The sequence below is a fragment of the Podarcis vaucheri genome (assembly GCF_965113315.1).
Source record: "Podarcis vaucheri genome assembly, chromosome: 6".
Classification (NCBI taxonomy): Eukaryota; Metazoa; Chordata; class Lepidosauria; order Squamata; family Lacertidae; genus Podarcis; species Podarcis vaucheri.
Window position 1 is genome coordinate 43,524,691 of NC_138764.1, and position 68,645 is coordinate 43,593,335.

The 68,645-nt window shown below is 42.3% G+C and overlaps 1 protein-coding gene across 3 annotated transcripts; it reads left to right on the forward strand.

Moving 5' to 3' along the window:
- The first annotated feature begins 22,541 nt into the window (after positions 1–22,541).
- Positions 22,542–60,710, forward strand: GNG12 (G protein subunit gamma 12). 3 transcript variants are annotated; one of them, XR_014220893.1, is made up of 5 exons: positions 22,566–22,983; positions 36,303–36,416; positions 56,720–56,837; positions 58,264–59,078; positions 59,163–60,710. XR_014220893.1 is itself a non-coding variant. In XM_082227320.1 (4 exons), exons 3-4 carry the CDS (start codon positions 56,742–56,744, stop codon positions 58,387–58,389), a joined length of 222 nt encoding a protein of 73 aa, XP_082083446.1. In that variant the 5' UTR covers positions 22,577–22,983; positions 36,303–36,416; positions 56,720–56,741; the 3' UTR covers positions 58,390–60,710. The 3 variants fall into 3 exon arrangements, 2 of the variants coding, with proteins under 2 accessions (XP_082083447.1, XP_082083446.1); XM_082227320.1 differs by having other exon boundaries at positions 22,577–22,983; positions 58,264–60,710; XM_082227321.1 differs by lacking the exon at positions 36,303–36,416 and having other exon boundaries at positions 22,542–22,983; positions 58,264–60,710.
- Positions 60,711–68,645: the final 7,935 nt, after the last annotated feature.

Below are 68,645 nucleotides of genomic sequence, written 5' to 3' on the forward strand. Positions count from 1 at the left end.
AAGTCATGCTGGATCTTAGCAGTCCTAAATAAGAGAAAATGAGAATGAAGTGTGCAAATGTTTACCCCACCTCTTGCTTTGCCCCAACTTTTGAGATTGCGAGTCTACAGTCTTATTTTGGAAGGTGCTGATAACCTAATGTTTCTGCTGCAAAAGCCTAGTTGAGCCAACTGCTCTCAAGCTAAAATGCAGTGTATGTATTTCATTAAGCATATGCCTATGAAAGTATGCTGTTCCTTCTAAGAAAATATCTGAGTCCAGTTTTAACTTTGATTTGGTTGGACAGAAGAGTTATTGTAAGGCTCCTGATATCAGTCTCTATAAGACTTCCCGGCCTCTTTTCTTAGAAAATGCCCCCCCCCCCTGTTTCATTCTGTCTCTTTCAGGGGTTTTTTTTCCCCTCCTTCTCCTTCTTATTCTGTGCCAGGTAAATTTACTCCTGAGTAAGCTTCCTTTAAAGGAAACTGCAAGGGGGGGCATAGATTAGGCTTACTATTGCTCTGCAAGTTCAACAAAATTGTCAAATCTATGGCTGTTGTAATTATTTGTGAGTGGTTATATCAATTGAATTAACTTTGCTTTATAAAAGATCCTCTCCCTATCTTAGGAAAATGTTAACTTCAATCTTCCTTTAAAGATAATTTCTATAGGTATGTGTGTGTTTCTGGTAGTACAAATCTTGCTATGAACCCTGTATTTTAGGGTTGGACTAGATGACCCCAGGTCCCTTTCAACTTTCCCAATTTGTGGCTGATGAGTTGAAATTCAGCCCAGGTTGGCTCTTTGTTTTTTAAAAGGTGTGATGAGAGGTGAAAGCCATGATGTTTGAAGCAGAACTGGTGATATCAAGCATTTAAGTGATTACAGTGTTTATCATTTTGTCTATTATTTACAAAAATCAGACTTAAAAGTCTACTCAAAGTTTAAGCACATACAAATGGATAATCAAGTAGAATTAGCCTTGACCAATCCATTTGTCTGCAAATGGTAAGGCCGAAATGACTGAGAATGTTTTAAAAAAAAAAAAAAATTCCTATGAATTCTAACTCTCTGGCCATTTTTACTCATAAATAAGAGAGTGGTTGATTGTTCCGCGAATGGCCAGAGGGATATTAGCCCTTTCCTGTACATAAAGGAAGCAGTCTCGTTTGCTTGGGCCGAAATCGCTAGCTTTGGTAAATACTTAAATTGCTGAGTTTCTCTTTTTTGTTTAAAATCAAACCCTGTTTTCAAAATCTACTCCATACCCTTCCCTTCCCTTATTCAAATGTTAATTTAGCCAAAGGATGCAACATTTTCAATAGTACAAAAGGTTTGCTGAGACATGAACTCTGCACATGCACAGAGGCTAGATCAGCTAAAGAAGAGAGAGAGAGAGGACGGGGGGGGGGGGACTGTAAGGAGGGAGAGGAGGTTTCTTCCAAATGTAAAAGAAAAGTCAGAACCATTGAGGGAAATCACCCTTAATCTGTCTTTGCCCCAGGGGCTACTTAAGACAAAAGGCTACAAAAAAAAAACAAAAAACTAGCCCATCAAAAGTCAAGAGCTTTCCAGGTTCCAAATCTTAACATGCAAAATTCTTTTCACAGGTAAATATCAAAGCATTCCCCCCTGATTGGGAATTTTAGGAACAGCATTTCCTGACAGGCTTTTCACATGAAATAATTTTCCCTTTTAACAGGATATGTGAACCCTGATAACAAAGTGTTTGTCCCTTTTCCTCCCACAGCAACTTTCTTTCTGTTCTGTGAAACAAGTCTGAATCCCTGCTGTATTAGTGACCTCTATCTCTTTGTGCCTTTGACATTTTTTTAAGTTACAAATAATCTGTTTTCATTTATTTAATCAGTTTCTCCATGATGTCTATGAAGTTAATCGAAGCACAACCAAACATTGTTTGTGGAATGGTACTTGTTTACCTTTGGCCTGAGCATTTCTTACTAATTCTGTCATTTTGGCTAGTGCAAGGTACCTGCACAACTTTAAATTGCCATTCATTTTATTGGTATTAACTCATTTCCCAGTATTCCGCTATTAACATTACAGCTGATGTCACATCAAGAAACACTTTTATTTTCATTTGGGATGTTAGAATGCCAAAACAGATTACTTCAGGTTACTTATTAATTGTGTGTCTTAGCATTTATTTATTTTTGGTTCCTCATAGCTCATTTTGTGTGTTTGTGTTTTACTTTGGGGGACATGTTCATCACATGTTGAAAGTCAGTCTCACGAAGTTCTTTTATTGAATAGCACATGGTGAATTTTAAGTTTTCCTCATTGTTTTTCCATTTTTTCCAGTCCAGTAGTAATATGTGTGGTTTTGATAATATCCTTGTACTATTTAATAATAGTTATTTTCTGAATCTGATGTCTTTGTGTCAAGTCCATTTTCATCTAACTGGTAATCTAATTTTTTGCTTTCTTTTTTATTTTTTAACCTTTGTATTTTTTACAGTTCTCTTTCTATACATGTGGAGTAATTTTTTATTTTATAATATGAAAAGAACAACAACAACAAAAATTAAGTGAAGGAAAGCAAACAAACTTAACAGATAATCACAGTAATTATATGGAAATGTGATAATGAATAAAATGTTTAATCCACTAAGATTTTATTATTTGCAACTTCCAACAGAAACCGAAGGACATCCTTTTCGCCTTTTGCCCCCTCCCTTTTCTAACTGTCTTTAAGCCCCAAAACCCTGCCCCTTACAGGATATCACTTCTACAGATGTGCAAGGATGAAAAGCAGCAACAACCCCTCATGGCTAAGGGGAGGAGTTGAATTGCAAGGACATTTTCTCACTTTTGAACCTTAAGACTGTGCTCCAGGATTCAAAAGATACATGCATAAAAGATCACAATTGTGTCAAGATATGTAACTGATATTTAATTAATTTGTTTTGTATTATGTGTTATTATGTGAGAATGTTGAAATGTGTCTGACAGTGTGATTTCCACAAAGGGGGGCAATTTTTGTGTGTAGTTGTTTTTATGTTAATGTCTTATTGCTTACACACCAATGGAGAATTCTCATGCATTTTATACTTTCTAATAGCTCACACTATTCTGGAGTCCAATGTTTAGATCAATTTATAACCACATTTAATTGTTCCACCTGGCACCCTGCCAACTTTCCATATCCATTTTAAAATGTGTTAAACCTCGTTTTTCCAAGGACAAGCTTCTGGATCCATAAAACACCAGGTACATGAAGGTGCATATGCTTTGGTTTAGCAGGAATGATCCCTTATAGAGTTAAATTGACTTATTTGGACAACTGCCCTTGTTAAGAATGGTTTTCATTTAACAGATTGGTTTGAAGAGTTGAGAACCATGGGGCAAGATAAATTCAAATTGGACTCAGTTGGAATTGGGCAAGTGTATCCAGACTGCAATTAGCCTTTTGGTCCTTTAAGTGCAAGTGAGCAACTCTCCATGCGTGCAAAACCACAGCCTATAATAGAATCCCATAGGAAGGCCAAGGCCAAGGCATCTCCCTCACGAGATGCCCAACCTATGTGCCAGCTATGGTGAATGCCAGGCGACATGGTTAAATGAAAGCCCTGAGGGGATTCAACAGACAGGATGTGTTGCTGTAGCACTATGTCAGTGAGACCACAAAAGAGCTAGCTTGACACCTGAGAAACACACAAAAATGGCGAAGGACAAAACACCAACTGCATTTTTCAGTCAATTAGACCTTCCTGTTAGGTGCAAAGCATAAAACACTATTGAGAATGCCACAAGTAATTTAGCAACAAAATACAAGAGATGTTCTTTATATAATACCCTATATGCAGCTACCTGCACTGATATACTTGCAAATAACCGTAAGAGGCATGGCTTGCAAGTCCCTTTCAGGTTTGCATAAAGCCACACATCCCATTCACCGAGATTTAGGGTGCGGAGAAAAGATTTGCAAGTTCTTACAGAACTTTAATGCAAATCTATCTCCGAATGGGGGACTGATACGGAACGGGGGGGGGGGGCAATGTCTTCTTCACTACAATATATTTGCTCAATTTCTCTAGGACTCCATCACCCCTCCCCTGTCCTCCATAATCTCTCAAGTAATACTGTCAAAATCCTGTTACAATGTATCCACTCTGTTTCTGCTTTTGCTCTCTAGTACAGAGTGGCTTAGAAATCACTGAAATCTTCAAAAATTGATATAAAATCAGCCGTGGTTCTGATCTGCTCGTTCTCGGTGCCATTCAACTCAGTTCCCCTTGGACTCCATGATGCTGTCCCTACTTCCATAATCCCCAAAGCGGCAGGTCACGTACGCAGGAACTTCTTAATCCTGTCAGATAGTTTTGCAAATCCTTCCTTCGGGCAATATTAGGTGGCAGACGATGCATATCTCTGACCCATTGTCTTGCCACCACCGGTACTCAATAAATGTGTATCTATGTATATTTCCCGCTCCGCATATCCCCCCTCCCTCATCCGAAAATGCTAATTAATGTAATCCCACCTTTTCATAATGTATTCATGACGTGTAAAGTATATTCATGATGTAACTTGTGAAACCCAACCTTCCCATAATGTATTCGTGACGTTTCATGCACTGTATTCTGGGACATGGAGGGAAATCTCAAAAGTTCATGCCACCCCTTTCTCGCTGTTCAATCTCGCCTTGAACCTGTTGCGCAATAAACTTGGATCTTCTGCAGTTTGCTCCTGCGTCCGGCTGAGCTCATTTTCTTCCGCAGGGACCCACGGACTTAGTCCGATGAGCTGGGTGGCAGAGTAACCCCGCACCCAGAATTTTTCCGTAACAAAGGAGAGTGATCTGTGAGGATGCTTCATTTCTGAGTAGTAGCAGATTTGTGTGTGATGGTGTTTTGTGTTAAGGAGTGCGTGGTATTATGTTTTGGGTGTGTAATTTGATGGTGTGACACCATCCACTGCTGGAATGTGGCTTCCCAGCTTCACCTTAGGGTTAAAAAGGTTCCCCACCTCTGGCCTATAACAATCATGTGATTTTGTGAACACAGAGGAGGGAGCCCCAAAGAATATAGGGCCCCTACAGATTCCGTTTTATGGGGCATTCATGGCTGGTTTTGCTCTTGGCGGTTTCGGGACAGTCACACTCGATCCCACTTTGCATACTGCTTGCACCTGCTTCATTTCCAAGCAGTGTCACTTCCTGCTGAAATCTGATAAATGTTTCGGTTTAGTTTTCCCCCTGTTTTTGTTGCGCTACAGCCCCTCCAGACAGCAAGAGTGTGGCAACATGGGAGAGGCATCACGGAGCAAAGTAAAGCAGAGAAACTCCGCTACTATTGTGTCAGGAACACATTGCAGAATATGTTGCTGTAGATAAAACACCAGTCTGCAGGGACCCATAGTCTATTCTCAGATCACACTCGAGCTACTTCAATTCCACTTCAATGTTATACTGACTTTCCAGCTGTGCTCACAATCTCGGCTGATGGGATGCTTTCTCACACAGAGGCAGGCTTGAGTTTGCAACTCAGCTTATGCTCAACATGGCCCCGGCTGTGTTTGAAAGGTTGTGTTTGTTGCAGTCACACTTTGCATTTTTGGGTGTAAACCTACCCTGCAGGATCACACCAAAGGCCCACCCAGTTCAGCCTTCTGCTTTTATCCAGTGTCCAGACTCCAGCCAGATGCCTCTGGAAATGCCTGAAGCAGAGCATGAAAACAAACACCCTCTCATACCGCCTCTGACGTGTAATGTGTGAAGTGATTCTGATTCACCGCTGTATCACAAGGAGGGGAGACAACGGAGTAACATTGGCAATGAAATTGCCTCAAATATGACACAGTATTTACAATGGATTTGAAAGTTTGTCATAAGAGCCACAAAAAAGAAGCCTGAATCAATGCTTAACATTGTGTTTTATGACCATTTCTACTAAAATGGGAGTAGAGCTTTGAAAACTAATTTATTTGGTACTCTATAGTTTCCAGCTCATGTTTACTGACTAACGCTCTCCCTCCTGCTCTACACACGCACACACTTGTTAGAACTTTTGATGGAAAGGAAATGTCAGTGGGTGCTTCCAGATGGGGCTTAATTCTGTAAATGACTTGGATTTCGCCCAGAAAGAGTAAATCTGAGTTAAATGGGGGAGAGGTATAGTCTGGCATTTTGATGCTGAGATCATGTGGACAGAACACTTTGCCTGCATGAGGAATCTGGAATCACCCACTGTAATATGTTCCTGCCTACATGCTTTTGAAAAGTGTCAGGAAAACTTCAGTTTAATAATCCAGAATGCAGTGGCCAGATTGGCAAAAGACCCTCTGTCTGCACATCATGAGTATTCCAAAAGGAACAAGCACCCCAAATGCATATACTTCTCACACAATGTGGTAGACTTACATTTTGCTAGGGGGCTAAAGGTAAAGGTAAAGGTACCCCTGCCCGAACGGGCCAGTCTTGACAGACTCTGGGGTTTGTGCGCCCATCTCACATCTATTGGCCGGGGGCCAGCGCTGTCCGGGGACACTTCCGGGTCACGTGGCCAGCGTGACATCGCTGCTCTGGCGAGCCAGAGCCGCACACGGAACGCCGTTTACCTTCCCGCTGGTAAGCGGTACCTATTTATCTACTTGCACCCAGGGGTGCTTTCGAACTGCTAGGTAGGCAGGCGCTGGGACCGAACAGCGGGAGCGCACCCCGCCGCGGGGTTCGAACTGCCGACCTTTCGATCGGCAAGCCCTAGGCGCTGAGGCTTTAACCCACAGCGCCACCCGCGTCCCCATGTAGGGGGACTACATGAATACAAAATCTATATGAGAATTGGCCTCTAGGCTCTATGAGGAACCTGCAGTTTGGTAGGAAGCAATAAAAAGAATAGGGGATGACATCCCTGCTCACTTTGCTTGCCACCAAAGCCCCTCTCCTCTGAAGCCCCCTCACATTCTCCTTACCCGTTACTGCTTGCCACAGGCCCCGCCCCCTTACTCCTTGTCCAAGCAATCCCTTCCCTAGGCCCCTCCCCTCTGCAGGTCAGTCACTCCACTGTGCCACCTTGCTCAGACCGCCCAGCCACTGCAAGTCCAGTTCGCTCATGTACCCTCTCCAACCCCATTTACATCTCCATGCATCTTCCCGCTTGACCTGCCCACAGCAGCATGCCCAGTTAGCTCACCTGTCGCACCTGCCTCCTTGCTCTCCCACACTGCCACACCATTCCTCTCACTCAACTCACTCCCTTGCCGCAAGACAACCCCACTCACCCACTTCAACCCCCTGCTGCAAGACCAGCTTGCTCGTCCATCGCCCTGTCACTTTGCTGTCTCAGATGCCCCCCTCACTCTGGAGCATGCACAGACCATCAACAGCCTGATGACAGACTAGTACAAATATAGTATAGAGAGAAAGGAACTGCTCGGGCAGAGAGAGAGAAAAGCCTTGGTTGAACTGCTTCTATTATTTTTTTAAAATGATATTTATTACTTTTTCAACATTTCCAACACAACACTACAAACAAAAAAGAAAAGAGAAAAAACAATACAAATACAATACAAAAACGCTACATGGACTAACAAAACAAAGCACAAACAAACAAAAACAATTTAAAAACACCTCAAACGTTTTCAATATCTTATATTTCATTCACTTATTTCCAGCGACCTCCTCACACCTCCCTTTTTGTATTCCACTTCTATTAATTGTTTCAGCAATTCCTTTCCATCTTACTCTGTTTTCTATCCTATAATTATCTTAACACATTCTTGCCTTATTTTTCCTTTAATTTTCTATTAATCTATTTATACTTAATTCCTTATGACATTTCTACTAAAGCCATATCACTTCATTCCAACATTTTTCTAACATTCCTTAATTTTACAATATTTCTATAAATAGTCTTTAAACTTTTTCCAATCTTCTTCCACCAACTCTTCTCCCTGGTCTCGGATCTTGCCACCACAGTAACTCGGCCCAACAGTAACAACTTCTGATTTGTCCATATTTCCAAATCCCCCTTCTCTTCAATCCAACATCCTTCACAGTTATCCTTAAACAGATTCACATTTTTGGCGGTCATACTAACTCCCAAATACCTCTCTTTCTCAACCAATGTTAGTCCTATCGCCTCCTGAAACTCTGTCAAGCTTTCCTTTTCCAGTTCAGATAGGGCTCTGGTCCTCAAATTCATCTGTCCTTCTTTAAGTTCAATCATAACGAATGTCAGCTTATGTTCATCAGGTTGTCTTTGTATAGATGGGACTCTCCTCTCCAGTTGTATTGCTTTAGATTCAGCAGCAAGGGTTTTTCCCCTGACTTCATCTGCAGTTTGCCGTATCAGAGTAGATTCCTGTGTCAGTTTCTGGGTGGTTTCTGAATTGGTATTCACCTTTTGTCCCAAGTTATTTAAACTTTCTACGATTAAGTCAATTTCAATATTTGCAGCATCCATTTTCACATTTATCACGTCTGTTTTCTTGTGAAGTTGTTCCAGCGAATTGTTTATTTTCAATAATGCAGCCACTAAGGCCTCTTCTGTCGACATCCCGTCTGTTTTTTCCTTTCCATTTGCCATAACATTTAAGAGATTCAAGGTCCATTCCAAAGTCTCACACTTTTTTATCTTGCAGCTGGAAATTCCCCTAGCCCGGCTCCTGTAAAGTAACCAATTTCAAAAGCTTCCACTAGGGGAAAACAGTTTCTATTTGTATCGGTCAGTATGTCCTCTTTTAAACACAGTTTCAATAATCCAAAGTTAGTTTCAATTTTCAGTTACTTTCCTCCTTTTTTTGAAAACAACCAGAGACAGTAGAAACAATGTATTCTCTTGTTTAGCTACCTGTCAATGAACGTTCTAAACGCTGTCAATGGACGTTCCAAAAAACATCAATCCTGCTAGCAGCCCGTTTCCAGGGTCTGAGCGGTGGTATTTTAACTCTCTTAACTCTCTCCTACAGGCATATTCAGTCCACCACTTCCCCCCTTCTTCTCCTGTCTCCAAAAAAGGGGGGGGTTAGTTCTTTACCGATGGAAATTTAGTCTTTTACAAAAGGCTTTCCAAGACTTTAGCTTGCAGCCTCCTTGCTTCAGTTTTTCTACAAAAGGGGGAGGCGGACTTCCTGTATTGAACCTCCCCGTTTCGATGCCAGATTAAACGTTTAAAAATCCAATCTTCCCAATTCGGCTCTACTCGCGGGTAATTACTTTAGAGTCAAATTGTCCACAGGAAAAAGTCAGTGCTCTCCGACAACAGCTATGCGGCTTCACTCCGTGGAAGAAGCAGACGATTCGAAGCACCGTGCCACTCACCCCACATCGCTCCGAATCACCGAAACCGGGTTTCCCCGCGAGTAGGGGAGGCGCAAAAGGTGCCCGCCGACTCCCACATTCACAGGCTTCTCCCGCCTGTGATTTTTACGGGTCTCCGCCTTCTCCATGGCGGTACAGACCCAAATTCCCACGGGGCAAATTCCTCCCGATCAGAGGAATTCCGCCATTGCCGGAGGCACCAACCCGGAAGTCTCGGTTGAACTGCTTCTAATGCCAAAATCCATTTCCAGAGATAAAACACACATTCTGAGCCTCAGGGGAAGACTAGAAGAGACCCCTTTCTGAACTACTGGAGGACCTGTGCTGCTGTGCATAGGCAATATTGAACGAGATGCAGTAAATGTCTGACGTGGGATAAGGCAGCTTCCTATGGTCCAGAGATCTACATAGATCCTTATCTACCTTCTGCCCACCCTTAATTTATGGGATGGGAGGCACAATGCTGGAGTGAAGGGTTCTAGGGGAATCAAATACAGGGCAAACTGCTAATCTTATAGACCTCATTTGCAACACACGGCTATGGAATGTGCAACTACTTAATTAGTAATATTTAATCACTCCTCTCTCTCTCTCTCTCTCTCTCTAGGGGTCCTTTAGCTCTTTGCTTAATCTTATGACTTAAGAAGCATCCAGACTCAGGAACATTACAAAATATATAGACTGCTATAAAGTAATTACTCATATAAATGCAAATTGGGGAGCATATTTAAAATGCAGCTAACCTGTTTTTAAAAGTAGGGTTTTAAAACTGTATAACCAAGTTGGAGAAATTTCCCACCAGGACCTATTTATTGTTTTTAAGCAATTGCACCCAGCAGTAAATCAATATTTCTGACAGCACGATTTAATGATGAGGCACTGTCTGAGTCATATTTCAGCATCGTGCGCATGCTTTGCTATTATTCACAGGGCTGGCTCCCTTTGATACACTGCAGTTCATAAACATGAATCAGACAGGTTTTCTCCAGAGGACTGGCTCCTTTCTGACGCCTGCCATGTTTCCTCCTTGCGTAAGTTCTTTCTAACAGTAGTGTGATCCCAGCCCTAGAGGCTTGTCATGAATACAGATTCTTCAGCCTCAGAGAGAAAGCAAAGGAAACATTGTGAAAACTGAAGTTTGAGGACTGCAAATCATAACTGTGCTTCATCCCCAAACTCTCAAAAAATGTGGATAATGGCTCAAAGGTGGGCCCTAGGAAAATCAGAAGATGATAGGCCCATGGCTTCTTTCTCTGTCTCTCTCTTTAAAAAAAATATGTAGTCCTACTGCATTTAAGAAATGATGCAGCAATTTCCCACTACCTGTACCAAATGGTAATTTGATTCACATTGTCTGATGCTATTATGTGCTTACAGCACAATTCTATACGTGTCTGCTCAGACGTCAATCCCATTGTGTTCAATGGAGATTACTCACATAGAATCACAGCCCATGTACATTTTATATTGTCTATGAGTTTGGATGCTTTTGAAGTCATAAGCCTGTCTCTCCCGTCCATTCCCAGATTCTGTTTCTCTCACTGATGCAGCAGAATGAACAAAATTTGAAAGCAAGCTTCAATTAGGCAAAAACAGGATGTTTGTTGCTTTCTTTTCTTTCCCATAGTAGAACCACGCAGACTCCCTGATGACATTTATCTCCAATTTTCCACCATTGTCCTGTTATCAAGAAACTGGACAAGGTTATACCGCCCCCTTGTCTATTTTCAGATTGCACCTTCAGGCATAACCTTGAATACTTGGCTTGGGACTGCGTAGCTGTCATTTAGTCGTCATCTTCACATAGGAGTGTGTTGTGAATTTGCAGGTGACGTTCTGAGCACAAGGAGTTGGCAGGGAAGAGAAGTGGGTGGGTTTTCAGAACAGGAGGTGGGAAATTTAAGAAACATGCATGAACTTCGTTCCTAAAACTTTCCTAGCTCTGAGAAAGGAAGCAGCGCAGATGAGAAGCGGTCAGAATTCGGTGCCTCAAGAACATGGAAAAATTCTCTTGTCTTTCTCATTCCTGTGTAAAACAGGAATAGAGAATTTGTGGTCCTTCTGAGGCCGTTGGACTCAAATTCCAGTCAGCCCTAGTCAGCATGCTCAATAGTCCGGGATGATGGGAGATGTAGTCTAGCAATATCCACCCAGAGTGGTCACAGGTTCTTCTGCTGTATAGGGAATCTATTTACAGCTACTTCCAGAGGATTTTATTGGGTGCCAGCCAGGGGTACTTATTCAGTGCATCTGATGCCATTATATATACCTGCAAGCTATATTTGGATAAGAGGAACCTTGCTATAATACAAGGAAATAAACTAGAGGACCATGATGTCACCTTCAGCTGTACATTTTTATGATCAAGCGCTAGGGAGGTGAGAGAGACAACTGGAATAATCAGATCTAGCCATTAAACTTCAGTCATAGGGTGAGTCAAAGTCTGGGAACAGAGAGTGACAAAGGAAGCTCTATTTTTGGCATCGGAAGCTCTGGGAAGGGATTAATATCCACCTGTGAGCTTTTTTCGTAGAAAAACTGCTGGACATTGCTTGTGAAACTGGCACGCATGTGTCACACCCCCTCCCCTCCATGTCTCCGTCTCAGCTGGTGTGTCAATGGTACAACATGCCCCATGCCAATCTTCACATAGATTAGTGGCAAAATAAAAACATAATCCTCCCTCATAATGCAAGGAGGGATTTAGGGGGAGGTGGGCGAGCTTTGCACACCTTTGGGTATGCAAAAGGAACCTCTTGTAGCAAAACTCTGTTCCCTGAAGTAATCGTCTCCCTCTACGCATGTTTTAAATGCAAGTTGGATATTGTGCCCCTGCCAGTGGATTCCTGTTACTGCTACATATACTAAAGTGTATATTTTGCATTTCCCACCCCTGTGCCTGGGGGAAAGGCCCTCAGATTTGATACTCATTTTACTAGCCCCACTCCTGTAACGAAGTGCCAAGCTCTTCCTGAGTTCTTAAAATCTCAGATCCCACAGCAAATTGCACAACCTGATTCGAATTCGTCATCTTTGGGAGGTAAATATTGTTTCTCCTCATATTCACGAGACAGTAGCACAAAGCTCAAAAACATGTACTACATCTCAGCTTCTTTATTAACTAGATGTACCATCCCTAGGAAGTAGCTTTTATATTTGTATGACTGAAAGTGCACTTGGCAGGAAATCGCTATTGAAAACCAAGGTGAAGGGCCATCCATAGAATTAGTCTGAACCAATGTACAGCTGAGGCCAGTTCTTCCGTTTTCAAGGTTTATTATGCCAACATGTCCTTTGGCTGAACTCAACCCCCTGTTACATATGAAATAATAAGGGTTCTGCGAAGGTGAGTAATTGCAGCACAAAATGGAGGAGGCCGAGATGCACTTCTGGGGGGCACCAAATCCTGAGGGAGAGTGACTCACGCTCAAAACTGATTTTAGGCTCTGTCTCCCTCATGGGCAAACAAGAGAAGATTAGAGGGGGGCCAGGCAGAATCCTGTAGCAGCCTAAAGGTTCTGCAGCGGCTCAAGAAGAGATATAATTAAAGACACGTTTGATCTATTCATTTACTTACTTAGGGCTAGTTTACATGTTATCATAGCCATGTGGTGGTGGCCGCTTGAAGCAGCGTGTGATTATTGCTCCAAGCGATTGCTGTAATGTGCAGCCTGCTGTGTGGAGACTCTCACGGCTGGCAGTGCCATGGAAACCCTCCGCGCAATCAGGCAGGCCACTTTGCACGTCACAGCAGCCTTGCAGAACACCTGCAGCCGCTCCTCAGAGGGCAAGAGATACAGGCTGGAGTTTGTTAAGTTGTGGGTGAACATATCAGACGACACAGCGATTCTTCAAACAGCTCTTGTTTATTCACAGGATAGGAATAAGACTGAACTGAAGGGTTCAGCTAGCCTGCTTATATAGAGCTCCACTAGAACGCAACAGTAACCATTTTCTGTAACTATCCAATCACTGAACGTCACTTTCAATCCCTTATTTGCATATGTGGACCTGAGTGAAAACTATCTACAGTACCCCCCTGCTGGCCCAGGGTGAGAACTTCAGTACATAACAGAGTTCATGAAAATGTGCATTATCATGAATCTGCCACAGAGCTGCCACTGAGTCTTGCATTTCGTAGCTATTTGGCGCCAATGTTTATTCTGCCACCTACACACATACCCATGCACCCCCTTTCTAAACTGTACACAGTTTTGGATTGCCTGGAGGCACCACCTTGCAAAAGAGTTTCAGCAGCCTGCCAATGTGTTTCCCTTGGAACTAATTTTTAGACGGAACTGGTGGCCTGTGGCTATATCTCATGCAGTCCACAGAATCCCTGGTGGCCCTGTCCCTTCCGTCCCAAAAGATTCCAGATAGAGGTGAGCCCTGAAGAACTTGGAAAGGTATCCTAGACAGATCTGAGCTCTCTGAATGCACGCATCCGGCATTACGTAAGAGGATGGTCTAACATCCACTTCATTTTGTTCCCCTATCGCAGAGAAGGTTAAGTGATTTAGAACTGCCTGCATTAAAACACCATGTCTGTTTTAACACAGCAAACCATGAGAAACATTTCACGGGCTTCCTGCAAGAGGTATTTGGCTGCCTTAGAAGGGGAGGGAAAAGCCTGTCACTCATTGGTGGCACAGACACTGTCCAACAGGTCATGAACACACAGCAACCGAGTTACCAGTGTGAGAGCTATCTGGAAGGGAGAATCACATACAATTTAGGCACTGAGAAACTCTGAACAGCCCAGCAGCAGAACTGTTACTTGGAGTGGAGAGTATCTCTGGCCACTGTGTTTCTGCTGGCATCCAAAAGCCCAAAGCAATTGGTAAAAGAGTTTGCAATCTTTTAAGCTAAACAGAACATTCCGTTGTAGGCTGCATACGGAAATTCAACTCCCTGCCTGGATGGCTGCCTGGGGCACTAGTGGTCACTAGTAGTAGTTTCTGGCTATGGAGGAGTTGTGTTGCTTTTTGTGTGTGGTAATGCAGGGGTGATATGGTGGGGCTGTATCCCTTTCATGGTTATGTGACATTAACATATGAGAGTGCTGGAGGTGAAATAGTTAAACAGGTTACCCAATCAGAACCCAGGGGGTGGAGTCAGAGGGACTATAAAACCAGCTCTGAGGGAGTTCGTTGGGAGTTGGGTGGTTGGTTGGAGTGGGAGTGAATTGGAATAGATTCTGTGGGTAGGTTGAGTTAGTGTAGTGAAATAAGCTGAGTCAGAAACCGTTAGGGGCTAGGAAGACAAGTAAATATCTGAGAGGTGGTTTAGTAAGTGAGAGCAGGTAGCGGAAGTTATACCGTAGGTCTGGATAGGCACCCCATGACTGTAATTGACCGATATCACGCTTGTTAAACTGCAATAAATAAACAGATGTTTATGTTCCAATTTAACCTTGACTGGACTCAGTATTGTACCAGGTAAGGGCCTGGGTGGTGGCAGCGAGAAATAAAGTGGTGGCACAGGGATCAATAGACAGTGAAACATCCAGGGACCCTGTGTGATCGCCACAGGTAAATTCATTGGCTCCATGTTCAAGAATGACCTGGGTGTGGTCACAAGCAGTCCTGATTGGTTGTCACTGATGGTGTTTCAAGGTCACTGTGGGGGATGTGTGTCTGTGATCATTGCACGTTTTTGTACTTTCCGGCTGTTTCCCCTCTCCTTTCCTGGGCTGAACATGACATGGCAGTCTTTCTACCGGCATAAATCTGGTCTAATGCGAATATACCGTAGGATTGCTCTTCCCAAGGAAGGCATCTTCTGAGAGGGAACTCTAGACTTGGATTGACTTGTTGATACAATAATGCCAATAATCTATGTGATATTTCCCATAGTCTCCACTATCTGAAGATAGACTACCCGATCTATTCAGAGGTTATCTTAGATTAGCCATCAGTAACACCAAATATATCTGCCTTTTTCATTGTTGGATCTAAGAGGTCTGCAAGCATGAAACTGTAAAAAATATTTTTTTAAAAAATACATTTTTAAAATTCCATTCAACTTTTCAAATGTTTTTCACGTTTATTTATTTGAAAACTAATAGAAGTCAAAAAGGAAAGGGAAAAAGAACATAATATAAACAGGAGATCACAATCTATCCTGCCAGTGAAGTAAGACTACAAAAAATAGTTCCAGGACTTTATGCGGCCTTTGCATGTTTAATTGCACATGCACACGTACAAAAATATCCAATCAATTTATTTATTTTAATGTCACAGATAAGCTTATTTGTATTCAAGACATGTACAGTGTTTAGATCCCATTGCATCAAGCAGGATTTCGTTGTCTAGGCTTGTGGGTTCGGGCTGACATCCAAGTGCTGCATGTGATTCTGTGTGTGCACACAGAGGCTTTTCAAGTCTCTTCCTTTAAGCAACGGTTTCTATTTCCCAAATGCCACACCCAAGGTAGCAGATTCTCTAGGGAAGTATTCTATGGGGCACTGAGGGGCTGCCACTGTAAGGAGGGAAAATGGCACTCCCAAACCTACCAATGGGATCTGTCTGGATCCTATGTATAGTCATGGTGTTGGGAAAATAACCAGTGGCTATCTGTAAGAGTGGATGCCCATTTAAAGAGTTTAGGGAAAGTATTTTATCTCTAAAACAAATAATCCACACTAATGTTTAAGAAGAACATGCATTCCACTTCCATTTCACAGTCAGTATCCAATTACTGTATCTTTGTAAAAAAAAAACTGCCATGAAACTTTATTGGGGATGACAAAAGTGAAATGCAGAATCTATAGTGCTTTCATCTTTGCTATAAGAATAAAAACAACTGTTTATGTACTTTTGCTGAAGAACGTTTTCTAGATTACCATTCTGTTTGAGTGACATCTAGCAAATGTTTCAAAAGTATTTCTGGAGTTCTGATAGTCTTCTACTACTTCTATTATTACTAAACATGTAAAACAGAATTCTAAGTCTTACAGCATAGCCAGTTGTGAATTCCAGTTTCCCCCCTGTTTCTTCTTTAAAGTGTCTAGTCCTCATGATTGCTGAGAACAGATGGAATATATGAAGGCAATGCTTGGTTAAAAACTCACTACTTAAAGAAGCATTTGGAATGGACAGTGGTAAGGAAATGGGAGACCATGTTCCCCCCACATTTCTCATTCCTTCAGGCTGAAATCCTGTATCCACTTATCTGGAAGCAAGACCTATGGTACAAAATGGGAATTACTTCTGACACATATAGGCAACCCTATACTTGTAGAGCATTGCACCTTTAGCTCCTAAATCTTGTCCCTGATATTTGCTGTCCTTGCACATGCATTTATTGCCTTCTATGACTCATACTTTTTTAAAAAATCCATTCTGCGAAAACATTTCCCCCGTTAGAATAATTTATGCAAATAATATACTTATCTGCAATCTTCGTAATTTTGGGTAGTCTATTTTGAGTGCAACATTCGGATTCACTTGCAGGGTGGCACAGGAGTTGGTGACTTGTTATATACGGCATGCGTAGTTCAGGATCATTTTATATCGGTGGTACCCAGGGCTAGCCTGAGATAACCACAAAATTGTGCCCCCCACCCACCATGGAGGAAAGGGTGAACAAGGATCTACATCAGAAACCAGGAGGAAGCGAAGATCTACACTGGGAATAAGGGGGGGAGGGAATAAAGATTGACTTTGAGGTCTGCTACCCCTGTGGATCCTGCGGCCAGATGTGTTCACCTCACCAGGCCTCATGTGTGGGCTGACCCTGATGCCACCCAACTCCCAACTCTGGATGACCTTTTCCAGCTGTTTCCTGTAGATGCTAAATAGCATGGGAGAAGCATGAAACCGTGAGAGACCCTGAAGGTCAATGGACCAAACCACAGAGTCCAGCACCACCTTCCAAGAAAGTCCTACATGGTTAGGGCTCATCTGCCCACACATTAATAAAAAGGTAGTGCCTACATTCTTGCCTTTTCAGGATAGTCCACTAGTGGGCCTAATGGTAACTTTTCAAACAAGATAGTGCCATCTCCTGGCCAAATGTGATTATCACCTAGGACCACCTAGGAATAAATATAAGAGCGAGCCTTTGGGTTGCATTCAACTTGCACTCACGGTACACCTATTGAAATTAACGACCGCGACTAACTTAGGTCCATTCATTTCAGTGGGACTACTCTGAGTAAAAGTTAGTTGACTGCAACCCTTTGAGAATGTTTAAATTATAGCAGTTTAAACACATCAAAAACTTTTATTTTATTTTTTAAAATATAAAATTATTAAAGATTTTATTGGTTTACAAAAGTATGTGCATTGTCTGAGGGATCTAAAATTTAATGCTCTGATTTAAATGCCTTTATGTGTAGATTAACCACTTAAAGCAACACATGGCAAATAGATATCATGGATGCAACAGAACAATGGGAGAATTTTGGGTTGAGATGGATCTCCAGTAGTACCATCTGTAATCAACTGAGAGAATATTTGCACCATTTGAACAATCTCTTCCAGAAGTTTAAATTAAGCACTTAAAAAAACCACACTAACAAGGCTACCCTTAAAAATATATATATTATGGTGAACATTGACATTATTTCTCAGTTAGGTTAGATTAGATTAGATGTGCCTTCCACTAGCATAGTTGTTCTGTACAAATGTTACCATCTTAGGATTCATCATATACTCTTTTGTCTTTGCTGGCCTGTTGCTTGAAATGTCAGATTTGGCCATGGTGGCACATGCCTGAGTGACATCCCAGTGGGACTAACATAATGCACTTTTCTTGGCTGCATTTGAAAAGTGTTCAGAAGCTTCAGCTGGTCTGGACGGCTGACCGGGGCAGGTTACAGGGAGCACGTTCCTCCAGTTAAAACTACACTGCCTACAACAGGTCTATTTCCTGACACAATTCAAAGCACTGGTTATGACATATAAAGCCCTATATGGCTTGGGGCCAGGTAACCCGAGCAATTTATCTCCCTTTACGAACCTTGCCCAGGTGCTAAAGATCCTTGGGTGAACACCTTTCTTCCATCCCATCACCGCCAGAGGCCCAGTTGGTGATGTAACGAGAGGGCTTTTTCTGTGGCTGCTCCCACATGGTGGAACTGCATCCAAGAGAGGTTAGATTGGCTCCCTTTTTGTCCTCTTTCCACAACTTCCTATATTGCAATAGATGCAGACAATCTTTATTGAGCTGCTATCAGGGCAATCAGTACTTTAATGCTGCTTCAAAATGTATTCTCTTGTATTTCAACTATTGTTTCGAACTAGTTTGTTTTTATTACTCTCTGCATTTTATACCAATGCTTTTAAAATGTTGTAAGTCACCTTGAATTCCAACCTGGGAGAAAGGTGGGATATAAATAGATTAAATAAATAATATCAATTGAGAAAAACATTTCACCTTTCCTCTTTAGTATGTCAGCATGACTGGATGGAAATAAATGGAGACAAACATGAGACATGTTCTGAAGAACTGTTCCATTATTATCATCTTCAACCATTTTGACTCACATTTAAGAGAGAGGTTTTACAGTATTTTGAATCTACACGACCCTGAACTCTTAATATACTGCTCAGCTATAGTTCACAACTAGTAAGTGTTCTGAGAAGAACATAGGCTATAAATACCTGCTTGTTTGTTTTTAAAGCAAAATCATTGCAAATCATTTTCAATAATATAATATATTCAGCAGCAGATTATGTTTTCTGCTTTGTTCTTGAAGACGTTCAAATACATAATTAAGACTTCAACATGATCTACCTAATGAATATGTCTCGGTTCAGTTATGTTAAGATTTTGAAGCTTCATGTCAGCTCCTTTCCTCTGTGTTGATTATAATTTTCGACTCTTCACTGTGTTTAGTTCATACTTCCACATGAGGTCATTTTTATTTATTATATACAGTTGTGGAATTGGGCTGACAGGGAAATGGGGGAGACTCTTTTTGGACTAAATGAGACAGTATAAATTTAACAAGTACATGTAATAAAAATAAATACAGCAGTTTGTTCAAGGTCATTGAGTTATGGCCGGGCATGGATTTTTTATTTTTTTAAAAAAATGATATTTATTGAGAATTTAAAATTACAGAGAAAAAAAGAAAAAGAAAAGAAAGAAAAAAAGAAATTAAACAATACAAGTCAATAAAAAGAAAGAAGAGAACAAAACACACAATACATCAAAACCAAAAACAAAAGCAAACAAAAAATTAAAAGCAAATCCAATATTCCCAAATCTTTATCTTTCGTTAACTTGTTTCATCGACCTCCTCACACCTCCTTTTTGTATTCTAGTTATTAATTATCTCAGCAAATCCTTTCCATCTTTCACTATGTTCTGTCATTAAATTGTCTTAATTTATTTTAACCTTATCTTACCATAAAAAGCCCTAAAACTTAAAACTTATTTGTACATAACTCCTTATAGCATTTCTACTAAAGCCAAATAGTTTCATTCCAACATTTTTTCTAACACTCATTAATTTTACAGTATTTCTCTAAATGAATTTTTAAACTTTATTCCAATCTTCCTGGTTTCGGGTTCTGTCAGTCCTTTCTATCTATTCCATTTAGTCCATCAACCTGGTGATCTTCTATCCGAGGCTCTTAACTCTTTTCCATGTCCCTTCTGCAGATCTTCTTCATATTTATACCTGCACTTTACTTTGTCTTCTGCTGATCTTGTTCTTAATTTCCTTCCTTTATCGCTGAGGAGTAGATCTCGGGGAGACTCCAACCTAACAATGTCTTTATCCCTTCTTGACAGGTCAGCCCATTCTCCATAGTCAGCACTAAAATCCAAAAGGTATTTCAAGTCATGTTTCATGTCCCTCCAAAGTTAAAGGCCCCGACAACTCCAGACTCCCCCTGGTGCAGAACCAGATCCCAGAACAGCCCTGCATAGGGGGATCTATCCAATTTCCCATCTCCAATCCAAATGAGACTCCATCTCTCCAAATCTGACTTTCTCCAGGTTCGGTCATCAAAAACAACAGCTTATGTTCCTGCAAGGCCACGGCTTTCTCCACTTGTATTACTTGAGGTTCAACAGCAACCTCCTCCTTTGTCTTCTGCACAACTTGCCCTGTTAAAGCAGATTCCTGGGTCGGTTCCTGAGTGGTTTCTATATATGTATTCACTGTTTGTCCAAAATTATTAACTGCAACAGTCATCAAATCCATCTCCTCATGTAGCTGTTCCAATAAAGCACTTGTCTTGCAAAAAGCAATCACTAAGGCTTCTTCTGGGCACATTCTTGTTCAAAGTCAATGTCTGGTTCTCACGATCTTTAATCTCTGCAGCTGGAGAATTCCCCAAGATTGACTCCAACAACAGTTTCAAAAGCTCCCTCTAGGGGAAACAATTTCTATTTGTATCCGTCCTTTTAAAAGCAGATCCAGCAACAAAATTACTTTCGTTTTTCAAATATTTTGTTCCTTTTAAATGCAAAAGGAAACACTGGAATCAATATGTTTCTCTTTTTTAACTATCTAACAACAAACGTTTTATTCACAGTCAATGAACTTTCCCAAAACGTCTGTCTTCCTAGCAACCCGTTCCCAGGTTCAAGGCGGTGGAAATTTATCTTTCTTTACTCTCTCTCTTGCAGGCTTGAACAATCTAAGATTTCCCCCCTCTTCTCCTGCTTCCAAGGGGGGTTTAGTTGTTTTAGCCGATGGAGATTTAGTCCTTTACAAAAGACTTTCCAGACTTTAGCTTGCAATGTCTTTGCTTCAAACTATTTACAATAGCGGAAGGCGGACTTCCTGTTTAGAACCTTCCCGCTTCGGTGCCAAATTAAGATATTTCATAGTCCAATTTTCCGTTCTACTCACGGGTAGTTGTTTAAAGTCCAATTGTCCACAGGAAAAAGTCAGCGCTCTCCGGCAACAGCAATGCGGCTTCACTCCGTGAAAAGAGCAGTCAATTCGAAGCACCGCGCCGCTCACCCCACGTCGCTCCGGATCCCTGAAACCGGGTTTCCCCGCGAGTAGGGGAGGCACAAAAGGTGCCTGCCGAATCCCACGTCCACAGGCTTCTCCCGCCTGTGGTTTTTGATGGGTCTCCACCTCGCCGTGGCGGTCCAGACCCTAATTTCCACAAAGCGGATTCCTCCCGATCAGAGGAAATCCGCCATTGCCGGAGACGCTCACCCGGAAGTCCATGGCCGGGCATGGATTTTAACATATGTCAATAGCCAGAACTACAGAACCATGTTAAGCCAGTTGGGCTTTTTTCAAGCAAATCACAACAATATTAAAAGAAGCCCAATTTCCTGGTAAGTATTCCTTCCAACTATTAGCTATGATGGGTAAATGGAACAATCAAATGCAGTGGGGTGTTTGGTGGAATGAATAGATAGGGAAGGTTGTTGCCCTCATGCTTTGCATGTGGGGTTCCTGGGGGCACCTGGGGGCCTAAAGAGATCTTTGGTCCGACCTATTAGGACTTTTCTGGTGTATGTCTAAGAATAGGATACAGTCAACATGCAGGCCTACCAGGAGTGGGCAGACTTCAGGCTGGTGGGATCTACTGTGTGTGTCCGTGTTTATAGAACCCTGAAGTCCACCAACAGTTGCAAAACGTTATTATTTCATTTTTATAATTGTTAATTTATTAATTGCCTTATACACAATTGTCTCAAGGCAATTTTACGCATCTGAAATCCAGCACATGCTCAGCCCAATAATTTCTTTTCAGTACGTACCAGAATGGAGCTCACACAGCTCCTTACACAAACATCGCCTCCTAGTTTTACCCCAAATTTGAGAATGAACGCAGGAGAGGCCTGTCTTTCGCCTTGAAAGGAGAAGCCTGCTTGAGAGAAGGTATCATATGACATCTTCAAATATCTATCACATGGAAGATGGGAGCATGCTTGGTTTCTTCTGCTCCTGAGGGTAGGACCCAAACCAACTCAAGTTACAAGAAAGGAGATTCCAACTAACTTTTTGATAGCAAGAGCTGTTCCACAGTGGGATGGGCTCCCTCTGACTCGAAGGGTTTTAAAGCAGAGGTTGGATGGCAGCCCCTGTTTAGGGGAGTATTTAATGATGTTTTATTGTGTTTTCAGCATTTTGTTGGGAGCCGGCCAGAGAGGCTTTGGCAACCCAGTCTGAGGGGCAGCATACAAATGATAAAAGTGTTGTTGTTGTCATCATCTGCCATGGATGCTTTAGTTGAGATTCCCGCGCTGCAGAGGGATGGACTACTAGATGACCCTTCCAAGTCTACAATTCTTAGGGAGGGAAAACGACCAGCAGCCACTTCCCGCCCGCCCTTGGCGGGGGCCACGGGCTCAATCCTGTTCCTGCCTTAAAACGAAACTCTGCAGAGGTGCTTTAGGGCCGCGGGGTAACTCTGGGCTCCCGCCGCTCCCCAACCCCGCCTGGGACGGAGGCGCCCGGGAGAGAGGCTTCCTGCTGCCTCCGAGGAGCCGAGCAAGGGAGGAAGGAAGGAGAGGGCGCTTCTTCCCGCCCCCGGATCCGCTCCCCGCTGGCAGAGGCGCTGCTGGGCGGACGAGAGCAGCGCGCAGTCCTGGCCCAGGAAGGAGCCTCGTCCCTTCCCCGCCCGGGGCCAGGCGGAGCCAGCAGCGGAGGCAGCAGCAGCAGCAGCAGGAGGAGGAGGAGCAGCGGGTGAGAGGTCGGCTAGCTCCGGTCGCCCATAGAGACGGCGGAGTCCCGAGTTGCGAGGGCGGCGGCGGCGGCGGCCGGAGAAGGGGCTGAGGCGGCGAGGCGCACGGTAAGGAGGGCGGGCGCGGCGCGGAGTCGCCGCCGCCGCCGCCGCCGGAGGGAGCGGGAGCGAGGGAGGAGGGCCTCCCCGGGCCACAGGCAGCGCTGCTCTTTCCTGCTTCTCTCTCCGCCCGGGCGCTGTCCCCGCCTCCCGCCATTGCAGCCGCCGGGCCGAGGACTGCCCCCTCCGCGGCCGCCCGCTGCCTTTCCCCGGCCGCTCGAGGCGCGCAGAGCCGTCGTCGTGGGGAGCGGGAGAGCCTTCGGCTTGCTGCCCCCGCCGCCTCTTCCTGGCCGCGGTGCGGGGCGCTGAGCGAGGCGTGGCTGCCGCGGGCGGGCGCCTCCCGGGCTCGCTAGGCCACTGTTTCCACGCCACCAGCGCCGGGTCGTGGGGAGAGGGTGGGTCGGCTCCCTTTTCTCGAAACGAGGTGCGCGAGGGAGTCCGCGCCCGGAGGGTGGCTCTTGTCCCGTGTTAGAGAACACGGAGGGTGATTCTGTGTATGTGTGAACGTCGGAAGAGTTTTCGGGCTGAAGGTCCGTCTTGTTTCCAAAGTGGCTTGTTTCCAAAATGGCTAGCCAGATGTTTCTGGGAAGCCCCCAAGCAAGGACCAGAGTGCTAATCTAGTAACTTGCCTATAGATTCTGGTTGATTCTAGGGTGGTGCACAATAACAACAACACTACAATATTGATAAAGAATTGCATCAACGTACCTATCATAACAGTAAAACTTGTTTCAGGACCTAAACCTGGAGCTTCCATTTAGCTATTATGACTAGTGTTGAACTGCCTATGGTGCATTTCTAGAATCCCCATTTAAAACCATCTTGAGTTATCGGCTGTTGCCACATCTTGTTGGCCCTGATGGGAAGAAGCAGGACTATTGTGATGTTGCTGCCTGAGGTCCCTTGGGTTGCTGGATGGGTCTGTCTTCCAGAATTGCACAGAGGCCAAAGTAGATACAATGGACAGGTATAGACTAGTCCAGCCTTCTCCAACCTGGTGCTTTCCATATGTTTTGGACTACAACTCCCATCAGCTGGAATAGAGTACCAGCAAAGCATTGTTGAGTTCTCACATCATGTGCGTTATCTGCTTTCATTGCTGAGTTTCAGTTACCAATGAGACCTCACAGTAGGGTCAGAAACAGTATCAGTGCCTCAGACAGCAGGCAAGCACTGCATACAAGGCTGCTATCCTATTATGCTGCAGATCGGCTTTTGCTTGATGATGGATATTCGGCACTGATATATATTTATTGGCTAGAAGATAATGTGGCTGGCTGTAATGTTTAATAAAATGGTGGTTACCTACATAACCATACTGCATCGCTGGTGCTCCTTGCCAACCATTATGGCTTAATGATGCTAATTATTCCCTTTTAGTTCTGTGGCTTCCTTAGTACAGTGTGGCTGCTCCTGGTTTCCAGTGTGTCCAAAAGACGATGAATGGTGCTGGCCTGCAACACTCTCAGCTCATTTTTGCTGACGGTTGGTGCTGAGCTACATTGTGGTGACTGCTGTGGAGAAAGGGTCACTAAAGCAGGGGGCCCTCCAATATGTTGGACTCCAGTTCCCATCAGCCCCAGCCAGCGTGGGCAGTGGTCAAAGATGATGGTAGCTGTCACCCAATAACATCTGGAAGGCCAGTGGATCCCCACCGCTGCACCAAAGACACGTAGTCAGCATTTACCTAGTGGTGTTTGAACTCTGCATTTCCGTAAGAAACACGCCATTCTTCTGTTGGGAGTTTCAGAAGGGTAGAATTTGTAAACGAAAGCAAGAAATTAATGTACAGTTGTGCAGAAGTGGCTTTCCAGCATGTGGGTCGCTGTTGCTTACCAAGAGGGGCGAGGGGAGGACAAGGTGGCAAAGAGTTTGGTGTGCCATGCCTGCCTCCCTCCCAGTAAGCAACAGCATCCAGCCTACAGGGAAGCTAGTGCAGCAACTCTGCCCCACCCAGTGAGCCACCTCTGCTTCCGTGGAAATAAAATGCAAGTAAAACAAAGCAAGCTATGGGGTCTGTGGTGAGGTTTTCCATATTCTCCTGCTCCTTGAAGCTGCTTGTGTTTAGTTTCTACCAAACTCCCATGCTTTTATGAAGGAGAACCTGATAAAACTGCTCCCGTAAGTCATCTTGATGCTGTTGCATGCAAAAAGAAAAGAGTGGTAGTTGTTCTAGCCTGAACTTAGTGTAACTCTTGACTGTGAGCTGCTAGAACAATAATAAGCATCATATAGCTGGTGTCTGCTGGATATTAAGTGCACTTTTCTCCCGAAGGAAACAGCATGAAAGGGAAGAGTCCACAAAATGTTGGCTTGACTTACTACCCAGCCGTACTCCATAGTTGCCACTGACTCTCTCCATCCCCTTAGCCTTCTGCATCTGCTAGAGAGCTTGGGAAAAGAAGGGGGCATCTCATATCACACTGGGAGTGGGCTTTAATCTTGCATGCACAGTATGCTTCTGTTCAGTATAATTTAAAAGAAACGCCCCTTCCTGACTGTAGTGTACACACTACAGTCGCGGGGGAGGCGGGAGTGTCTCTTAACTCTCCCCACAAGCACTGCACAGTGCGAAGGCCCCCTTCTTCCCTCTCAAGGTGAGAGGCAGGAGAGGGTTTCTCAGGTTACACTGAGTAGGGGCCCTTGACCCAGCAAGCTGCAGCGCAGGTGGATTTATGGACGCCTACTGATCGGAAAGCCTAGTCACAATAAAAATCTCACAGCGAGAACATCAGGGAGTTTATTTAACATGTTCTGTCATGTTTAATGATAGTCTTGCTTGCTATGGAGGTGAAACATAAAGCTTACTGGGTAGTGAAACCTTGCAGAGTGGGATTAAACTTTGCTTCTTCTTACACTTTAGCTGTTTCAGACCCAACATTTTTAATGCTGGAATCTTCCATTTTGTACACATTTGCTTCGTATACTTGTAATCGTCAACTCATTTTTACCTCTTTCCGCTTGAAACTCCCCCCCCCCATTAAAGCTTTCTCTCAGGCTGGGGGAACCCTTTTCAGCCTAAGGGTCACATTTCCTCATGGGCTCACCTGTTAGCTGTGGGCAGGATCAGAGACAAAGAAAAGTGAGCGGAGCAATAGGTGTGACTCTTACAGTAACCTGTATTTTTAGCTACAACCCCCCCCCCAAGGTTTTTGCATAAACACTCCGCATGCATTGTTTTTGTTCATTATTTGGTTATGTGTATTTTATACTGTAAACTGCCCTGTAAACCTGAGATGACGGGTGGCATAGAATTTTAATAAATATTATTAATAATATTTTTTTGATCCTCCAGTCAAGGAAGAGGCAGAATCACAGTTCAAGGACACATTTCAGTTGGCAGAAGCACTTGAGGAGAGCGCAGAACAGGGCTGTTAAGAAGCAGGGTCCTGGGATAGGGGGCATGGACTGGGAAGAGTTTTGAAAGCCAAGTAGAGAAGCTGCAATGTGGTTCTCCCCACCCAGGCCTGATGTTCCCAATTGCTACTTAAACTGCAGCTTTTATATTTTTATTAACTGTTGTTAAAGTTCCAGAAACGGAAAGATTTATGCAAGTACCAAATGAAGTTTGTCTCGGTTTTGGATAGCAAAATTTGTGCCCTTAAACATGGTGAGATTCCAAATAAATGCCTGTCTGCTCTAGATAATAATGTTAAAATCATAACAAATGATTCACAAAATAGAGAGCAAGTTCTCCAGAACTCTTTATCAGGCTAGTTCTTAAGCAAAGCAGAAGGGTGTGTGTGTGTGTGTGTGTGTGTGTGTGTGTGTGTGAAATGAAACAAAACAATACAAAAAGTAGGGAGATGTTGTAGCCATGAAGTCTGTGTTTAGACTCTCTTCCAAAATGGAGATTGCAGAATAAATTGCTGTCTGCTAGGTTCTGCAAATATCGGGTTACGTCTAGGGTTCTGTGATAAAGAAGCAATGGGTGATCCCCGTTTCTGAAAACATAAATACTGTCAGTTATCCAGAACTGTATTGTGTCTTAAGCAACACGCGCAAGTTCTTGCTTAGGAACAGAGTTAAATATGTTCCAAATAGAGGAAGATCCCTAGCTCAGTGGCAGTGCACATGTTTTTTTATTTTCCATCAAGGCCATCAAGGCAGTTGACAAGATACTGTAACTCAGTAAAAGAATAGAGCTGAAACTAAATAAGACCACAGCGGGGGGGGGGGGGGGACAGGAGTGGTTATATACAACATTTGTCCCAATATCCCACCCAAAACAGCTTTTTACTTTTCTAAAGTTTAGTTACAGTATATTATCAAGCAGTCATTGTATTTGAAAACAAACTGCAAAATATATAATAACTAAATCTTTGAATAGAGCAAATTAAACAAACCAAAGGAGTATGATCTATTGGAAAATTGTACTTAAAGCCGTAAAATAGGCACATATTACAAATTCAATAATAATAAATAACCAAATCAGTTGCCCTACCATGTCAAGGGAAATTCATCACAATACTAAGCTTACATTTGTTCATAAACAGGCTGAGTCTCAGATGAATCAGAGCAAAGCCTCTGATGTTAATCTGAGATCTGGGGTAAAGTCTTAAGGTAGGTGTCCTAAAGATACGTCAGCTCAATGCAGAAAATCAGCACCCAGAGACATTTTTCTGAATGTTTCAATATTTTACAATATTTACAATACAATTTACAATACAATACAATTACAATTTACAATATTTATAAACCACTTCACATCTAGAAGCAATGTACAATAAGATAAATGAGATTTGAAAATTATACAGTCCCTAAAAACAATAACACAGTTTCTACAATTGTGCAATTAATATTTCAATAAATGTCTGGGCTGCAGTTCCAGGAAATTACAGATATCAAAGTTGTTATATGCTGTCCACGATGAGCCCCAGTTTATACTGTGACCACTGTGTTTTGAATCCATTGTACTTCATGAAAATTCTGCAAATGGCAGCTCCACATAAAAGTGTGTTATTGTACCCTAATCTGGATGATACTAAGACACGAATGGCAGTGGCCAGGTCTGTTTTATTCAGAAAAAGCTATGGCTATTGTGCCCGTCTGGGCAGAGCATTCCAGCCCCTACCCCCCCCCCCGCAGTTCTGGGCTGTGGGGTGTTTGGATCGAGTAGAAGTGCCCCTCCTTTACTCAGCACCCAGGGACAGTGTCAGATTCAGGAGCACCCAGAAACTACGTACCTGGTTTTAAAGAGACTGTGCCATTCCTAGGCTCTGGTTTAAAGCAAAGCTGCACTCTGAGCAAATCTGTTGAAATAATGGACTAAAATTAATCGTGACTAATTTATGTCTCTCTATTTCAGTGGGATTATTCTGAGTGTAACTTGGGGAGCTGCTGCTCGCTGGGGTACATAACCCCAGTCTAGGTGGGCTAATGATCGGATTCCGCATAATCGGTGTAAATCTCTGGAAGGCTCTTTTTTTCCTTTTTCTTTTTTAGGAACTTGTGATTCACAGTAGGAACATGAATAATAATAGTTCCTGTGGGTTGAGTGGGTGGAGAACAGAAGGGGAGAATTTGTTAAATTGGAGATTATTCTGTCGAAAATTACCATTGTTACATGATGACTTTTGTAAAGCAATGGCTGAATTGTTATCAGTGTTCTTGTTTGGATAAAAATAGCTTCTTAGGTTTGTGAAAATATTTACAAAATAGTTTAGTTATGGGTGGCAAACCAGTGTTGCTCATTATCAGCACTGCTCTTTAATACTTCTGCAACCACATTCTTTACAGCATTAGGGACCTATTCTTTGTGTCTGTGAAGTAATTGCTTAATTGTTTTTGTACACGATTCAAACATCTTCGCTCATGTCAGCACTGGGAGAAAGCAATTTTTGTCTTATCTAATGTGTCTGATGCGGTAATTAGGGCTATGTTGGCTGTTTCATTACAGTCCAATCCTGTGCATGTTTACTCAGAAGTAAGTCCCAGTGAGGCTTACTTCTGGGAAAGTGTTTAGACTTGCCGTCTGAAAACTTAGTACTCATGCTAAGTTTTGCTATATTATGATAACTAATTATACACTCAATATATTTCCCAAGCCTATTATTTCTTGCCTGTTCTAGACAAGCTCTTGCTTACACATAAACTGGTATGCAGTTCAGTATCTGTGGCCATGGGACACAATAGTACTTAATAGTATGAAGGACAGGGCTATTGAACAATTTTCAGTGCTCATCCTACTTTAAATTTACTACAATTTGTTTCCATGTCAGGAGGCTTGGGGGGGGGGTCCATGGAAATACACGCCGCACAAAAGCAGCAGTCTTCAGCTTAACATGGGGCTTCTGTGTACTAAAGTTTGTCCTGTGTTCTTGAAAATTGTGGAATCAGACAGTTATTCATTTATGTTGCCCCCATTGCTTGAGAACATCAGTAGCATTTTTGTCTGACTTCCAGACAGCAAATAATAATTACAGCTCAATAAAATGTATTATAGTGAAGGGAAGCATTTGAAGATAGCCCACCACCCAAGAATTTTAATTTTATTTGTCACATGGGTATTCTTCAGTTCCTCCAAAGGTAACATACTTGGGATCATGCTGTTTATATTTGCCCAACAACCCTGTGAAGTACAGTTGGGGAGAGGCAATAACTTGATCAGGCTGTCCATTGCATTTTGTGGTTAAACAGGGATTTGAATCCTAGTTTTCATCTTAAATCCAGCACTCCTTAAATGCCACATCACAAATCTTCACGCCACACTGTACTTAGGTTTCGAGATAAAGAGGCGCATCTCCAAGCTGAAAAATCCGTAACTAAGACTAATGAAACTGCCATATATTGTGCTAGCACCCAGAAGGCAGTGCTTGTTTTGGGATTTCAACTTTGGGTGCCACCATTACTGAGGAACACGCTCTTCTGTTTTTATGTTCCCATCTTCTAAAGGTCTCATTATGCTTCACCTGTAGAATTTCATTATGTCTCGGGACATGAAACTATGCAAGAGCGTGTCTCCTCTGGAAAAGCCTTGTAGATGTTGATCTGAATACGATACAGCTGCCTTGATGTGATGCTTACATGAGGATTATGTACCGGGAAGTCTTGTCCCAAGTGTTTAAATTTCAGCTGGGGTTCTGTACAACAGAAATAAAACACGTAATATTTTTTTATTTGTGCCTACTTTAATCAGATTTCTTTTTGGCAGTTTAAGAGTACTACAATTTGTTTGCCACATCTTACTTTCACTTTTAGCCATATAAAAGCAAGTAGTTTCAGTTGCTCTTTTTTCCTCGTTCCTGTTCTTGTTGTGTTAGAGATTTAGGCATTGGTAAAAGTTTATGCTTTCAGTGTAGGTCTGGAAGAAGCAAGTATCGTTTTGATCTTGTGTTAGCAGTCAGAAAATAAACAAGTGGCTGATATGTTGGCTAAACAATGTATTCCAAGGCTCAAAAGACAGGTAGAGTCAGTTAATGTGCTTAACTGTTCTCCCATTTCATGATGCACCCTTGCTAAACCAGAGTTGCAACAAAAAAGACCATGCATAATCTTGCATTTCTAATCGGTAGTAATCTGTGAATGTTTTTATATCCAAACAGATACATATTGTGCCTATAACTTCCTTTTCCTTTGATCCCATTCCACCTCACCTGGAGGAATAATAGGATGCATTGTATGTAGGCAAATAAACTAAACGAGCCACTGACATACTTGGATGTAGAAATATCCAGGCTCAGAGCCACGCGTAGTCATTAAGGTTCCTTTCTGTTCTTGGTCAAGTTGCTTAAAGTTCAGATATGCAGAAAAATAGTGGTAAGTTGGGGAAAGACAGGCTTGAATGTATACAACAACGTTCATGTGTCAGGGTGCAGATCAGTCTAAACTCATTATCCCTAATAAGGTAAAAGGTAAAGGACCCCTGGACGGTTAAGTCCAGTCACAGGCGACTAAGGGGTGCTGTGCTTATCTCGGTTTTCAGGCCGAGGGAGCTGTTGTTTGCCCACAGTCAGTTTTCTGGGTCATGTGGCCAGCATGACTAAACTGCTACTGGTGCGCGGAGGACCGTGATGAGTGCCAGAGCACACGGAAACACCGTTTACCTTCCCACCGCAGTGGTACCTATTTATCTTTTACCTTTATCTTTTTAACCTTACCTATTTATCTACTTGCACTGGTATGCTTTCAAACTGCATGTTAGCAGAACCTGTGACAGAGCAATGGGAGCTCACCCTGTTTTGCAGATTCGAACTGCCAACCTTCTAGTCAGCAAGCCTAGGGGGCTCAGTGGTTTAGAGTTTAGACCACAGTGCCACCCGCATATCCCTAATACAGTATACTAACTTTGCAATGCAGATTTTTTTTTATGTTATTAATTTAGAAAGACTGCACTGTGGGTTTTGGTTTTTTTTAGTAGATGCTTGTTTGAATCAGTTCCAGGTCTGTGTTTGAAATTCGTGGGAATACTGGAAAATCAAAAGAAGTGTTTGCATGAATATTGATGATAGCATCTTGAACTGTATTAAATAATTGCTTCACATTCCTACATCTAGTAGATATTATTCAAAAGGTAAATGTGAGGCTTACATTTTTAACAGTGTATTCCTAAGGAAATAATATATTCTGCATTTTAAAATCTAAATTGTATGAAACATTGATAATGTTTCTGTAGGAATAAATCAACCATTGGCAATGAGATGCATTAGCTGATCTCTTATTAGTCTATTCTAGTATATCGTATAAATGTATTTGTCCTCATTAGTCTACAAAATAACTTGAGTACCATTGTTCATGAGAGAGAGCTGTTTTCCTATCCCATTTCTGCCCCAATTTAAATTAATTACATACCACTTTTCTGCTGCAATATCCTTTTGACCTTAACCATATTCTTTTTAGTAATGGCATGGGAACACAAACACTTTTGGGGTTTTTAAAGCTTGTATACTTTTCTTCTACCTCTATTCCTTTAATGTGACTTCATGAGAAGTATTTGTAATGCATTATAATAGCATCTAAGGTTAACAACAATACATGTTTTCCTGCCCTTTGACATTTTTAAATTATGCTGTCAGTCTGTCCAGGCCCAAAGGCCCTAGAACTTTAAAACATTTTAATGAGCAATAATAAGCAAAGGTAGTCATGTTGGTCCTTAAGAGTTGGCCCCAGATTGTTGGCCCAAGGCCTGTAAAAGATTTAGCCATCATTGTCTTAAACAAAATGCAGAGGTTACTGGCATAGGCACAGTGCAGAAGAGAAACTTGGCAGTCTTTAATTTAGCAAAATCAGGGATTACCTTTGGATGGTGTTCTAGGTACTAATTTTAATTTTCATATTAAAATAATTTTAATATGAACTTTGGATGGTTGTCAGGTGCACCACCCAAAATTAATCCCTTACTTTGGTAAATGAAAGACTCTCATGTTTCTCTTTATTTCTGTTGTCTGTGTAGCTCAGGAACTAGTGTGTTTCATTTAAGTTTGAGATATCACAATGTACTTAAAGTGAGTAGTTAAAATATAATTTGCCCTAACAGCAGCCCAGTAATCAGCATCGTTTGTATGGTGTGCATCCTCGGTGTGTAACCTGATACCTGTAACCTGGTAACAGGAATGGACTCAGCCTGCAGTCTCCATCATGAAGTCAACCTGACCTCATGGCTACAACATCAACCTAATTTTTGTACTTTAAAAAATTATCCTCATCTCCCTTGCCCCCGGTTTTGTTGTTTTGTCTTGCTTGATTAAGAGTTCTAGAGAACTCTAAAGCTTGCCACTCTTGTGGACACTTTGGCTAGTCTCAATAATTGCATTGTAATGATTCTTCAACACCAACGTCCTTGGACTGGTCATGTTGTTTGGATGCCTGATTATCGTCTTCCAAAACAACTACTCTATTTCCAACTTAAGAAAGGAAAACGAAATACTGGAGGACAACAAAAGAGGTTTCCAGGCAAATCTAAAAAAAATGCAATATAAGCACCGATAATAGGAAACACTGGCCTGCAAGTGCTCCAGTTGGAGAACAGCCTCTACAAAAGGCATTGTGGATTTTGAAGAAGCACGAATTCAGGATGAAAGGGAGAAATGAGCTAAGAGGAAGGCACATTAGGCAAATTCTGACCGTGATCAACTCCCACCCAGAAACCTACGTCCCCACTATGGAAGGATGTGTGGATCCAGAATTGGCCTCCAAAGTCGTTTATGGACACACCACTAAGACTGTGTTTATGGAAGACAATCTTACTCAGCCAGAGAGAGAAAGAGAGAAGAGATTGCCCAACTAGATTTTGGAGATTAATGATCGAAGCATCCTCAAAAGTCAGATAGAATTAAGTTCAATTTAAAGTGCCAAAAAGCCTTTGATCCACAAAATAATTTGTTTTATGCCAGTACTGGTGACTAGTAACCTGTTCTGGGAATATTCCCCACAGTAGGAGTTCCATTCATAAAAATGGCTGCACTTGCAGTAGGGCGAAGTAAATCAAGAAGTCTCCTCTGGTTTGGCAGTATTTGCTCCAAGTAAAGGAGAAATTACCAGTTTAATCTGAGTTGTGGGACTGTTAGCTCATTTACCACTTATAACAATTACAATTTTTAAGATCAGTTTTAATGTTGCTGTTTTTTCTTGCTCTCACTCTGCTGTTTTTAGTATTTTTAAAATATCCTTGATTGTTTTAATTGTAAGACACCCTGCACATTGTGAAACTGAATGACAGGATATAATATGCTTTCATTAAATAACTGGACAGTGGGAGATTCAGCCAATGCATCTAGTGTTTGGGTATTAGAAGAAGAAGAAGAGTTTGGATTTGATATCCCGCCTTTCACTCCCCTTCAGGAGTCTCAAAGCGGCTAACAATCTCCTTTCCCTTCCTCCCCCACAACAAACACTCTGTGAGGTGAGTGGGGCTGAGAGACTTCAGAGAAGTGTGACTGGCCCAAGGTCACCCAGCAGCTGCATGTGGAGGAGCGGAGACGCGAACCCGGTTACCCAGATTACGTGACTACCGCTCTTAACCACTACACCACACTGGCTCTCTATTAGATGTATATTTAAATGATACTGAGGCTGTATTGTTTTTAACACTCGATTGGAAGCTGCCCAGAGTGGCTGGGGAAACTCAGCCAGATGGGCGGGGTATAAATAATAAATTATTATTATTATTATTATTATTAATAATCTTCGGGGGGCGGGATGTATGAAACTGCCTCCTACTGAGTCAGGCCACTGGTCCAACTAGCCCAGGGGTCAGCAACTTTTTTCAGCCGTAGGCCAGTCCACCATCCCTCAGACCATGTGGTGGGACAGACTATATTTTTGGGGGGGGAAATGAACCAATTCCTATGCCCCACAAATAACCCAGAGATGCAGTTGAAATAAAAGGACACATTCTACTCATGTAAAAACACGCCGATTCCCGGACCGTCCGCGGGCCGGATTGAGAAGGCGATTGGGCCGCATCCGGCCCCCGGGCCTTAGGTTGCCTACCCCTGATCTAGCCTGAATCTCTGACTGGTGAAGACTCTCCAGAGTACCAGACGGAGTCATTCCCAGTTCTGCTGCCTTAGATTATTTCAGCTGTTGTGCCCTGGGACATTTTGCATATGAGGCACTTACTCAATCACTGAGCAATGGGTCCTCTTTCTCCTTGTTTTTGTTTAAAAATATAAATTCTGAATGCAAAATTCCAAAGCTTACATTAAAGGAATTTAAGTAGAATTGACAAGAAAACAAGATGGAAGATAACCGGAGAAATCAGATTAATCAAAACCTGGACTTCAAAGATGATTGAGAATTTCATTCTTACCTTGGTGGTGTATACTGCTTGTATGTTAAGATTCATAGGCAGTTTATGGCAGGGGGCAGGGGTGCCCTCCAGATGTTGAACTGCAGCTCTTGTCAACCCTGATTGTTTGTCACTGGTTCTTTGACAGAGCCCTGGATGCTGCATTTGACTGGGGAATTGTGATCAGTGATTGTGATCACCTGTTTGTAAGAGTGGCCTCCCATTCAGCAAGAAAACCGCATGGGTTTGGCGTCTAGCTTGATCCTGAGTGCCATGTTTTAGCTTACAGTATGTGCTGGGCTTTCAGTTTATCTTAAGTTAAACATACATCCTGGGACATATTAAACATCAGGAAGAAAAATCTCACATTTTCCAAACTTCATTGTTTCTGCTTTCTCATTCCCATGACTACCTTTATGATTTTTCAATACTTTTTCTTGTATACTTTATCTGTCTTGGTCAAAACAGTATCCATTAATTAACAAAACCTGCTCTAAACTATGGAAGTGGGGCTTTGGCTTTGCCAGGTGCTCTTGAGAGTAAACTAAATCCAGTGTTTCCTCTGAATCTTGTGGGTGGGTAGAAATCTGGGGTCATCCACTCAGCTCCAAATATGAAGAGTCTGGGGCCCATCATACTTGCCAGAGACCATGTGACTTCTTCCTATGGTGAGTGTGGCTTGCAAAATTGTGGACCTTGGTTATTGCTTGTGGTTAGTTCAGAGAAAGTTAAATTTTGAGCCCTGGATTTCGACAATATGCTAAGTCAGTTCCTGGCTTATCTCAGTAAAGCAAGGGAGCAAGCTAACCAGGGAGGAGCAAAACAGCCACAATCTCCTTCCCAGGAGCCTGCAGGTTCTCATTAAACCATCATTTGGCTTATTGTAACGTGTGAACCAGAACTCTTGTTCTCTGGCTCCTGGTACGAGCAGAAAGAGAAAAGAGTTAAGATTGCAGTTATTTCTAGGAAGATAAATATTTGGGGGTCAGGAGAAGAGACATGGGATTTGGGATATTTTGAAACCGGGTGTGGGTTACAGAGATCATGTATAAAACTAATGAATGGAACACATCTTCATTATTCTGCTGCAGACACTTTCTTTTTGCCTATATATTTCTTAAACATTCTGTTCATTTGGAGTTAACGAAGGCTGCTTTTCTGATATTTGGCGGAATTCAGTGTCACACTCTTCCATTCGTTCTGCCTGTGCAAGCATTATAGCTTGCTAGATGCAGCAATGCCCCTTTCCACTGTGCAATGTTATGGGTCATGTCCCAACCCAGAGTCAATTTTGGAGGGAAGTGGGGGAAAGCCCCATTGTGCATGTAGAAGTCCTTGCACAGGGCTTCTGTTGACAGAACTGGTTAGCTGAATCCCATCCTTTGCTTTGTTTAACTTTGTGTTAGGATGGCAGTTCATAAACCCTTTTTAAAAAAAGCACCAGGTCTTTTTATCAGGTCATGTTTAGTGCTAATAATACTGGTAAATTTGTACATCCTAAGAAGTAATTTTATACTGTTGCAGTAGGAAAACACACTCTCTCCTTTCCAGATGCTACTGTCTTCTTTTCTCATCATTCCACTTAATATCTGTTTTCCAGATTTTTCCAAAGGCCAAGTGCAAGATTTGTCGCAGAGCAAGAACTGGAAGCTAATCACCTGATTCCTTGTTGGTGCTTTAATAGCCAGACTGTTCCTGTCATTCACACTAGAAGGTAAATATTATACCACAGCAGAAACCTTATTTTTTAATTCAGATGTTCCTTGTATCTTTATAGATAATTAACATTTTTTAAAATTCAGAGATGAGGTTTATAGTGCCACCTGGAGGTTTAACAAGCAAATCTTCCATAGAAATATTAAGTGCAATTCTGTGATGAATTCTAAATTTGCCTTTAACTAATACCATACTGGCCTAGGGCTTGCCAGGCAGAAGGTTGGCGGTTCGAATCCCTGCAACGGGGTGAGCTTCTGTTGCTCGGTCCCTGCTTCTGCCAACCTAGCAGTTTGAAAGCACGTCAAAGTGCAAGTAGATAAATACGTACTGCTCTGGCGGGAAGGTAAATGGTGTTTCTGTGCTCTGGTTCGCCAGAAAGTGGCTTAGTCATGCTGGCCACATGACCCAGAAGCTGTACGCCGGCTCCCTTGGCCAGTAAAGCGATATGAGTGCCGCAACCCCAGAGTTGTCCGCGACTGGACCTAACAGTCAGGGGTCCCTTTACCTTTACTTTGCACAGGACTACAAATAGGACTGTGTAGATGCATATGGAATACGTGCCCACACTCTCTCCCCTTGACTAAAGTTTATATAACTTTTCACCTGTTTTGAAAGACAAAGAAAATGTTTGTTGCTCAGTTTTCATTTTACAACTGCAGAGAGGACAGTGATATTTAATTCAGAATAGTGCCTACTCCTGACAAGATTGTGCCCATAGGGTGGTTGGGAGAAAGTAGAACTAGCAATTGGTCTTCAGCTGATGGCAGTAAGTAATAAGTGCCTTTGCGGAGGCTGCGTATTGCACCAAAGCTGAGCGGTCAGACATCCTCCAGAACCTTGGACAATTCTTAGAGACCAAACAACTTGTTCTGATGGGTTCCTAGTTCCAGACAAGCACTTACATACTCGGTCTGTTATGTTCACTATGTATCCTACGGTCAATCTCCTTCCTGAGGGGTGGAAAGCTTTAAAAGGGCAGTCTCTAATAATTTCATTCTATGTGTGTTAGGAAACAGGCATTGCAGCGAGTTACACTCTTGGTAGCAAGAGCTCCGGGGTATCAGGGGTTACCTTCTCCACCAGGCCAAGCTCAGGAGGTGGTGTTGAGGCCTAGGGACATCACCCCTGCAACTTCTGTCATTGGTGCTTCAGACATAGCTGGCCCCTCTCGCTGTGTGTCAGTACCTGGGTTGCTGCTTGTAGTTGGGTTCATGAAAGACCACAGAGCGGTTCCTTGAGCTCCTCTGCTTGTCCCCTGTTCTGCTGGCAATCTGCTCTGTGACTTCTGAATTAAGCCTAGGGGGTTCCCCTCTCCCTTCAATAATTTACATTATGTTTATCCATCAAATAATTTATTAGCTGTGCAGTAGATAAATACTGATTTTAAAACGTGTTTGACTTTTTCACCACACAATTTCAGCTCTGTTTTATTCTTATCTATTCTAGTTTAATGTAAAATGGAATTACCGGTAGTTTTCTGTTCATTGTCAACTCTTCTGAGTTGGCTCTTCCATTTGTCCACTAGAGGTCAGTCCTCTTCTGATACTAAATCCACCATTAAACAGTTCTGCAACCAGCATCCAAATGTAGAGGAAGATAGCTGCATAATCATACGTCAGAACAGAAGAGTACATAGATTTTTCCACTAAGACTCCTGAGCAGGAATTATAATATTCTGATTAAAAACCTTTCCTGCAAATTATATATATATATATATTCTGATAAAATGTTTATTCATATAAAATGTTACTTGATAATCCATCCTGTTTAACATTTCATCACCTGAAATGTGATCATTCGTCTGAAATCAGTGCTTATTGTTTTTATTCTGATGAAGAAGATTATAGTTCATGAAAGATTTGTGTTGGCATAGAATAATCTTGGGGCTGCCAGTCCCAAAAATTTGAAAATCATAAGATAGCCTTTAGAAGAGGTTTTTTTAATCTGACTCAGATTTTTGTTACATTATGTATTTTAGTTTTGAACCTTCCTTGTATAGATTAATTGCTTTTTCTACACCCCGATCATTTCATTAAATCTGGGCACTTTTCATGATTTTGGAATTTTTCAGTGTACAGCTAGAAATTTGATAGTTTTAAAAATAACTTGTCTGATATTCTTTGGCTACAACTGCTGTAAACAAAGCTTTCTCTTTTATAATCTACCCACAAAGGTTTGAGAACTAGTATAGAATATAACTACACATAGCTCCAGAGATGTTAGGTGCAATATTTATTTCAAAACATAGGAGACACCAATTATACCTTTAAGTGTACCAGCACACCTTGTTCTAGGAGTGTATGGGTTGTTGTTTTTTTGCAGAATGCACAACCCAGAGTTTTTCTGCTTGGCCATTATAGTTTGTACAAATAACCAAACTAAAAAACTCTGGACTTTGTGCCCGTTGTTCTGGGAATAAGACAAAATGTTTCGCAGTATTTCTTGACATCTTGAATAATTGAATGATCCCCACCAAGAAAAAAGAAGGGCGAGCTTTCGAAAGCTTATTAGCGTAATTACCTTTGACTCGTATGTATAATGTATCATTCCTTGTTACGGAAAGGTCAGGTGCAATTGCATTGGATGGCTTGCTTTCTAGCCTGTATGTCCATTGCGGAATTACAGAATGCTTGATGCTGATTCATACTACCTGTCCACAGGGGGGTGGGGGCTATATGTAAAAGATCTGAGAATTTTAAAAATCCAACCTAAAAGAGAATTGGACAAATTTATGTAGATTTAAGGCTGCCAGTGGCTCCTAGCCATGATGGGTATGTTATACCAACAGTATATGCCTCTTGAGTACCAGTGGCTGGGAATCACAACTGAAGAGGGTACAGTTGCACTTAGGTTCTGCTTCTGGGTTTATGGGCATCTGGTTGGCCACTGTGAAAACAGGATGCTGGATTGCATGGGCCTTTGGTCTGATCCAGCAGCTCTCTTCTTATGTTCTTATGCTCTTACCCTTCAAGTGCAGAGAACCAGCTTTTTCTGAGGGCAGGCATTTCCCCAGTATTCTTCCTTTGACTAGTACTTCCCTTAGGGGATCTCAATGGAATAAACAAGATAGACTTATAACAAGTTTGTCAAGTTCCACAATTTACAGGCGTTTCTGAAAGCAACACATGGGAGTTTAATCGGTGTCTCTGGCCTTTCAGTATTGTGCCACATCAGTTTTCTCTAATAATTATATGATGAGACATGAGTCTCATTTAAGTTTAAAATGGCAGAACGTTATATGGAGCCTAACAGTGTTGGGGCTTGAACCTTTTGATTCAGGGTGCTATAGCCTAGCTCAGGGGTCAGCAACCTTTTTCAGCCGTGGGCTGGTCCACCACCCCTCAGATCATGTGGGGGGCCAGACTATATTTTGGAGAGAAAAAAGTGAATGAATTCCTATGCTCCACAAATAACCCAGAGATGCATTTTAAATAAAAGCACACATTCTACTCATGTAAAAACACGCTGATTCCTGGACCGTCTGCAGGCCGGATTGGGCCGCATTTGGCCCCTGGGCCTTACGTTGCCTACCCCTGGCCTAGCTGCTCATTGTACACAGTTTTCTAGAAGTTTTTACATAAGGGAGAGAGGCTGCTGGTCAACTGGCCAAATGTCCAGGGAATGACAAGATTATACTCCGCAGAGAATTTTCCTGGAGTGCCTATCTTTGTCCTGCTGCCTGATCTCCTTAATCTCTCTGCAAGCCATTTTTGGTATTCCCAAATTCAGTTTTTACCAGCTCATATAAAATATGCCTGTTAACGCAGCTTTGCAACTAATAATAGAAGGAGCAGCCAGTCCCCTATTATCTGATAAAGCCCCTCGGCTTCCCTCTGTAGTGATAGCAACACTTAGAAGGGAGCCAGACCAGAGACAACTACATATACAATCGGCCATGGTCTGGTGCAGTATTATAGTTTCGTTGCTAAAGGGCGTTTGTTCATTGCAATCAGTGAGACAAGCAGCAAACTTTAAAAATCCTGGGATTTTGCAAAATGTATTTTTGATGAGGAGATGACATCCCGTGACGCGTGACACATTTTCTTCTATTAACCAACATTGTGTAAAATAAAAATTTTGAAACCTGAACTTTCCACCTACACTAAATCATGGATTGTGGATGACAAGACTAGTGAGTATGAACAGGAAATGGTTGCGAAAGCACTATGCAAATAGCAATGAACGAAACTTGTAACATGTAAAAAAAAGTTTCATGTAAAGAGGGACCTTCAGAAGAGGACATTACCAGAACGGCTTTCACAAATACTTAGAAAGGAGTAGAAATTTTACTATTTCTAAGAGAAGGCAAATGTACACATCAAACCCGCTCCTTAAATAGAGTTTTTGGAAAGTAACTAAACTCAGAATCTCCTTACCTTTTACCTTTACCTTAATGTCTTGGAACACCTTAAGAGTGAAAACTGCCAATCTTATATGGTAATAACAACAACAACTGCTAAAGCAGACTGAACTAGATTCCATTCCTTTCTGTTATTGTCAGCAGAACTGTTTACCCGATCCAGGAGTTTAGTAATAGCACTGCACAGGTGTCTGCATTCATAACTGAAAGACCACAAAATGCCACTGAAGGAATTAGTTTGCCTGCAGAACATTTATGGTGAAAGAATGAGAGAACAAGAGTTTAGTCTAGACTAGAAAGCTTGTGTGGCTTGCCTTTCCCTCCCCCCTCCTTTAAAAAATGCACTCTTAAACTTACCCTGCATGCCAGTTTGTGAATAAGCTGTCTTTAATTGTGCAGGGGAAATGATCTTTTCCCATTCTTTCTTTATACAGTATCTGGAAAAGGTTGCTTCACTGTGAATTGGAGACCTAGACTAGTTTGTGATCAGTTATTGGAGTACCGTATGTCTTGTCCTTCTGGTTAAAGGGAAATACAGTGGTACCTCGGTTTTCAAACATTAATCCATTCCGGAAGACCATTCAACTTCTAAAAAGCGTTCGAAAGCCGTTACTTCCGAGTTTTTGGCATTCGAAAACTTTCGACTTTTGAGACATTCGAAAACTGACATACCACTGTAGTTAAAAGTTGATTTCAATGAAAAGGGGGTGAGGTGCAGAGAGAGAGAAAGAGAGAGAGAGAGAGAGAGAGAGAGAGAGATAGATCATGGGCATGGCAAGATGGTTAGTATTCCATATTCAGTAAGCTTTTCATTAAAAAAAACTCAGGCGGGAGTGAAATAAGGGAAGACAGGGATAATACATCTAGCAGAATTTTTTGCCTCTTGAAACATGATTTTTATAGACTTCAGACTGCCTTTTTCCTCTTGGGGTCCAGCAACTCTGCCAAGTCCCACTCAGAGTAGAGTCATTGAAATAAATGAACGTAAGTTAGTTGTGATTATTAACTTCAGTGGGTCTACTCTGAGTAGTTCTGACATCAGATACTGCCCTATATAATCTCCTTGCTGTAGACTATTTTAGTATTTCTGAGGAAAAGGCTGAGGTGTGTGTGTGTTGCATCCTCCTTTTTATTCTGGAAAGATTATTTATTAATATTTATGATGTTTAAAGTGCCATACATTTTCTAGGCACTGTGGGCCTCCAATTTTATGACACCAGGATGAATGTTTCCTATGGCAGTCTTCAGAAAACTAATTGTCTGATTTGGAATTGAGAAGCCATTTCGCTCTGGTCATTGTGGTTTAGCTCACAAAGAGTTTTTGCTTTCTGCATGTGTTTTATGCCACATATTTTCTGTCTTAGAGATACCGTATTTTTCACCCTATAGGACGCACTTTTTCCCTTCCAAAAATGAAGGGGAAATGTGTGTGCGTCCTATGGGGCGAATGCAGGCTTTCGCTGAAGCCTGGAGAGCGAGAGGGGTCGGTGCACACCGACCCCTCTCGCTCTCCAGGCTTCAGGAGAGCCCCGTCGCCAGCCCCGCAAACTTGGGGGACAGCGGGAGAGGCGCAGCGCGCCTTTCCCGCTGTCCCCCGACTTGGCTAGAAGGCTGGCAGGGGGGAGAAGCCTGCTCCTCCCTGTCGCCAGCCCCGCAAACTTGGGGGACAGCGGGAGAGGCGCAGCGCGCCTTTCCCACTGTCCCCCGACTTGGCTAGAATGCTGGCGGGGGGGAGAAGCCTGCTCCTCCCCGTTGCCAGCCCCGCAAACTCGGGGGACAGCGGGAGAAGGCTGACGGAGGGCTTTCCCCTCCTCCAGCCCCGCAAGCTCCCAGAGTGATGCCAAAGCTGCACGCAGCTTCCACATGGCTCTGGGTCCCGTTCTGGGGGCTGGGGAAGGGGGAAGCTCCGCTTTCCCCTCCTCCAGCCCGGCAAGCTCCCAAAGCAATGCCAAAGCTGCCAAAGCCTGAGCTTCCCCAGCCCCGCGCCTGGGGGGGAAAATATTTTTCCCCCTTTATTCCCCCCCCCAATCTAGGTGCGTCCTATGGGGCGAAAAATACGGTACTTTTTCTGTAGTGTATCTTGGCCCCATCTGTTTCTGGCAAATAAATTCTGGGAGATGTTGCCTAGTTTGTTAGAGACATTTGCATATAGAGGACTTAGGCTCCGTACCAGAGTTTGGTCCAGATAGCCTTTTGAAGCTCAGAGCTTCACTGGAAATTGTTTCAAGAAACATACAAATGCTTCAGGGATCTATGATAATGGATTGTGTAATGGATTCAGGGATCCATGGAATGGGAAGATAAACTGTTACGGTGGCAGTTGCCCTTTGGGAACACAAATGAGTTTTGGGATTGTCTAGGACAAAATGGGCATGGGCACAATATTGGTATTCTTAATTGTAGGGTCCAGTTACATTTTAATTTGGCTTGAGCTCTGGTTAGTCATAGATCACGAGCTCAGTCTTCTATGAGCAATGAAGTATGTAGTCCTTGCAAACAATAGACTGCAACTTTCTAAGGATAAACAAATTAGTCATTAGTAAGACTCTGTAGCTGGCAATTAAACATGGAAAATATACAGTAACTAGCATAATAAGCTTATTAGTGAAAGGTTTTGTTAAAGTAGAGCTATTAAGTTCTTTTTAAAATATTGCGTGTATCCTTGGGGTGCATGAATTTAGGTACAATAAGTGGATAGGCAGATGGTTTGAAATGCCAGCATTTAGTTAAGAAAATAGCAAACAACTACTATTAGACAGTACGGTGACAGCCACTGTGTTAGTCACACTCAGAGGCTATTTAAATAAATGGACAAGTTTACTCTTGAGTATGACTCACATTGGCTGGCACCCTGTTCGCCCTGTATTTAATATACAAGAACTTTGTTTTTGAAAAATCATTTAGAATTACGAGAATATCGCTGAGCATTGTAGCCTTAAACTTAGATGTATTCTTTATAAAGTAGTTACCAGACTAGAATTTCACTAGCAGTGGGAATATGTTGAATATCTTCTCCGGGTCCATTGTTTCTGCTGCACATTTGTTAGTTGTCTTTGGCATACTAAAAAAACAAAAAACAAACCCAGTGTTCAGTTGTTGCCATCTTGAATTCAGGGGCGTCTATGTGACATACATAAATTAAACAGTTTTTCAACAATGCCACGCTTCCTCCACCCCAGTAGCCAAAGGTATTGGTGCCATGAGAGTGCTGGAACTTCTGTGCTTCAGGTCTCCAAGCCCCATAAAGAGCTACATTTCCTTGGGGCGAAGCTCTACACTAGTTCTCCTCAAAGGAGGGGATTTGGGTTTATGAGGAGAGATGGGAGTGTGATAGTCTGCCGAGGACTCCTTTTTGCCACACCTTGGTTTGGGGGAACTGTTGGTCTGAAAAGAAGTGTGCAGCCCACATTGGATGGGATTGCAAATGCCGGTTCACATGTCACAGTTGAGAGGTCTTCCACTTTTTACCACATCCGCCTTTTTGTGACTTCTTATTGCTAGATTGGCGGTTTTAAATTTGTTTTTTTTCTTTTATGTAATTGCTTTTTATGATTTGTTTTGTAAGCTGCTTTGAATTTTTTTCTTAGGAAAACTGGGGTACACACTTCAAAAATAAATGGTTTGGCAGCTGGCCAATGAAGAACATCAGAACTGAGCCAATATATGTCTGGAATTTGATGTTAAAGTGGAAGAAGTTATACTTTAATCTACCAGTAAAGATAGTTAGCCATACTTTATGGTTTCCTTCAGTCCTCTGCATTCCACTCTTAGTGACAGCTGTTCAGTAGTCCAAATTCATTTGTAAAAGAATGTGAGCTGAGCCTGGCTATGGGGCTATTAACTTTTGCTCAAAGGTCGATTTGGAGCCAGGAAAGAGAAACTTGGAAGTAGTGCAGGGAGTATTAATGAAGCAGGAAAGGGGCACGGAAGTTTACAGCAAATGAATGCAGGCATTAAACAAAGATATTCATAACCTCCAAAGGTTCTATTCAAACCTTTAATTGTTTCATAACAGAATGAATGTGGCCGATTTACTAAATAATACTTAAAAGTGGAAGAGAGATTTTTGTTTGAAATTGAGAGGTAGCTTGCAGATTACAAGCCCTGTAAACAAGACACATCAGCCAGTTTATAAGGGCTTCTTCACACTTCATGCAACAGTCTTGACTTGTCGCAACTACAATAGTGTTCTCTCAGTGTTTCTTTAGTAAACACATGAAGGCTAGATGCACATCCCTAAAAGGTAAAGGATGCACAACAGGGAGCATCAGTTGACTATATCGCCAAGAAACGTGGAATTTTGTTTGAGCCCTCACCCCCCCCAAATTGTTTGTTACATAAAGTGTTGAACAGCATTTAATTCTTCTGAATTCAGTGTAGCAAGTGTGGGTGTGTATACACACATGTAACATATGCACACAAGTACAGTCGTACCTTGGAAGCCGAACGCCTTGGCACTCGGAACGTTTTGGCTGCCGAACGCCGCAAACCCAGAAGTGTGTTCCAGTTTGCAAACATTCTTTTGGAACCCGAACGTCAAATTTTGGAACCCTGCAGCCAATCGGAAGCCGCGCCTTGGTTTCCGAACATTTTGGAAGTTGAATGGACTTCCAGAACGGATTCCATTCAACTTCCAAGGTACGACTGTAATGTATCTCCTCACAATCTCCACCTAGGAGTCCTTCCTGTAGCTTTTGTGTGTGTGTGCATGTTCTTCAAAAGGATCATGTCTTGTGATTCCAAATGACTGGACAAGATTCACAAAGGGATTGTGAATCAGGTGGGGCTTACAGCTAGTTGCAGCCATTTTCCTGTTGAGATGACCAGAGAAGCATCTTCATGCTTTTAGTACAAGAGAGAATTTACTGCAGCCTCCAGAGAGGTGCCTACCACAAGGTTTCCAAGTGACACTGTGGGATTGGTTTCATTTGATGCAGCCTGATGTCATTGACAAAGTGTTTGCATCTGTGCACCTAACCATCTTCTCCCTCAGCCATTGCCCCTCTTAGCTTAATGTGGTGGCACCTGCCATCTTTTTACAGTCTTTTTGGCACCTACTGAAGACCTTTCAACATGCTTTTAAAATGGAGGTTGTCATCCCAGTTTTTACCTGCATGAGATTATATATGTAAACAATGTGTGTGTGTCATTCAGTCACTTTGTGATGCTTCATGGGAAGCAATTCATAAATAAACGCAGCTTTATATGGAACAGTACTGCAGTTTTTTGTTTAACTGCACCTGCCAAGATTCCTCATCTGCATGAGTTCGGGAACCCTGTCTTCCTTTGCAGCTGGATACTCTCTTTTCTGAACTTCCCTTTCTTTAGGTGTTTCATTTAGTGAACAGATGGAGAGGAAGGATGGCTTGTGAATTATAAGACAGAAGGGGAAAGTGGGAGTTCATAGACTTATTCTTGACTTCAGAGGTTTCCTGTGGAATAAAATGAGTCACTAAATCTCTTCTTTAACTGGGTGGTTCCTGTCTGCTTGCCAGAAACTTGGTCAAGGGTTAATTCAGGGATACTCACTGGGCGCTGTGACAACTTTTGACTGGTGGGGCCACCTCCTTCCTGGCTGAGGGTTGTGTAAAGACCCCTGCTTTGAAAGAATCAGCACCAGGTTCATACAAGTTTTTAAGTCTGACACTGAATCCACAGATCGTTGGCTTCTTCTAAGCTTTTTGCTTTCAGACAGAATCAAGTGGTCTTTAAATGAGTGAGAGCTTTAAGTTTTTACGGTGGTGGTGAAGTGAATAGACACTGAAAGATGGTGTTTAAACGCCGAACACTAAATTGCTTTGTTCTGTTCTTGCAGTCTGAAATACTGGTCTGTAAGAAGGAGGAGTAAGTATTAATAGCATGAACAGTAACATTTTGAAGAGTACACGATCCTATTTTTTGGAGAAAGAATCACTTCTGCTCTGTCAGTCTGTGGTTTCGTCACTTCAGTATTGCCTCAGTGAGTAAGCCTAGAATGACCAAATCATGCTGAGTAATGCAAGACCAGAAATGGAGCGTGTGAATTGCCTTATATGGAAAGGCTTATGCTGCAATCATAAAGCAATGTCATCCAGAGGTTTTGATTTTATTTATTTTTCGTTGGGGCTTGGCTGATAATCTTTCCATAAAGTTTAAACACAGGGGTCATAATCCAGCCAGAGTTAAGCACTTTCAGATCTGCTGAGTTCAACGAAGGTGGCATATACGGAACCTAAAAATATTCAACTCAGGCTAGATCAGGAATCTGGACCAAGGTTCATTCTGAGTGTGCAGAGAGCAGTTCACCTTTGAAAAAACCCAGAGAAGACAGAGATGTTTTTGAACATAGTGCGCTGTTGGAGTTTCCCTGTTTTTGTGAAATCTACCGCACGATTGTTTCTCACAATTATAGAATATTGTTGCTATTCGCATTTTGAGACACCGTTAATCCTCAATGGAAAAGTTAGTGAGGATGCATTGGATAGTGAACGTCACAGCTGCTTTACCTTCCTGTAGCACCATCCTGCTCTCTGAAATAACTATGGCTGGGAAAGAGAACCCAGCACCAAATCTGAACTGGGAGCAGAACCCCATTCTCATGCCTTGTTCCATTGAGCCACTTACAGCAGAGATACTGGATCTCGTTTTTCCATTGTTACCAAGTTATCACTGCAAGTTGGCTTCAAATCAGACCAAAGTGAATTAATGGTAACTAACTGTAGTCTTCTATATTTGTCTTTTGTTAGAACCCAGTTTCTAGTTATTTGATTTTAGAAAAGTTGTATGAGCTAAACGTTTGTAATTGTAGTGAAAAGCAAGGCTGCCCACAAAGCGACACAGGCACAATCTCCTGCATGCTTTGTCATTGTGAGTTAATTGCATTTCACTCAGCAGGTAGCTTGTACATTCATGGTCTAAGAGAGTCAGTAAAATAAGCTAGGTTGACCTTTAATTACCTCATTTGGAGCTTACCTTTTAAATTTTGAAATTTAAACCTACTGTGAGTGTTTTAAACATTTGCACTGTGGCTTTGGGCAAATTTCACATAGTTTGTAAACAAAACCAGAGCAGTATTCTAAAATTAGTGCATATGATTCTTCTTAAGAGAAAAATACACCAAATGCACATCCCTATGTATGTGTCTTGCTGAACACAGTGCAGTTTAGTATGTAATGTTTGTTAGCTGTTCTGACAGGTAAATAAAGAAAAATATGGAATGGAAACTTGAATTCTTCATGTATAGAAAATCTTTCTCTAAAGGTTTCTTAGTTGATAGAGTACAGTCATACCTTGAGTTGAAGGCGCTTTGGATTGAGCGCGTTCAAGTTGCGCTCCGCGGCAACCCGGGGGTAATGGAGCGTGTTACTTCTGGGTTTCGATTGCTCGCGCATGCACAGATGCTCAAAATGACGCCATGCGCGGAAGTGGCAAAACGCGACCCGTGCACGCGCAGACACGCCACCGCATCTTGCGTTCCATTCGGGATGCGAATGGGGCTCCAGAACGGATCCCGTTCGCATCCCGAGGTACCACTGTATGTGAAAAGAAAAAGAAAAAGCTTTAATGTGTGAGTGAGTTTGAAATGTTCTGGAATTGCTTTGAATTTCTGGGAAGAGCAAGTAATTTTGTGGTGTTTTAGTGTTTAGAGTTTCACAATCCAGGCTTCCAGCACTTGTTTTTTTTCTCTTTGATTATTATTTTTAAGAGAAGAAGAGGAGGAACAATTATAATGTGCAATAGTTTATGATGCATATGACTATTCAGCTCTTATGCTATAAAATCATAATATCAGCCTCTAGTTTGTCATTTCCACAAAGCTTGTCTGGTCAGTTTTCCTCCAGTTGGACTGTATACTGAAATTAGCAAAACACTTCCAATGGGCACAGTGAAGTTAACTAATGTTGGGTACAAAAACATACCATTAAACCAGTGCTTTTTTCTGGGGGTACACATACCCCTAAACATTTTGTTAATCTCTGTACTTTTGTCCATCTACTGTATTTATTTTCCCCGATTTGAACTATAACATGATGATTTTCTTGAGCCAAAATGAGAGTACCCCTAAACGTGTTTTTTTAGGGGGGGAGCACTGCGTTAAACTATAATTAAAATATCTGCTACTGGATGTTTAAAATGCACTATTTGGTAGTTATAGCTTTCTGGGCAAGTTGACTGATGAGAATTTATTACTGTATATCATAATTTCAATTGGTGGGTAGGTAGCAGATAGTATGGGTTGTTAGATTGAATTCCTGTTCTTGAGTTCTGACTAATGTAATTACATGGCAATTGGCTCAGAGCCAAATATTTATCTGAAAGTACACTTGCATTTCTTCCTGCTGAATACTGATCTAATTTCCACAGTAATTGAGTCATATCTTTTGCTCTCATGCTTCTTTCCCCTTCCTTTGAAAGGTGAAGTCATATATACTTTGAGTATCTACTCTATAAAATCTCCTAGGAAGTATATAATTTATAAATAGTAGTAGAAGAAGGCTGTAGCTGAAGAGTTGGTTGGATTAATCCTCCACTCGCTCCTTTTGTTTTCTTGGGGTTCATGAGTCATACCTCTTGCAATGGCAATAGAAGCCACAGGTACAGAATTCTGTAATTAGAATATAAACTCTATACCTAGCAACTTGTGCCCTATGGCCCACATAGCCAAGCCTGCTTCCTTCCTTCCTGCCAGTAGGGCTACAGCTAGTCCTTGACTCTTCTCCTGCCCCACCCTTCAGCTCCCATTTCCCACACCATAGAATTATACAGTTGGAAGAGACCCCAAGGATCATCTAATCCAATCCCCTGCAATGCAGGAATACAGTGGTACCTTGGGTTACATAGGCTTCAGGTTACACACTCCACTAACCCAGAAATAGTACCTCGGGTTAAGAACTTTGCTTCAGAATGAGAACAGAAATCATGCTCCGGCGGCGTGGCGGCAGCAGGAGGCCCCATTAGCTAAAGTGGTACCTCAGGTTAAGAACAGTTTCAGGTTAAGGACGGTTAAGTCCAGTCAAAGGCGACTATGGGGTTGTGGTGCTCATCTCGCTTTCAGGCCGAGGGAACTGGCGTTTGTCCGCAGACAGCTTTCTGGGGCATGTGGCCAGCATGACTAAACTGCTTCTGGTGTGACGGAACACCATGACGGAAACCAGAGCGCACCAAAACACTGTTTACCTTCCCCCCACAGCAGTACCTATTTATCTACTTGCACTGGCGTGCTTTTGAACTGCTAAGTTGGCAGGATCTGGGACAGAGTAACAGGAGCTCACCCTGTAATGGGGATTCAAACTGCCGACCTTCTGATCAGCAAGCCCAAGAGGCTCAGTGGTTTAGACCACAGCGCCACCCGTGTCCCCACCCGTGGCCTATATGGGGATTGAACCCATATAACGGAAAATAAAATGGCTTCGGAAACTGAATTGGATCTTCAAAAACTGGCTTGAAAAAATGTTCACAAATAAGTCAGAACTGTTTTGTTTTGTTTAGGTTGTGGACTAGATTGTTGGCAGCTAGTGTTTAAAAATGCTTAGGAGATATATTTTGTAATTGTGATAATCCCGAAAAGTGTTTGTTACAAAAAAACTATAATTAAACTATAATGGAAGTATCTGGCTTTGGATGTTTAAAATGTTTGGTTTGGTGTGCTTTTTAAAATTCTTGCCACATTGACTAGAGTTTAATATTTCGTAAATTGAAGAGGTGTAAAGAGGTAGGGATTTGTATGGGTGTTAGACTATTCTATCTTAAATTGTTTAATATGTACCGTATTTTTCGCTCCTAAAAAGTAAGGGGAAATGTGTGTGTGTCTTATGGAGCGAATGCAGACAGGAAGCTCTGTCAGTGCTCCCTTTAAAGAGCCACACACACACTCCGCACGCTCTTTAAAGGGAGTGCGGCTCTTGGGGGAGCCTTAGCCGCGCACAGCCTCTCCTGGGCAGGGGATGAAGGCTCCCCTTGTGCGGGAGAGGCTACGCGCGGCTAAAGAAGAAGCCAGGACAGAGAGTGGGATCCATAGCCTCACCTCCCAGAAAAGCCCCCAAGAGCCGCGCTCCCTTTAAAGAGTGTGCGGCTCTTGTGGGAGGAAAGCCGGTAGGCTTGCTTTCGCTGAAGCCCGGAGGGCAAGAGGGATCGGTGCGCACTGATCCCGCTTGCGTTCCTGGCTTCAGGGGTAGCCCCGCAAAGCCTCCTGAGTGAAGATGGAGGAGCGCTCCCTCTTAGATCAGGATGCTTTGCGTTCCTTTCTTATTTCTTGTTTTCCTCCCCTAAAAACTAGGTGCGTCCAATTGTCCGGTGCGTCTAATAGAGCAAAAAATACGGTATTTGAAAAGCTAGATACAATACAGTGAAGCAATGCCCTTTTAAGCCTTACTAGCTTTACAGTGCAATCCTATACAGATTCTTATTCATCCTGTTTTAAGTCCAGTGGAACTTGTTCCTACATGAATGTTCTTGGGATTGCACTCTTAAATTTTGTAAAATTCCTTAGAAGCAGGGCATTGGAGACATCTGTCTAATTAAGATTCCAACTAGAGAGTATAGCATGCATTTCAGTTTCTTCCATTGAATTCATTGGAATGTTAAAGTGATGAGCTTGGGATGCATTATGCCCTGTGGTTTTAAGAGTATTGGAGAAGTCGTGAATGGGCACACAGCCAGATTTTCTGCTCTGTGAAAGCAATGTCTCCTTCTAAGTTGTTGTTGTTGTTTTTAATAGTGACAAGTCACTGTCTGGTAATGTTCATCCCCCTGACTCAACTGGCCAGAGAGTAGTATAGTTATACTGACTGTGTTCCTGGTAGAATTATAAACTTACTGGTTCAGGTGCTGCCCTTGGGACAGTGGCAAGAGAACTTTGGCAGTGGGCAGTCGAAATTCTGGTAAGGAGTCTTTTGAAGACTGTCCTGATTACGCACACTGGAGCAGCCGGCATTCAGACTTTTATTTACTTAGTTTCACAACAGGAAATGTGATCTTGTTACAGGGGTTGTTTTTTTGTGTCTGTGAACTGCATGCACTCCTGATTCTGTGGTACTCAAGTGTTTTACATGCATAGCTAGCAGAACCTCTAAAGCGAGTCAGTAAGATTTTAACGTTTTATCCTTTCCACACACAAAAAATGTACATGGTATTATGCATTCTTCAGTGACTAAAGTTTTTGTTTTGGAAAAACAAAACAAAACGGTTGCTCTGAGCAGCCTTATCATCCATATATCTGGAAACGAGCAATTTCTGATTGATTGTCCAAATTCCAGTGGTAAAAGCAGTTCATTAGGTCAAATGGTAGAGCTGCAGTACCTGGCATAATTTGACACCACCCCTTCCTCCACTCCATCACTCATACCACTGCAATAGTATTAGCTCTGTATGGGATCCCAATCAGCTCAGGGTCTCCTCTGCAGAACAGGACTACGCTTTTGCAATAAATGTATTGTATAGCCGTTTTCTATGCCTCCAGTTTTATAGTCAGTTTCAGCGGCAAGACTAACCCTTAGATCCCAAATCTAACAATGATCTCATTGTCCAAATGCTGAGCTTTATGTAGCCAAAATGGCAGCAGCATATATTGGTAGGTTTGAGAGAACTCCATGTTTTGTGGAATTACAAGCAAATACTTTTTTTAAAAAAAATCCCAACCCCCACCCCAAGCCAAAGGAGGAACAGCTTGAAATGGTGAAAGTCTGTTTGGAGAGAGGCAAACTGGGCAGAGAGAAAAAATGGATTGGAATGCTTTGGAAGACCCCCCCCCCACAGAATCTTGGGAAGTGTAGTTTGCTAAGAGTGCTGGGAACCATAGCTATTTGAGAGGTAAACTACAGTTCCCAGGGGAGAGGGGCTTTAAATATCTGGTATGCATACAGTCCTGGTTCCCCGTTTTGAGAGGGGTAGCCATGTTAGGCTGCTCTGGCAAAAAGAATGAATGAGTCTTGTGGCACCATAAAAAAACTACCGGTAATCATAGAAAGCAAACAAAATAAATGTGATAGGCTTTATGGTGCCACAAGGCTTTTTGTTCTAGTTCCCCACATTTTTTATGAAATGAGTTTTTATCAGAAGACCTTTAACCTAACATGCCTATCCTTTGCTGTTCAGGATTATGGAGGCAGCCAGTGACTCAGTCGGAGCTGAAACTTCGGGTGTGGCGAGCTGCCATCACAACTTGCGGCATTGGTCTGGCATGCAAGCTACGCAAAAGCTATTGCACTGCACAGTTAGTGACCCTCGTGTATGTCACCATTAAGGCTGGGGTGTTTGCTTGCAGTAGTGAGTGCTCTTCTCTGGCTTTCTAAAGTGAACCAAGTTCATCAGATGAGATTTCCTAACAAAAACAAAAAACAAATTGAAAGTGGCCCTCCCTTCCCTTATAAATAACAGCATGTCCTATGCTGCATTCCCTCTCACCTCCAACCCACAGAGAGATTACTTTGCTAGGAAGGGGTAGGAACTGAATTTGCTGCCAGGAAGCTTGGACGATGACACATTTGTGCAGTCTGGCACAAGCCGTTGCTGAGATCTGATACTCTAATAGCCACCTACATTGCAGCTGATCCCGTTAATACATGTTCTTACTGCAGGACTTTGGATTACAGTCCTCCCTCCCTTCTGGACACTATTTCTCATGGATTATACTGGCTGTGTACTTGTGTACATGTTTTGTTATGGAGCCCCTGCTCTTTTTCTATAGGTGTCATATGCACAGAATTGGCATGTGTTCACAAGAAAAACTAGCTGTGCCAGTGTAGGTGGCTTTTAGAGTGCCAGTGTCTCATAATGATCAAAAGGGGTAAATGCATCTCATAAGTAATGAAACAACAACTAAAAACAAGCAAGACAGAAAAAGGGGCTGGGTGATAGTAAAGGTAATGGGACCCTTGACCGTTAGGTCTAGTCACGGACCACTCTGGGGTTGTAGCACTTATCTCACTTTATTGGCCGAGGGAGCTGGCGTACAGCTTCCGGGTCATGTAGCCAGTATAACTAAGCCACTTCTGGCGAACCAGAGCAGCACATGGAAATGCTGTTTTCCTTCCTGCTGGAGCGGTACCTATTTATCTACTTGCACTTTGGCTTGCTTTTGAACTGCTAGGTTGGCAGGAGCAGGGACCGAGCAACGGGAGCTCACCCCATCACTGGGATTCGAACTGCCGACCTTCCTATCGGCAAGCCCTAGGCTCTGTGGTTTAACCCACAGCGCCACCCGTTTACTGCCTAATTAAAAGTCAACATGGTTTTTAGAGGGCCAAAACCTTATTGCTGGATTAGCTGATCTTCTGCCGCTTAGACAAAACTTCAGTTTGTTAGCCCACATCCAATCCATTACTAATCTTGGATGCCCATTAAGAATCTCCCCCTTGACTGAGTTGGACATCTCAATAAGGCTATGGCTTTTGAAGACAGCTCTGTAATTCAGTAGGTTTACAACATACAAAGTGTTAGTATTACCGGGGGGGGGGGGAGCTGTAACAGAATGCACTATTGGGAATATAATGATGAAAAAATATTTTCAAAGCCTTGAGTGATTTACACCTTACTGTAAACTGCAAAAGGGTGAAAGTACCAGCCTGAGCTCAGACTGATAATGTCTTTGTGCTGCAGTTTGGTTTTAGGAGTTGGGATTTTTTGTCTTTGCCAGTCAGAGCCAGACTTGGTATTGTTATTGTTTTTCTGTGTTTTTTCTGTTTGCTTACACAAGATGCAAGAATCTTGTTTATTACTTCATAGAGTTTGGCTGTAACAGAGCATCTACGCACGTAACTATCAGTAAACATTTTAGTATTTGTCACCATTTCAGATATAACCTTGAAATCTGTTCAGGAATTGCATTTTAGCCACTCATATGCCATTGCAGAGGCTGTCATGTGCTACTGTGGTCAGGCTTTGGCTAAACACGATGATCAAAGTCTTGACGATTCATTGGAAGGCAGCCAGTCATAGGATTGTTAAAACCCTGTGACTCAGTTGCTGCTTTGAACTCTTGTTCTCGGCTATGCAGTCAAGTCCAAAAGTGAGGAACAATACTGTTTGGATTGGCTAAAGAAAAGGGATTTGATTTTTTTTTAAAAAAAAACACCATAGTATCTTTCTTCTGCTTTTGAATCACTTATATTCTCACATCACTGCAGATTTCCAACACAGAGACACCTTCTGTAGATGTATTTAGAGCTTAGAATTTAGAAGAAATTACATGGTATTTTGAAAAACGCCTTTGAAATATTTGAGTTCTGAAAAGGTCCTTTGCAGCATGGGACCAGAGAATAACCTAGGGATAGTAATTAGTGGTGGAACCGCCAGGTGATGTTGGAAATACAACTCCCATGACCATGGGCCACCCTGTCTGGGGTTGACAAAAGTTAAAGAGTCCAACATCTAGAGGGCCACACAGCTTCCCCATCCCTGGAATAAACACTGATGAGCATTACTTTGAATCAGTTTTAGCACCGTCATTTTCTGAAGGAAGACAGATTTAAATGGGGGGGAAGTGGGTCTATTAGAACTTGAATATTGAAAAGATAAGTAGAAACAAAGTTGTGCATTTGAGCAAATGATTAAGATAATAAAGTGCTGTAAGCGTTCACCCCAAACCTTAAAAAGGAAAGGAAGTAATATTTCTGCTTTGGATTGTGAAGGGGAGGAAAAGGTGAGGAATTCAGTGTACAGTGGTACCTCAGGTTAAGAACTTAATTTGTTCTGGAGGTCCATTCTTAACCTGAAACTGTTCTTAACCTGAGGCACCACTTTAGCTAATGGGACCTCCCACTGCCACCGCGCTGCCAGCGCACAATTTCTGTTCTCATCCTGAAGTAAAGTTCTTAACCTGAGGTACTACTTCCAGGTTAGCGGATTCTGTAAGCTGAAGCATCTGTAACCTGAAGCGTCTGTAACCCAAGGTACCACTGTGTATAGAAATGTATCTGGGACTTTAATGCTACCATTTGTTTGGAGAGGAAGTAGAGATGCAGGAACTCACTCCACATAGCACATCCCCTGCTCCCTGATGGGAGGTGGGGGGGGAGTGCTGGACTACGATTTTGGAGACCTGGGTTCAGATCCCCACTCAGCCTTAACGCTCACTGGGTGACCTTGGGCCAGTCACAGTCTCTCAGCTTAACCCACCTCCCAGGGTTGTTGTGACAGAGAAACTGGAGAAGGGGAGAAGTGTGTATACCACTTTGAGCTCCTTGGAGAAAAGATAGGATATAAAGTCATACCTTGGAAGTTGAATGGAATCCGTTCCAAAAGTCCGTTCGACTTCCAAAACCGAAGTGTAGCTTCCAACTGGCTGCAGGAAGCTCCTGCAGCCAATCGGAAGCCGCAGAAGCCATGCTGGACGTTTAGCTTCCCAAAATCGTTTGAAAACCGGAACATTCACTTCTGGTTTTCGATCATTCAGGAGCCAAAACGTACGAGTTCCAAGGCATTCAGCAACCAAGGTATGACTGTAAACTATTTTTTTAAAGATGAAATTGTTCTATTCCTCTTAACTGATACTGGCACAAGCAGATGTGGGCAGATGAAATCATGGGGATCCCAACCCTAATTTCACAGGGGAGCAACTGAAGAATAAAACGCTTTGTACATTCATGTTGTAGAACTATTGCTATTGATGATAATGATGACATATTGTCCCTTCTTATTTTTTAAGGTAGTGGAACAAGTAGATCTTAAACAGAAGTCAAATTCCCTTGGTAGTTTCCCTCTGTAACACATTTGAAAATGAAAATGTCTGTGGTTATGAACTGCAATAGCTGTTAAACTGAAAATTTATGTCTATAAACCCAACATTCCCAATAGTTTTTGCTGCTTTATTACTGTACTGTGAAATCATTTTTTCTTTCCAGCTTAGTAGCAACCACAGATCAAAGACCATTTGAACAGATGGATTTTCTGAACAACCATCACCAGTATTAATCAGAAACCATTGTTGATGTGTAGAAAAATAACCAGTTGGCTTTTCTTTACAGTGCTTGAAAGAGCTCAGTGAAAATGTCTAGCAAAACATCCGGCACAACAAACAACATAGCTCAGGCCAGAAGAACTGTTCAGCAGTTGAGAATAGAAGCTTCTATAGAAAGAATAAAGGTAAGAAGAACTTATTAGTATTAGTTTATTTAAATCTGCCTTATAAAGCAAAAAATCCTTTCCCCCGCTTTTCCAGAGCACATTATTATTATTATTATTATTATTATTATTATTATTATTATTATTATTATTATAATCTGGGGAACCGGGTTCGCGTCTCCGCTCCTCCACATGCAGCTGCTGGGTGACCTTGGGCCAGTCACACTTCTCTGAAGTCTCTCAGCCCCACTCACCTCACAGAGTGTTTGTTGTGGGGGAGGAAGAGAAAGGAGATTGTTAGCCGCTTTGAGACTCCTTCGGGTAGCGATAAAGCGGGATATCAAATCCAAACTCCTCCTCCTCCTCTTATTATTATCATCATCATCATCATCATCATCAATAATTGAATTTATATACTGCCCTATACCCGGGGGTCTCAGGGCGGTTCACAGAATAAAATCAAGATATAAAACCACAAAAACCTAATAAAAACCAAAACAACAACCCCATAGCCCCCCACCCACCCACCCACAAAAAACACATTTCTAAAAGGGTGTTGGATGTCAATAAGATCAACCAAAGGCCAAGTTAAAAAGGAACGTTTTTGCCTGGCCCCTAAAGGTGTATAATAAAGGTGCTAGGTGGGGGAGAGCATTCCACAGACAGGGAGCCACTGCAGAGAAGGCCCATTCTCGTGTTGCCACCCTCTGGACCTCTCGAGGAGGAGGCACACCAAAGAGGGCCTCAGAAGGTGATCTCAGGGTCCAGGTAGGTTCATATGGAAAGAGGCGATCCTTGAGGTATTGCAGTCCTGAGCCGTTTAAGGCTTTACAAATCAAAACCAGCACTTTGAAGTGGGTCCGGAAACTTAATTAGTAGCCAGTGCAGTCGGACCAGGATCATCGCATCACCATCTACTGTTAAGAACACGTTCCTCTAGTCTAGGCAGTCCCAGAGAGAAGTGATATCTTTCTCTTCATATATATTGGGATTGTGTTCACATATGTACAGTATGTGTGCCATCAGTGTGAATTTAGTGGAGAATTGTACTTAAAAAAGAATGCCACTGTGTGAAAATTGATGTACATACTGAGAAGAAATGTACACCAATTAAGAACACGAGGAAGAGATTTTGTTTATTGCCCAGTCAGTGCACATAATTTCCAGCAATACAGTGGGGAATATACAAAACATCTGACCATCGATTTATTCTTTCACATATTTTTTTATTTGCTGGTTTCTGCTGCTTTTAATTATTTTACAAAGGCATGCAGTATTATTCTAAATCCATGTAAGGCTCAATCAACATGAACTTTTTTCTGCCTCGGGAATTTTTTTCCACACAAAACGTAAAAATATCACTTCGAAATCTCGTAAGATTTTGCTTGTTGGCTGTTGTTGGCAACCTGCTCCATATTTACTGTGCCCCTTCTCACACATTCCTCAGGTGTCGAAGGCATCGGCAGATCTAATGTGCTACTGTGAGGAGCATGCCAGGAAGGATCCTTTACTAATGGGAATACCTGCTTCGGAAAACCCCTTCAAGGATAAAAAGACCTGCACTATCCTATAGGCTAAGCAGCAAAATGCCTTCAAGACCCTCCCCTGCAACCGAGCAGATCCTTAGAGAAGTAACCTGAAGGTTACCTGGTATCAACCGCATAAAACAGCAACTCATTTACATTTTGTGTTAAAATGAACTTTTAAGTTTTCTAAAAAGGTCTCTTTTCTTTATCGCATTCTAAATGGGGATGCAAGGTTTATAAAGTTACTTCTTGTCAATGGAATGGTTCTAAGAGCATAGTTGGGAATTGGATTATGTTGGCTTTGGGGGTTATAAAGAGAGGGTTGGGTTGGGTTGGGTTTTACTTAAAAGTGCAATGAGTGTTCACAATTCCAGGTGTGAGGTTGAACAATCAAGACCAAAGTTGCCTGAGCTTCATTTTCTGACTAGTGAGGCAGACCAGCGTAGAGTCCTAATCAAGCTTACTTTTAACATTTTGATTTTATACCAGCGTATAGCCTTGTATATGTAATTGGTGTCTGTATCTACGGTCCGTGCGTATGTTTGTTTAGATATATACACGCATTACCAAGTGCATTCTTTAAGTACGACCTTCAAAGTTTATTGCTCCATTTATCAATAACTCCTGCAGTTCATGCCTTTTATCATCAAGTATGTCTTAAGCTTTTTCACAATGTCTTAAGGACTTGTAGACTTGTACTTAGTATAAATTCTTGTTCTCAAAATGATTTTGAAAGGTGACATTTATAGCCTTTGGTTCTTCTGCCTTCTCGCATTTCCTCTGAAATTTAGACTGTCACACATGGATTCTGAAAATGGAGTCTAGATAAGTTTCTCCTTTTTCGTTGTGCTTTAAGGGGGAATCTGCTGCCTAACTTTCCTACGCACTTCCCTGTTGTGTTAATTTTTCAGTAAGCATCCAGGCTATTTTCTCTCTCTCATTGCTAAATTCACGTCTATCAAATGCCAAATAATATCTACAGAGGAGTGGGAGACTCTGGGTGCAATCCGTGGTGCTATTCCTTCTGCACAAGGCCTATGGAAAACACTGGTGGTTGTGCTGAGGAAATGCTTGAAAGGTTGCAGCAATGCACAGTACTAAATCTCTGATGAATGTAAATGGTATTAAAATGTTTGTGTAGCCTTCGTGTGTTGATGGAATACTGAGTGGAATGAATCAATATCAACTTCTAAACGCAGGTATGTATCAGTATTCTGTGCGCTGCCAGTCCTTTCATGTTTTTAACTTTGTGGTCTGCCATAGCTGTATATTTGCAGAATGTGTTAAACATTTGGGGTTCAGGATTGTTCCATGTGCAAGGAGACTTGAGATGCATGGCTAGATACAACCTTAGCAGTTCTCAAGTAGCACAGAAAGCAAAGCCACTCAACATTGTTTTTACAGCAAGGCCCAAAGGTTTCCATCTTTAGCCAAACTAAAGAAAAACCTCCCTAGTTGCAAAGAACTAGAATTCTCACTTTAAACTAACAGGAGTAATAGCTGGTTCGCTGGACCCCAAAAGACCTGACTTCACTGTGACTGGATCCTGAGAAGCTGGCTGCAGAGCCAGTAAAGCAAGGTGCCTATTCCACTCCATAATGCTCTGCAATATATTAACTTGAAATTGCAGGAGCAAGGTCTTGCAGATTTCTGTCTAAAGGCAGATTTGGCCTTTCTTTCTTTTAGTACTGCTCTATAAACTTTCACACTGATTTTGCTTGCCATATACTTCAGTCTGCCCTCTCAAAAGGAAGGTATGTTTGTTGATAATATTAATTAATCTGACTGCAAATAATCTGTATTTGTGCTACCCATTGCAGCCATTTCACTTGCTACCCGAAACGTAGTTAATGGCTTCTTCATCAAGAACCAGGATAACAGGTCCTACGAAACAAATACTCCCGGTTACACATTTTGAAATAGCGGCATTCCTTTCTCTGATGGTTTATTTCAAAATATGGTTTATTTCAAAATATAGGGCAGCTTTTGATTTGTGAGATACCCAGATCTGTCTTTCTAAAGGCTGATTCACACATCCATATTATTACATGGGCAGTCTCATTTCACATTGTTTGCATTGAATCAGTCATGCCAGTACAAGCATGGGTCTGGGTCATGACTTTACTACATACGAAGATCTTTAAAAAGTGTGTCAAATGAGGATGCGGTGTCTTGCCATCTTAATACCCATTCATAGAACTAGTTCACCACCTACAAATCAGTGGGGGAAGCCATAAGTTGTGGTCTTTACCAATTTTTAAAACATACTGATTTGTATGGCTGTGCTGAGACGTGACAGGCACAGAAGCTGTGTCTCCACTACCATGTAATGTGAGTATTGTGTCTGTCTGGCATTTATTCCAAGTAAGCCTCTAGCAGCAACTCCATGTCTATTCAGACATACCGTATTTTTCACTCTATAGGACGCACTGGACCATAGGACGCACTGGACCATAGGAGGGGGAGAACGGGGGGAAAAAATTCTCCCCTTCTCTGCTCAGTGCCCCTTCAGCGAAGCAGTAGGAGAAACGGAGCCCCGTTCCCAGAGAGGGAAAACTGTGCAGCACCTCTCCAGCGAAGTGAAGCCTGGAGAGCAAGAGGGATCGGTGTGCACCGACCCCTCACGCTCTCCAGGCTTCAGGCGGCTATCCGCAAGCCTTCGGAGCGCAGCGGGAACTCCTGCTGCGCTCCGAAGGCTTGTGGATAGCCGCCTGAAGCCCCCGGAGCACATCCTTTGAAGCCTCCACAGAGCAGCAGGGTGAAGGCACCCCACCGCCCTGCGGAGGCTTTGCGAAGCTAAGCCCAAGCTAGAACAGCGCTGCGCAGCGCTCCGTCTCCCTGTTCTGGCGTTGGGCTTAGCCGCGCAGCCTGCATTCGCTCTATAGGACGCGCACACATTTCCCCTTAATTTTTGGAGGGGAAAAAGTGTGTCCTGTAGGGCGAAAAATGCGGTAACTTCTGTGGACCTTGCTACAGATAAGTGCATATAGGGTTGTGGTCTAAATGTGGAGAAGTGCATGGACACAATTGTTATGTAACTGTTCCCTCAGAGTGTTTGTGTCTTATACTGGACCAAAAGCTGAAAAAAAATCCTGTCTCAGTGTCTTAAAATGATGCTAGCTCCCTAAAAAATGGAATTAATCCTAGGAATGTTATTCTCCTTACTCCAGAAGCCAAGCTGTTGCAGTTTTTAACGCATTAAATTAATGGAGGGTTGTTGTTATTGTTAAAATAGAAAAAACAAAAAGATAATTTTTGATGCATTAATCAGTTTGGTACTTTCATATTAAAATGAAGATGCTATGTCATCATTTGCAATCATTTTTAATTGCTTGCATATTAAGTTTAGGTGTTCTAATTCCACAAAGTGTTCCCCCCCCCTAGTACTGCATACACTACTACACTGTCACCAGCAACTGCTGCTGTGTATGCTTTATTGGACAATAAATTTGGACACATTCCATTGTTGCAGGCGAGAAATTTATGTTCCGTGCATTGCTCCCTGCCTTCCATTTACACTCCATTTTGCTTGAGATAAGCCATGTCCTTAAACCTTAAAATCAAAGAATTAAACGTGACACAGTGCCGATAGAACCCGCTTAAAATATCTTCAAATTATTCAGTTCCCAAATATGTAAAGCTTAAATGCTGCATCAGTATTGCATACCTGTTGTCAAAGCACTTGCTGACCTAGGCAGCTGGCCTGGTTCCCGCTGGACAACCATTCTCTCTGTCAGAAAATTCTCAGGCTGGATAGAGTAAGATTTGCAGGAAAAATGGGAAAGAAGTCTACGGAGGCTGCATTGCCACTGTCCAATGCCTTTCCTATTTTCTAATCTCTCATCTCCACTCCCACGCACTAGTTTTCCATATGTATGCCTAGAGGTGCATGCCCCTAGACGCCAGACCCATTTTCTGGGTTTATTGTTTTTTCCTCGATACCAATGCTATTATAATCTAAGAGTATTTTAAAACCCTTTTCACGTATTTGGCATGCTCATGTGTTGCAGCACCAGGACAAAATAGCTTGGATCCAAAGGTGCTCTTTCGCACATGACAGAAGGTGTTTTGTGCTCCTAGATGGGCACTGTTTTATACCTCATGCTAAAGAGTTGCGCGAGAAAAGTGAAATTATGGCTTCAATCCTGTACCTGCTTACCTGAAAATAAGCCCCACCGAACTCATTGAGACTTTCTTCTGAGTAGACAGGTATAGGATTGTGCCGTGAGGCTGCAATCCTAGACACACTTACTGTGGAGTAAGCACCACTTAATCATAATAGGACTTACTTTTGAGTAAGTACATAGGATTGCAGGGCTGATGGTTCTGTTTGGACTAGTGATTGCATGAGAACCGTTCTAGAACTTATCTGTTTGAACACTCTGTGACCGGCCAGCTCTTACAGCACAGAGCTAGTAGCTATTTTACTTCTGCTCACGGTGCTTTGGATCCAAACCAATATTTTCACCAGCAGTGCTTTAGAACTGTATTATACATAATGTATTTTACTAACTGAAGGAGAGTATTAAAAATGTCATGTTGTAAGGTGTGGGAACACAATTTTAATTAAGTAAAAATTGTGCCAACTTTGCATTCAGAAATGCCTTTTGACTTTCTCTTTAAAACACATGGTTTGAAAACTTTCACCCCAGTATTGGTTTCTTTTTAAGTTTTGGACCATTCATAGTTTTTAGTTACAGAACAGCTGTAAACACAACACCAAAATACAGCTAGCTGCTTCGGGACACTTCTATCAGATTTTAGATAACTGCTAAATGCATTGTCACATTTTTCCAGCCTTCCAATAATGGCATATTGAAGAGTCAAAACATGCATACATTGCCTTTTTTGTGTGTAAAGCAAACTTTGCGGTGATGGTTATAATCATAATGTAAAGTGTAGAAAATACTGCCGTCATATGCATTCCCACTTCTAATTTTCCATTTATTTCTGTGGGGCTTGTATGTGGCTCCCATAGACCACAATGGTGCTTAGATAATTGCACCTACTAGAATTCAACAGGGAAAACTGAACCAACCAAAATAATTACTGCTAGACCACTGTGAGGTTTTGAAATTAAAGACTATGATACTTAAACAAGAGTTTTCAACAACTGTACCACTACACTGCGTCTTCATGCTTTGATTAGAAATGCCTCAGAAGTAAAATATTACTCCAGTAAACGCTTTGTTTTCTTTTTTGGTCTTTTTTATTTTAAAAAATTGTAATCTGCTTACTTCTTACAGGCACACTTCTCTGGTTTTTCTTTGAATTGCTTTCACAAAATATTGCTTGTATTATCTTTGTAATCCTAGATTGACAAGAATAATACCATGATTTGCCTTTGGGGTAGGGGATGGAAAAGGATTTGTGAAATTATTTTAATAGAGCTAATTTGTTTTGTTTTTTTGCCTTTCACAAGCAATCGTTCTCTAATAAGATTGCATACCTTGTGCATCTGCATACAACCTGATCTTTTCTTAAAAGATGGCTTCCGGTTGCCATTATTAGAGGGGTTAAAAAAAACAACAACCCTGTAATTAAGATACTTGTTCACAATTAATATAGTACCATGGATATGAAACACTTTAATTAAACATCACTTCTTTTCATACGGTTCTCTGCTTTTCATTGTAGTTCAGTTGACTTCAGTTATGCTGCTGACCTGCCTGTGAAGGTAGCATCATATTCTAAGACTGCTGATCAACACTGTGTTGTGGCATTGTGTTGCAACTTTATCAGTTGGGAGGGCTGGGAAGTGTGGCTTTCTTGTTGTTCATGAAGGCCAAATAAGGCCAGTGGAGTTGTGAGTTCAGAATCCTGTGTTCCACTGGACTTCTACAAATTTGATCTGTCGTTTGCTTTGAATCAATGAGATTCAAATCTCAAATGAGTCCCTTCTGGCTAAAAGGGAAGCTGGTTTCTGTTCCTCAGAGTACATCCTTCCAAGATCAGCCCCTTTATGCAGACTCCTGGAAGAAAGAGCCACATTTGCAATCTGTGTTCCTGAAAGTGCTGTGAACAAGAGGGAAGAATGGCTGAGTGACATAAAAAGGCCTAGAGCAAAATGAGTGTCATACACAGGAAGGAGCAGTTGCCTGTATGAGGTTATTGTGTCCTCACTCAGGTAACTGACCTATTCTTCAAGGTGGCTCATTTTGCTCCAACCATCTTCATCCCATTAACTTAACTCACTCTCTCGTGTTAATAGATTTTGTGATTATGTCCCATGCATTCATCAGTACATGCCGGTACCTGGATTTCACTTCCATGTTTTGCAGCAGGACTGCTTGATTCAGGGAGACTTTGAGTTGCTTGGGCCTCCACATAGTCATTCTTTATGAATGTTCCAATGGGACTGCCTTAGGTAACATACATACCGTCAGATTTACACCTGGTGGCAGTAAACTCAGTGCGCCTCCTCCAGTTCTGTGTGCTCAACATGAAGACATGGTGACTAACAAGTGGGAGGAGAGGGGGGATGCTCGCCATCCAAAGAACAGAAGTGCAACTGATGCAGACAGTTTTTATTGAACAGCATCAGTGATGGAATGAGTGCTGACAGCACATGGGGAATGGGATTGCCACCTTGCTGTTTCTGCAGGGCGTCTGTGCCTGAGAAAGCCGCTTGCCAGAGGAGCAACAGGTTCAGCTTTCCCATTCACTGTCTTCTTGTGTTGGGTCCCAATGTACCTGGCACACTGCTGCCTGTCAAGCTCTCTAGAAAGTCACTGAGCCCTGAGAAGATAAACACCACCCCCACGCAAGGGAGCATTTGCTTCCCCACTGGCGGTTGCTGCTGCTGAAAGCTTCACGCTCGGTCTGCATGAAACTGTGGATGTGGAATTCCCTTCCATCTGTGCGTGTTGGTTGTCCACCTAGTTTGTGGGAAAACAAAATCCTTCAGGGTTAATAATGACCAGCAGGTAGAAACTGCAACAAATCCATTTTCTGATGTCTGGTTAAATGCCCATGACCACACACAGGTGCTATCCCACTTGCCCCAGATCCACTTCTTACTCCTGTCGATAGCCTCCTGGGGTCAACATTGAAGTGCTACTTGTTGAGCAGGCTGATATGGGCATTCAGTAGTTTCTCATTCAACCTAGAGAGTTTGCCTGTGGTTGCTGTTCTGCTCGGTGTGCCTGCCTCTGGTCCAGCAAGAAACAATGAGTCGTGGACAGCAGTGGTAATCGGTGGAGTGGAATACATGCCATCAACTAGCAAAAGTTGTGGACATTCCATTGCTTTCACCAGTGCACGAAGGGAGCTCACCTGGATTTTGGCAGTCTGCAGCCTATAGAGGTCCCTTCTTACATTGCATATATTTCTGTGTGAAGGCTCCTGCTGCAGCCTGTTGTGTAAAAAAGGCTTGTTAAGCTAGCACACCCTTTTCCCTGCTCTCAATGCAGTAGGAGGCAATTTTCTCTGACTGAATAATCTGCTTGCTCATCACTGTGCATGGGGAGAGTTGGGATGAATGACAGAGCTGCAGTCTTCTGAAAAAGCAAGGTGTTCATTTACCCTTCCTTTTTTTTTTTTTTTTTTTTTGCCTCCCTGGTTAAGGCATATTTGTAAATTTCATCCAGAGAATGCATGCCATATACCACTCGTGTATGTTTTGTGCATGCTGCTTTAACATATTTCAAGTGACACTGCGTGGCACAATTAGACACGCCTGCAGAAAGATCCAAGGGCATTCTCCACCTGCAGCATTCCTAATGTGTACAGAGCTCCAGTTGTGTGTGCACAGAGGATAAGATGGGGTTGATACCTTTCAGGTTTTCGTTTCGGCAGTTTCAAGTGATGACTTAGCAAACTAGTTTTCAAGTTTTTGCAGCTACACACATGCTTTAGCTTCAGTTTCATCAGCAGTTAGTCATAGTTCTTTAACTGCGTGCAGGATTCTCGGCCATCTGGTTCCATCCATCTGGCATATGCTGCTGAGCAGTCTCCATTCCATTCCTTTCATTCAGGCATGCAGCATTCCATACCAGCAATCCTTGAATGATGGCTCTCTTGCTTACTACCAGCTTTAAAAAATAAATAAATAAAGTTTCACATAATTATTTTAATGAGCAGCATTTCTGCCTCTAAATTTTTACGATTAAAATACAGTGGAAAAATATTTTTGGAAGCCCAGTATGCTTTAATTGTATATATTTCAGTGTCAAACTGATACTTAAAACTGCATGCAAAGCAGCAATTCAAGGTTTCAAGGGACAGTGTCATGTTTCAAATAATTGCATGCTTTCTTTCATTGCTAATTTTTTGTTGTTCTTTGTGCTGCAGTTTGTGCTTTTGCTTCTTTCCTTCAAGGCTCAATAGCTTAGGGTAAGCTGATGAGTGATGTGTGCTTTTTTTATCCCTGTTTTCTAGCTCCCAGTAACATTATTTTGGACATATCATTAATGCTTTCTGGGCCTTGAGTACTGACCAGGTTCACAACAACATCCCTTGCACCTAAGTCTGGCCTTTGTGCAGCATAACTTCCTTGTTCGGTGCAGCACTGGAACCTGTGCAAGAGTGGCATCATAACCAGCTCTCTTGTATCATTGTATGGGACACTCATGTGAGATACTCCTTTATGAAACACGTTGCCCGAGGAAAGGTTTGCACAATTAGGCTGCTTCCGCATGTCCCATTTGCAAAGGGTGGGGAACCTGTGTGCCCTCCAGGTGGGACAGAAATAGCCTAGCTTCAGTTGTCTGCGCTAAGTTGTATTACTGCAGTGCATTGTCCAAGGGGCCGCCTTCGAAAACAGCTTGGAAACTGCAGCTGATGCAGAACTCAGCAACCAGATTGCTGACTGGGGCAAGACTGTCTCCTGCCTCAAATTGCACTGGATGCTAATTAGTTTCCAGGCTCAATCCAAAGTCCTGGTTTTGACCTATGACGCCTTCCGCAGGCCAGGACTCCCAATACCTCAAGGACTGCCTCTATCCACATGAACCAACCCAGACACACTGTTGTGTACTCTATCCAAAGCAAGTGTTGAGAGTGGCGACATGGGAGCAGGCCTTTTAAGTGGTGGCCCCTTGCTTGTGGAATGCTCTCCCCAGGAAAGCACACCTGGCACCATCCATATCTGTCCTTGGGCACAAGGCAAAACCTTCTTTACCCGGGCTTTTGGTTTTTGGGGAGGGTGCCCATCTTTTAAGTGGGGCGGGTAGCTCACGTTCTTTTAAATATATTTTTGGATGAGTGTTTTCATTTTTGTTCATTTATACCTTATTTTAATGTCTTTGTTATTTCTATTTTTATTGTGTAAGTCACTTTGAGCCACTGGGGTGCAAAAAAAATTGTGAGTATTAAATAACAAGAGCAACGGTTACTAGGCTGCCACTCCCATCATACTGACCCACAGCCGCGCTGGCTGAGACTGATGAGAAATGGAAGTCCCAACATCTGCAGGATTACAAGTTGCCCTTTAAATGTAGTTGCCACAGCCTAGGAAAAAGCTAAGATCCGGACGTGTTCTCTGGAGTATATACTGCAATGTATGAGAGCAGCATAAGGCATCTGCTACAGGGCAACTGTACCATTACTCAGGATGTAAGTAGTCTGCAGCAGATACTGGATTATGGGATGCCATTAAGAGAGTTTCTACCTCATATATGAAAATGCAATGGGCTGTATCTGGTCTTGTATTGAATACAAGGAGCATCTGCTGCTTTTATAAATGTGATGGTTTAGCCTTTAAAGTCCCCGGTGAGTGCTCATACCCAGAAAATTGTAAATTTGATTTCCTCCTCACTGACCTTCACAATATGCCCTGACCTCTCTTTGTTTACAACCCTAGTGTTGTTGATCTTTTTGCCTTGTTCCAGAATATTTCCCTTTACTTTCAAAAGCTTCTGCAAAGTGTTTGCCTTTCATTTGCTTCTCATGTGTATATACTTAGGCAGTGCCCTCTTCAAAACATATCTCTTGTGCATAATACAAGCAGCTCAATGGGTCTTTCCTAACAACCTGTAAAAATGAAATCATAATGTATGTAGCTATTGGGATGGTTTTCAACTGGCCTGATCTCTATGAAAAAGTTATGTGATGTAGCTTACTGAGTTTGGTGCATGCCATTCCCTAGATTCCACACAATTTTGAAAATATCTTTCCTGATTCAGCTAGCTACAGTAATCTTTTTAAGACATTTATCAAGTGGCATTTCTCTTTCAAATATCATCCATCCTAGGAGACTTTCAGAGAACATTTGCAATTTGATTTGTTGCTTATTCAACTTGCAGATCTTAAATAATAATTAGCCCTTCATAGATGTTTAGGTCCTTTTATCAGAAATGTGCCT

Excerpts from the sequence above, each read along its gene's own strand:
- GNG12 (XM_082227321.1), top strand. The coding sequence starts at position 56,742 with ATGTCTAGCAAAACATCCGGCACAACAAACAACATAGCTCAGGCCAGA. Across the intron at positions 56,838-58,263 it reads CTTCTATAGAAAGAATAAAG|GTGTCGAAGGCATCGGCAGA; the intron begins GTAAGAAGAACT and ends CACATTCCTCAG.